This window comes from Manis pentadactyla, chromosome 14, assembly GCF_030020395.1.
Source record: "Manis pentadactyla isolate mManPen7 chromosome 14, mManPen7.hap1, whole genome shotgun sequence".
Taxonomy (NCBI): Eukaryota; Metazoa; Chordata; class Mammalia; order Pholidota; family Manidae; genus Manis; species Manis pentadactyla.
This window is the reverse complement of record NC_080032.1, coordinates 7,528,856-7,597,253: the sequence shown is the minus strand read 5'-3', so window position 1 is coordinate 7,597,253 and position 68,398 is coordinate 7,528,856. Positions and strand designations below refer to the sequence as shown.

The following is a 68,398-nucleotide window of genomic DNA, read 5'->3' as shown; positions in this document are numbered from 1 at the left end:
GCACAGCTGTAGCCGCAGGGATGACCCAGAATGTGCTCAAAGACACAACCTGGGCACTTTCGTGGGGGTGTCTGTTTAAGCAGCCATGTGGCAGGACACAGGCAGCCTAGAGCAGAGAGATCTCAGCAGCACTCAGAAGGAAGATGGGAGCTGATCCCAACGGTCAATAATCTGCTTGGTTATTTTGTTTTGTTCAATAATTCCCTCTCTTTAGCTCTCCCTGACTCTGAGCTCTCACAATTAGGGCAGAAGCAGCTGGTCTGGGTGACAGTCCTGATCCCAGCCCTTACTAAAATGGTACAGGTCTTCACCACCCCTCAGACTGGGAGGGGTAAGGGAGAAGGCATTTGGGGTAGCTCATAACCCACAGCTAGTGTTTAATTCAAATGTTTGTTGTCTTTATCAGAAAAAGGCTTCCACTACCAAAAGCCAGTTTGAAAACCTATCATGTCTTTTACAAATGGAGAAACTGAAGCAAAGAGTAGGAAAATATTAAGGTCACACTCAGGGACCCCACTATGTCTTAGCTACACTACACAAGCTGGAAGGACCCAGCCTCATAAACTTCCCACTTCCTGGTCTCTGGGAGCTTGACAGGGGGGCACACACACCTGGGATGGTGGCAGGATAAGGCTCTGAGGCAGCTGCCCAGATCATCCTCCTTGACCTCAAGGCCAAGGACCAATGGGGGTGAGGGCAAAAGCAGAGGCACCACTCCTATAAAATGGGGTTTGGGAGCCTGGCCAATGACACTCCTCTCTGCCTCCGCACTAGGCAGCCTGGCCTGAAACTGGAGACAGTTGCTCAGGACAGTGGGAACAGTACCTGGATATGAGTTTGAATCCCTCACTGACCTTGAGCCAATCAACTCTAATCAATAATAAGATCAGAATGATAATAGCTAGGATTCTATTCGAAAAGGGGAAAAAACATACCTACCATGGGGTCTGACACACAGTCTATGCTCAGTAAATGATGGCTTCCTCTCTACCCATCCATCCCAGGAGGATGCCTGACACACAAGCCCCGGGGCCTTGGACTCGCACCTAACTTCCCCTCACCTGGAAACCCCCTCAAATAATCCCACGGAAAGCTCTCAGAGGAAAAAGAACAGAAGGCCCAGCCTTCCTGATGACCAGTACAAACAAGAGAAAACTTTCCAAGGGTCAGAGAGAGTCAAGAACCAGGAAGGAGATGGGCAGACAAGCTGAAGACAGTGGGGGAAGAGCACAGTGGCTGGTCCTGGGAGCCAAGCTTAAGCTTCCAGGACTGCTGGCAAAGGGGGAGAGGAAGGGAGCATAAGGGAAATACCCCAGACTCTGGGAACAGTTTCCTGCTACTGTGGGACAGCGGTCTCCTTAAGGAAGCCACTCGGTCTGGGCAGGCTTTGGCAAAGGGATGGAGCATAGTCACAGGCCCTTCAGGCTCCCCCCAGGGCCAAGCTCAGCTTGAGTCACCCCTATATCATCACGGCCTCCTGTCTTCCTGGGCCTGCCCCAGGGGAGCCCAGGGATACCTTCAGTCCACTAAGGTTCTCAAAGAGGCCCCATTCTCAGGCCTGGGACTGGGGAGGTGGGAATGGCGAGCCAGGAGCACAGCCAACAGCCAGCCTTTCCCACCCTGGCCTTTGGAACCCTCCTCAGCACAGAGCTGCTGGAGACAGCAATCTCCACCAACAGGCCTTAGAGAAGAGCCAGTGATGACGGTCAGCAAGGATAAAGCCAGAGAAAGTGCTCAGCAAACAGAAAGCACAGGGATTAGGGTTCTCTAAGGCAACGCCTGGGAAAAGGAAAGTTCTGATGACAGTCGAATGAGGCCACAGCCTGCCTAGTGAACTGAGAGAGGGCAGGGCCAGTTTGAGCAGAGCCCTGTGGGGTAAATCAGCATTCCAGTCAGAGACCTGTCTCCCTGCAGGGCCTGGCCCAGCTCCTGGGAATTCAGGATAAATCCAGAAGTGTTGGGTCTGGACCCACTTCCTGTAACAGGTAAGGTCCTTCCTGTGCCATGACTTCCTGACTACGGGGAGAGCCCAAGCCTGTGCAGCCAGGCAGAAAGAGTTCCCAGGGCCATGTGACCACAGCTGAGGTGGTAAGAGCAGAGCAGAAGAGTCAGCCGGGTAGGGTGGGCGCAGCCTCCAGTGTGGCCACTGCTGGGCAGGGGTAGCCCTCAGTCTGTAACCACTGTGCCAAGGAAGCAAAGAAGAGGAAGCGGTACCGGCTGCTCTGCTGAGAGGAGCTCCCCAGTGCTTCCCTTTGGAATCCCCATCTGCAAGGGAGGCTGGGGCAAAAAGGCCCGAGCCACTTCCCTGCCAGCCACTAGTTACCACAGACAATGAAGAGAGAGCTGAAGCTCAGGGTAAGGGCCTGAAGGGGTAAGAAGGCAGGAAAATAGACCCCAAGTTGGGCAGGAAGTAGTCAAGGAACAGCTAGCTTAAAAAATATTTTTAAAAAGAGAAAGAGAAAGATTTTCTAGTAAGCAAAAATAAATACCCCAAAGCTCATACCAGCAAAAAACATCCCAGGCCTGGGTGTGCTGCTTCTCCCATGGGCACAGGGCTTTACATTCATTGGCTCACGGTAGCCTCTCAGTAGAACTGTCTGTCATTCACACTCAACCAAGGAAACTGAGGCTGAGAGGGTGAAGGGACCCAAAGTCACACAGCCATTTAAGGGCATGAAGAGAGGAGGGCAGTGCGGCTGGGCCCATGCTGGTCCCTGACTTCAATCCTGAGCTTTCTGCTAGGCCCTGCAGCCAGCTGTGCCAGCCTGGACCAAACCTATGGGTCAGCTGATGCCAGCATGCCAGCAGGTTCACTCTGCACTGGGAACTTGTGCAGAAGACCCCAGCTGTGAATCTCTGGACAGGCCTCTTGTAGGCCGGAGAGTAACTAGATACTGCCATGGTGGCCAAAGGCATCAACACACACACAGTGGCATTCCTACAGGGGGATAGAGCCAGTGATGAAAGACAGCCCGACTAGAAAAGAACTACTAGGTATTTTCTTTTTTATAAAACCATTAAACTGTGAGATACTTTTTTTTCTTTTTTCTTTGGTCAGGAGGCAAGAGGAAACTCATCAAATGTATCTAGAGGGTGAAGAAGGCCCCTTATGGTGGTGGTGAGGAGTGCAGGCTCAAGAGTTACACTGCCTAGATTCAAATCTCGATTCTACAGGTCATCCATTAAGTAGGGGTATGACTACTACCAACCTCGTCAGGGTGTTGTAAGGATTATCTGAGTCAGGTGCCCAGCGCGCTGCAAGTGTCCAACATACATTAGCCCTTAGTAGTATTATAGAGCCCTCCCTGATAGGTGGTAAGTAGCAATTAGGACTTCTCCCAGGAGGGCTGGAGGAAAGTTGCCTAAGGGCTTTTGCCTAAGAGCAGCTTTGCAGTTTGACTCCAGGAAAAAGTTCTGTGTGAGTCTAAAGTCATCTGGGAGGACCAAGTGAAGGCTGGGCCCTGCCCTCCGGCCAGCTGCCATTCACATTTCAGAGCTAACAGATGGGGACACCTAAGGTGGCTGGCAGTTGGAGAAGCTCCTGCTCCTCCAAGCTGGTAGTACAGTTCCTCCCTCTTCTTCCTTTTCCTCCCAAGGCCAGGCCCCTCACCTTTTTGTGCTTCTTGGCCATCCATTTGTCCCAGTTGTTGAGCATGTCCAGCCACTTGGACTCCCTCTGCCTCAGCACCTCCAGAGGGACTTCCTCCAGCCTGTGGAGCAGAGGGCAGGGTCCATCAGAAGTGCCAAGAGAAGCAAAGGCCCTGGCTGAGGCCCCAGCTGCCAGCCAGGTCAGGCCTCCATTCCCCCCCTGCCCTCCATCCCTGCTGTTCCCTTTGGGGCTGCTAACTCATGAACATCCTAACATAGATGGGAGGGAACACTGTACCCTCCCTGGAAAGCATAGGCTAGAGAGAAACCAAGTTCAGGTGTCCATTCCCTCAGTGTGTCAAGGGGTCAGGGATCACCGTGCCTTTCTGGGCCAGAGGCCTGAGTGCCTGCATCTGTGCACGAGAGCTCAGCATTCCCATCCTGGGTCTGTCTTGATAATAAGTCTCAGTGGACGGCCTGCATACCAGGTGAGGAATTGTATGGAAAAAATAGCTAATCAAGTATAGAAATGACATGTTCACTTCTTCACTCCAGAAAAACTATTTGCTCATAATTTCTCCCATTACGCCCTGGCCCTTTCCCACATCTTGACCTCTGCTCATGCCAGTCCCTTTGCTAGAACAGGTCTTCCAAGTTGTTTCTACCTATTGAAATCCTACATACACTTCAAAGCCCATTAAATATCACTGTATTTGTACATCTGCTAACCAAGCTGCTATCACAGCTATGCTGGCATTGTCCTAAGGCCAGGGGCTCTGAGCAGGCTGTGGGGAAACATTCCTGTGACTAGAGCAAAGTCCCGACCCTCACAGCACGGATGTGCAGCTGAACTCTGAATGCCCACTAGAGCCAGTGGGAAAGCACCTCAGCATGGAGACCCACCCCAGCAGGCAGATGGGCACCAAAGCAGCTGATGCAGGCTGGCGCAGAATCCCTGGCTTAGCCAGAGGCACTTCAAGTGGGCTTCCTCCAAGGAGTGAGTCCCTGGGAATTCAGGACTTCACATAACTGTGAGGGGCAAAGAGAAAGTGGAACTAGCCTTTGTAGGCTGGGTATTCTACATAAGCTTTCTTATTTAGCCTACAGAGCAATACTGTTAAGGAAATAACAACGAAAAAATTTATGTGTACACCTCTTTAAACATTTAAGACTCTCTTCTTAAAATTATTTTTCAAGTGGTGGATTATGGATCTTCTTCATTTCTTTTTTTTGTGTGTGTGCCTTTTTATTTTCAATTTTAAAAAGTACTTGACATTATCAAGAGGTGATACTCAGGACAGGTATCTTGCCAGAGTCAAATAGCAAATCAGTGGAAAAACCCAGACCCAAATCCAAGTTAGATCCTAGCCAAGAGCACACACAGTCCTGCCTACTCTCTCAGAAAGGAGTGCAGGGTCGGAGGCACTCAGGCACTGGGAGGAACAGGACTTGGTGGGGCTTGAGCTCAGCCCAGGCCTCGATCCTCTCTGAAGGAAGGAAATGCGCTGCTGTGACTTTTACTGGTTGGTGAGCAGAGGGAGGGGCAGAGCAGAGGCCTCTGAGACACAAAAGGGCAGGTCCTCTTCTTCAGTGCGTTTCATCTGGGGAACTGCGAAGGCCTGAGAGCAGAGTTAGAGCTGAATAGCTGAGGAGGGATGACAGCTTGGGGCGGACTAGCCCCCTCAATACACAGACAAAGGTCATCCCCCTCTGGCCACTAACCCTCACCACCTGGAGGCAGAACCAGGGCACAACAACACTCCCTTTTCCCTTTCTGTAGGAGAAAAGCAGAAACCACACCTTTAGATCAGGTAATTTACAAACTGACAGATACATGTCTCCAGGCAACCCTCAAACACCCAGGTGGTGGAAACCAAAGGCCCAGGCATCCCAAGACATGCTGTCTCCCAAGACATACAAAGCACTTGCTTGTACAAGTCAGGGGATGAGCCTTCTAACTAAACAAAAAGGGGTGCCCACACTGAGTCAGCAGAAAGTTTGGGCAGTTTTGGGTGGAGATGCTATCTGATTCAATCCCTCCCATTGAGCAGATGAGAAAACTGAGGCTCACAGAGGGCAAGCCTTTTGCCTGAGACCACCAGTTTCCAGAGAATTACCATGTGATTAAATACAGGCCCACCTGACATCTCAACCCTCCAGGCTGCCTTTATTGATAAGATCTAACTGCAGGGCCTCAGAATCCCCATTCTTCCAACTGCAGATACACAGGGCAACACACTCAATTTCTGTGTTCCTTTAAATGATGCCAGATAACAACTCTGGCAGTTTCGAAGCCCCAACATCAAACCTCAAACCGGAATTTCTATTGGGTACAAAACAAATGACCATATTTCCTGAATTCTAAGACACTCCTGATTTTAAGCTACACCATTGATTTGGCAAGATCTCAGAAACAAGTAAAAACCCACCAGTCTTTAAATGTATACATCAACTGAAAGACCCATTTTTATTTTTAAAACCTTAAATTGGGAAAATTTTGAGGACATAATGGTCATTTGAATGGTTTCTCCAAAAGCAAAGGAGTTTAACTCACTTGGAGACGTTAAGAAGGAAGACCTAGAGGTCTGGTTGCGCCCTGCACTCAGCATATAACATGCTCTCAGAGTATGGGCAGGCTTCTCTTTATGTGTAGGATTTCTCCTAAAAAGTTACAGGCTATCCAGTTTTTTTAAATTCATATATCCTTCAGTCTAGTCAGTCAGGATCTCAGAAGGCATCTCATCAGATTGCTGTCTGATGTAGGAATCTCTTCTACAATATGCAAGACCCTTGCCCTCTCTGAGCCTCAGTTTCCCTATATGAGTGAATGGCCTGCCCTGTGAATTGAGTCCTAAAGGATGCCCAAACCATGAGATGAAGATGGGGTCTGGGGCATCCCTGCAAACTGCATGATGATGTAGAGATCCTGACACGGTTTCCTCCTGACAGCGGAGGGAGAATGTGAGCCAGTTTCTAATAACAGGGAAGCTGACCAAATGGCCAGTTTAAGAGACAAAATAGCCCAAGAAGGATGCTTCAGGTCCCCCTTGAGGGTTTCTTTCACCCTGCAGAACCCCTCTTTCCTTAAGGTGGCCTGAGGAAGTCTTTGCAATGACAGCCTGATGAGAGCAGTCCCGCACTCAGCCTCTGCTGCAACTCATCCAGGGATGAGGCCTCATTATCTCCAGGTAAAGCCACCCTACTGTTAAGTTTCTACTGTTAAAACTTCCTTCCCCACATGACACCAGAATCTTCCTGGTACCTTCTATCTGCAATCTCAACACTCCTTTCTAAGGCTGCACATACCTCCCCCACAGCAGCTCTCCTACAGGCACACACATGCATATCGCTGTCACCCACCCCTCTCTCTGCCTGGAAGGCCTGAATATCCTTTCCCCATTCCCAGTCACAGCAACCCTTTCAGGTCCAATGTAACAATGAAAACCTCAACTTCAAGGACACTGGCAGCAACCGTAGTTACCGTTTGTACACCATTTACTACTTACTAATTTCTTCCTAAATGCTTTATATACATTATTCCTGTGAACATTTCATAAGGCTACCATATTATCATTTTCTCCATTTCCAGAAGTAGTATCCAAGACTTAGTACAACTTAAGTATCTCGCTCAAAGCATGTGGCTGGAAGTGACAAAACTGGGATCAAACCCAGGCCTGCCTGACCTCACAGCCTGTGCTCTGGACCCGTGTACTGCCCTGCATGCCCCTGCTCCTACAGGTCACGCCCTCAGCCTCCACACACGCCGCCGTGCCTGCCCAGATCTCACATTAACTGTCCTTTAACCTAAAGACCTTCAGTTTAATTTAGAACACCATTCTCAAAGTTTTTAAACTGAGACCCACAATTAAGAAATATTTTATACTGAGATTTTATATATATATATACAGCCACACATACATACATAACTAAAGTACATTTTATGAAACAATTTACTCTTACATATACTAATGTACTCTGATATTTCCATTTCAGTTGTACATTATATAAATATATACATATGTTTAATGCTAGGAACAATCCCCTAAAATTGATTTCAGCACTAATTCATTAATGAATCAACACATGGTCTGAAATGAACACTTCATTACAACTTGCTCATATGGCTCAGCACTGTCCCTCCATAACTGAACTGGGTCTTGAACTACTTCTGTAACTCCTACTATGTACCTCACAGGTGTTCAACAGGTGCCTGTCCAGTTTTTCTCCATGACATCATTACTTTCATGTGCATTGCATTCAGAGCTAAAGCCACTGCTGCTTATAGCAATTTTATTTGTGTCCCTAATAGCCCAGTAAGGTGGATTCCTTATAGATAAACTACTTTTTCCATATGGTCCATGAGAAACTTGATCCAATCAGAGAGTCCATATGATCTGGGCAAAGCCACAAAGTTAATACATTAAATGGCAGAACCAGGGCTTCCCCTCTGCCACAGTGACTCATGTGCTCTTCTGACTCCCCAGGGGAGGCGGTGGGGAAATCAGGTCATCTCCAGATGCCACCAAGGGGTTCTATCTCTGGCCCCCAAGTCCCTGGAGACAGTCTAACCCCCTCCTCCAGTGCTCTGACTGCCCCAGTGAGCAGCCTGCCCCCGCTTGAGGGAGAGAGGCACAGAGGAGACAAATGTAGGCAGCCAGAGAGTGACTGAGTCCAGATTCTGTCAAGCTCTCAGGCTGTGCTGTGCCATGCCATGGCCCAAGGCAGCAGTGACACTCTGCTGACCCCCTCGTCTGCAGGCTCCCAGGTCCCTAGCCTTCCCCACAAACCCAGAAGCTGGAGGCTTCCAAGAGCTCAGAAGGCCAAGACAGGTTCCTATGGCTACCAATACCAAAGACTGGGGCTCTCTCTCCCCTTGTCCTTTCAATCATCTGCTTTCTGCCCAAGCACACCTTAGCCCCTCTGGCTGGTAGACTCAGTCAGATGTGGTGCCCATACCCATGACCCCTTTATCCGACAGTGGAAGATAAACCTTGGTCCCAAGGAAGCAGTCTAACCCCATCCTTCAAGCCTCAATCTCCAAACCAGCCAAACAAGAGAACTACAGCCCAAGCACAAAGCCCAAGGTCACTGATCACAGGATTGGCCCTACTCATCTCAACCACTGGTGGGGGCCAGGTAGGTGTGGGGGAGAGTGAGCAGAGCGGGGACCTTGAAGTCAGTCAACATAGGTTTCCGTTCCAGCTCCTCGACCTGGAAGACTGTGGGCAAACTATTGGCCCTCCCTAAGTCTCAACTTCTTCATCTGTAACTGGGACAATAATACACACCTCACACACAGGCTACAAGAAATAAACATATACAAGGGCCCAGCCTGGTAGGTAGCCAGCAAACAGTAGTCATTACCACTTTTTTTTTTGGTATTTGCAGCTCACCTAACACTTTCACATCCCTTTTCGCATCTGTCGGGTCCATATACACACACAGTGGTGCAGGATTATCCCCATTTACCCATGAAGCAACTGAGATCCAGAGAGGTTAAGCAATTTACTCAATGACACATAGACCGTAACTCCTAGTTTCCTACCCCCACTCTACCATATTATGGCTGTGTAACATGGGGCAGCCTGCTCCACTCTATGAGCTTCCAATTCCCCACCTGTAATACGGGGGCAATGCCACCTCCATAGAGGGCAGCAGTAAAGACCACATGAAGCAGTAAGTGCTGACATATTTCCAGCACTGGCCATGTACTAGCTCTGCCAAGCACTACATATGCACACAATTCCCCAAGGAAATAGTTTTTATTATCTCCATTTAATAGGCAAGAAGACTAAAGCTCAGCATGGTTGAGTATTCTGCCTAAGGGTACACAGCCTGGAAGTGGAGGCTGTCACTTAAGCACTAAACTATCCAATAAATACAAAGTGCTCCACATGTAACAGGGCCTCAAACCTGTCGCATTCCCTTTCCTCTTCTTTACCACCCAGTAAAGAACCACTATGTCTATGCTGAGTGGGGCAGGGGTGAGCAACACAAAAGTGTGGAAACTTGGGAAGTAGATGTGCAGAGAGAGCACAGCCAATCACAGATCCAGGGAAAACCTTCCTTCCCCCACCCAAAGCTGGAAAAATAACTGAGGATAAACAATAGGCTGACCTACTTTGCATGTTGGATAACAACCTCTGGAGTTCATTAACCTAAGAGGTGGTAATGACTGAAAGTATAAATAGCTTTTATGCCAACTCCATAATAATGGATGATGGGAAACTGGAATGCAGGAGAGGGTGTGGGTTGGTGGTATACAAATGGATGATGGTCGGGGCTGGGAGGCCTGTGAGATCACCCAGTGAGTCTGTCCCCTCTCCAGACAGCCAGGGGGGCCTACAGCCCAGAGGGTGAGTGATTTGTCCAACACCAAGCTGTGAGTCAGTGTGGAAGGGGAAGATGGTCTACAGCAGCCTGACACTCCCTGCTGCAGCCTGGCAGCCCCTGGCTTAGAGGCAGGGCAGTGTCCAAGGCTCCCTGTCTGGTGAGAGAGTCTGGCTTGCTTTACTCTGCCTGACGCTCCATGCAAGCGAGTCTGGGCCTGCCTCCTTTTCCCATTAGGAATTCCCTGGCTTTGCTCCGTCCAGCCCTGGTCAGTGCACCCTTTGCTGGCCTCAATGCCCTGGGCCTCTGTCCAGTTCTCTCCTCTGCTCAGTTCCACACCCCCTCAATGTCAGACAGAAGAAACAGTTCCTTCAGACACTAGCCTCGCTAGCTCCCCAAAGCAAGGAATCTCCCCTCCTCTACCCCTACTCAGCTAGGGAAAGGCAGAGACCACAACAGAAACCCCCAGGGCAGCTCTCCCTGACAACTTCTGAAAGGTTTGGAAACTATTCTTAATGGAAGACTTCCCTTCCCTAAGCCCACACCCTTACCAGGCAGAGTACTACTTGAAATTTCCCACCAGCAACTGAGTCCTCAGATCACAGTCTCACTACGGGCACCTGGGGGATCACCCTGACTCATGTATGGCCCCCTTACCCATCCTTACCAAATTGTTAGATCTTACTAAATTTGTTTTGACTCACTGCTGACTTGAAGGTCCCTCCTCTTCTGACCTAGTCTGAAGGTCTAAACTCCTTCAAGGCTCCCTACCGCCCTCTCTGTCCAGCAGAAACCTCAAGCTCTGGCTCTCAGGCCCTGCAATTCCCTCTGAACATCCATCCCTCTTTTCTCCCCAGTCCTATGTCTAGGCGGCCCTCTCTGAGCTGCCATCCCTCACTCCTACCCCCACTCCAAATCAGTCCCACTCATCTTCTGAGGCCTTATTCAGAACTCCCTTTCATTTCTACAGTCTTCCCTAACTGCTTCAGGGACAGAACACAGTCAGTACCTCATTATAGTCCATACACATCTCTCTACAGCCTGAGTTCCGAAACCCAGAACCTATAAAGATGAATAAAATGCTGACCCTGCCCTTGAGGAGGTCAGTCTGGCAGGGGAGACAGATGGGTGAGTAAATAACTAGCATACATAGAAGTGTTACCACAGAGCATGCAGAAAGTGCTAGGAGACTGCAAGAAGCCCACAGGGTCAGGGCAGGGGTGCCGAGGTAAAGCTTTGAAGGGGAGCTGACTTGTGAGATGGTCCTTGAAGAGCATCAGGAAGAGGCCAGGGGAGAAAGGGAAAAGGACACACCAAGCAGAAGACCCAGAATGAGCAAGTACGAGGTAACAGAAAAGGGCATGGCTCCTCTGGGGAATGTGAACAGTCCAGTGGAGCGGGTATAGCTTCTCCACCCAACTATCCACTCTGCAGAGGCAGCATTCCATGAGAAGGTGTGCTTCCGGAGGCAGGGGCTCTGCCAGTCTCATTCTCTGCAGTGTGTCCTGGGCCTAGGACAGAGCCTGGTACCTAGATGATGCTTAAAAAATGTGCACTGACAGATTAATTAGCTTTGTGACCTTGGGCACTCTGAGTTTCAGTTTTCTCCACAGTAAGATGGGAATACTGTCTTCTACCTTATGATCAGGAGGTAAAGCACAGAAAGTTCTTGATAAAGGGCACCCCCTCTCTGGCCTGATAACCAGTTTTGGACCTTCCTTGAAGCTCAGCAAAGGGCTGAGCACAGATGTGCTTTATGACAGCCTTTCATAACATTATAATTCCAATATTTAATTAACATAACTGAATGTTACAACGCTTACCAGGCACTTGCTATGCACCAGACATGGTGCTCAGCACTTAACTTACATGATTTCATTTAATCCTGACAACAAGCCCATGAGAAAGGCCCTCCCATTATCATCTACCCCGCCTTCGGCAGATGAAGAAACCCTGATTTCCAGCAGCCAGTAACTATCCAAGATCCGGGGTGAGTAGAGCAGAGCCCTGGGAGGTGAATCCAAGCCCTGCTCTTCTCCCACTCTATCATTCAACTCCAGCACTGAGTGCTGTCCACAAGGCTAGGTATGCACAAGCCTTGTGCCTGGGGAGCCTGGAACTTAGTGAGCTCAGAGCCATAAACTGTGCAATGCTTGGCAAGTTACTTGACCTCTTTGGGATTTGATATCTGCATCTATAAAATGGGGTTGTGATGACAACTATGTCTCACAGAATTAAAGAAGGTGGTGTCAGTGAAAGCCTGGTCCACCATGCAGGTTCCTCTGTGAAACGGCCTTACCATGTGACTGTGCTTGAAGGATGGAGAAGGTCACACACAGGCAGGACAGGAAGCCCAGGATGAAAGTCTACAAGGGACACAGGCGGGTGGTGGTAATTATGAAGAAAACTCAAGTGACTGCCACCACCCAAGAGGGTAGAGGCCCCAGGCAGCTCTACGGTAGCATGTTTTGAGTTGAATCTCAGGAGACCCACCTCTATTCTCACTTCTGCTTTACCTTTATAGGCCAAGGAAAAGGCAGATCAGGACCTCAGTGTCAGGGTCACCTGAAGACTGTTCCAAATGACTTCTGTGCAACGAGTGGGGGATTCCCTAGCAGGCCAGAAAGCTCAAGACCACCAGCTGAGTGGGACTGGCTGCTGCCTTATCCCCAAGGCCAAGGAGGTGGGCAGAGCATACTTAGGAATCAGGGTCTTCACACCCAGGCTCATTCTTGCACCATTATGCCAAAGGCCTGAAGTGAATCTCAGAGGATAACTCACACTTGAATTATAAGAGCCACCATATACCACAAAGCCCTTACTTTGCAGCAGGCACTATGCCGGGCACTTTGCCAACATCACCTCCCTGAATCCTTATAACACTCCCTCTCCCAAGGCCACCACCTGGCCCACTCACAGACCCAGAGAGGCCACATGGCTAGAAAGTGACAGAGCCAGAAGTCAAAGCCAAGTCTGCTGATGTCTTGAACCCAGGTTCTCCCAGGCCCAAATTTTTTTTGTGAAACCAAGATAGAGAGAGAAAGTAAAGCAGCACAACCCTTCAACAGGGGCTGGCTGGTAAGGGTCGCTTGTGGACCCAGAGGCCGCTGGAGGGGAACACGAGTTCTCTACACTAGTTCCTGGTCCCCTTCACTACCCAGTTGCTCCTGCCTTGTTTTGGGGCACAGGGCTGTGTGTCGAGACCTGGAACAGAATGTGTGCCATTCACCAGAATAACTCAACAACAGAAACAACTAAAAAGCCTACTAGGAGAAGTGCAGACACTTGGGGCTGGGCTAAAGTCCTACGGCTGGGACAGGAATGGAGAGGAGAGGCCACACAATGGCCACTAGCTTTGACAAGATAGAAAATTGGGAAGGAGCAATCCTGGGTTCCAGACCCAGTTCGGTCACTTGCTCAGCTTCAGTTCCCTCATCTGTAAATGGGGTAAAATAAAGCTTACCCTTACTGATTTCCTCTTGCTCCTGTAAGGATAACTACAAGGCAATAGGAGTGAAAGCACTTTGCAGACCAAAAAGCTACACAAAGCATCCTTTAATTTGATTATACTCCCCCAGACAGGAGGGCTAGTGGTCCTATGCTCAGAGAGGTCCTCTCACAAGCAGAACAGAGTAGAGGATGCTGGAAGCACTAGCCTTTGTGGGCTGTGCAATGACGACCCCCTGCACTTATGTGGCACCTCATAAAAAAACTTCTCAAAGCACTTTTCACATACCCCAAGATGAGCCTCAGAATGACAGAAGCAGAAGAGCTCTTCAACATCATCCCATTAAAACTGCTTTGCTCTATTATGTTGGGGAAACTGAGACTTAAACTTTATCAGGTCACACAGCTGGTTAGGGACCCAGTGAGGCCCAGGACTCAGGTCTCCTGACCCTTGTGCAGCAGTCTTTGCTTACACTATGCTCCTAATCCAGTTATCTGATTTGATCCTCACAATCCTTTTGTATATACAAGCCACACCTTCAACTGCTTGTTGAATGTCTACAACTTCCCGGCTAGGCTCTAAGTCCTGGGAGGGCAGGACCAGGTCTGTATCCTCTGAGCCTAGCACACAGCTGCACACATAGTAAGCACAGGATGAAAAAAAGGGAGCATTAGTCCTGTGGTCAGGTGTGGGGCCATCCTAAGTTACACACTACAAGGGTCAGTGGTTGGAGCAGGCAGTGGCACTTTGACTCCTGTGCCTGGTTCAGAGCCCTCTCCCACTAGCAGCAAAAATCCCACATTTGCAGCCAGAATCTCTCATCTCTGAGAGATGACTCGTGGTGCCCTAAGTGCTGAAGGCTTTTCTCATAGGCACGGCCTTGCTCCTACCTGTCCCAGCTGAGGCACTAGACCCAGGAACAGAATAAAGACACAAGATGAGGCCTCATCAGCCCTCAGCTGCCATCTGCCTCCCCTCGATCATTTTATGCTGTGCTCAAAGGCCCAAACCTCCCCTCCCCAGCTGCACACACCACCCTAGGGTGAATTTGTTGTGCCCTCAGGCCTTCCTCCTCTCTCCTCGGAGAGGATTCTGCCTTTCCTTGCAGCCTTCCTTGACATCCAGTGTTTTTATTGGGCAGAGACCACAAAGCTCAGTACTACTCATCCACCCCTCCCAACCAGGCCAGCTACCCCGCTCTCCTACTGCAGACAAAGAATCCCTTGATGTGCCCTGGGCCTGCCAGCCATGCCAGGCACCTTGAGGAGACCAGGGCTGCAACCAAGCAGAGTCAGCAGCAGCCCACTGTCTACTTCAGAGGAAGGCCACACCTGGCCTTCCCTATCTGTGACCAGAAGGCCCCAGGATGGGTTCTGTGAGAGGCAACTTCAGCTTGTCCCAAGCCTTCCCAACTTCCCGTCAATCCACACAGCCAGTCAGGCCCCATGCCTACCAATTTGCTGGCCTCTCTATCCTCATAGCTCCAGACCAATTCCTGGCCTCTTCAGAGTCCTTTTGGGGTGTCCCAAACTCTCCCTACTGGTCTCACTGCCTGCAGGCCTGCTCCTCTTTAAGCCATCTTCCACACCAGCACCACACTGGCCTTGATGAAACACAGGAGACAGCCTGCCATTCAAGGCTAGGTATGGCCAGCCCAACCTACTTTCCTAGCCTCCCCTTGCTTCACATCCTCCTCCTGCCATCTGCTCTTCTTGTCACCTCTACTCTTGGCACACGACAGTTCTCAAACAGCTTGCTTCTGTGGGGACTTAGCACATGGTTCCCTTCCATCCAATGGAATGCTCTTCCTTGCTTTTTCTGAGGCCTGGACCAAATGCTGCTGCTTCTTTCTGGGCTCCTATAGGTGGAGTTAGATGCTTCTTCCTATATATTCCCAGAACAACCATACACCTCAGTTTAGTCTTTATCGCTCAACACTGTAATGATTTATTTGTGGTTCTATTTTCAACCAATCCATGAACCTCTTAAAGGCAACAAGATCCAGACCTCTTGTTCAGTTCTGTATCCCTTGTCTCAGTCACAGGGGCTGGCAAAGAAAGTGCTCAATACGTTTTGTAAATAAGCTCACTGATAAAATGGATAAGCTGGCGAAAGTAAGCCTTGGCTTTCTCTCCCAGGCTCCTGAACCTCCTGCCTATTTCCATACCTGAAGAGCAGCAAGTAGCTAAGCTGTGACAGCTCCTGAGGAGCTGGACAGGGCACGGAATGGAGTAGGGTGGGGTGGGATGGAAAAGGGAAAGAGAAAGATGACGTAAAGAACACCGAAGTTGGCAGCTGCCCTGAAATCCTGGATAGGATGGTGAAGCATCAGGAACATGGGTTTGCCAGTGATGCAGCCAGGACGTTTTCTACCTACTGGGGGGTTCCCTGGGTCTAGGAAAGTTGCGGATTGCCAGGAGCAGTAAAAGCAACTAAAGGAGGACTCCTTCCCCTCAGGTGTGCTGCCTGTAGCACAAAGAAAGCGATCAGTTAAGGCACTGAACATGGGTAGATGATGACTGGTTCTGCCCTGGTGGGCAATGCATCCTGGCATGGAGGCTCAGTTGTCTTCGAAGGAGGAACAGAAGGAGCAGTGCCATGTGGCTGGGGTAGCAATGAGCTGAGAGCTGAAGATCTGGGATCCCTCCCTAATCTGGCTCCATTGTTAACTGACTATGAGGCTTCTCCAAGCCTCAGATTCCTCACCTGCTTGGGGAGCATAATCCTTGCCTTACCTACAAAGAAACATTCTTCCAAAAGACCCACATCAGAGTCAGACGACCATTAGGCAGTATTTTGGGGTCAAGAGCAATGCAGTGTAGACTCTGGCATATGGGAGGGCTAGACCAAGCCTGATGTGGTCAGGCTTGCAGGGTGTCCCCCAGGACCTTTCCCACTGGGTCTTTCTCTGACCTGGCTGGCTATGGACTTTCACTGTTCTGAGACCTGCCTTGCCCTCCCACACTGGGATGGGGAGGTAGCCAAGTTCCTGCTAAATGATGCTCTGGTCCAGAGGCCTTAGGGACTGTTGAGCACCTGCCAGTCTGCTTGCTGCCGCCTTAGCAAGGCTTAGTCACTGGATTCAGCATTGAGAAACAGGTTCTGGTCCCAGTCCTGCCATTCACCAGCTGGCAAACCTTAGGCACTTGTATTCTCAGATCTTCAGTGTGCTCATCTACAGAATGGGAATAACCGCCTTTCTCAGGGAAAAGTGAAGGCTCACCATTGGTTAGGATTCACTCTGCCCACAGGGGAGGGACCTCCATGACACTCATCATCACAGCCAGAGATGGACAGTAGAAAATGAGAAGACAAGACCATTAGCTACTCCGGTCTTTAAGAGGAGGAAGAACATTCACTGAGCACCTGTTGTAGACCAGGCTCTTTTCAAATAAATAATCAGTTCATTTAAACCTCACAAAAACACTGCAAAGTCAGTATTATCATTTCAATGTGAGAAACTGAGGCTTAGAAAAGTAAAGCAGTATGTCACAGACAGCCAGACTCCAGAGGAGGGTGAGGAGGGAGCACAGAGCACCTTCCTTCTCCCACCTCAGTGCAAGCAGATTGGGTTTGGCTGGAGCAGAGCCAGGCCTTACTGGCCCTCTGGAGGTCCTGTTTCAGACACAGATGCTGGGAGCACAAAACATCAAGCAGGCCCTACTGCCTTATCTCTTTCCCACAGCTTAGGATTTCCTAGCAGGCGGACACATAGGCACCTTCCCAGAGCGGCAGCTGGTGTGCTGACCCCCTCCGTCACCAAGTCAAATCTTGTCTGAGGCCCTAGAACACCCACAGGGCCACCAAACCAGATTTTCCTTTGAAGCTGGAAGAAGAGAAGGAGAAAAAAATGGAAGGCCTATGGTCTAGAGTCACAGACTAGGGCTCCACATGTGCGGCTGCCTCCTTCCAGCTGGACCACCCAGGGACACTCCGCTGCCACTCCATGCTCTCCTGGGAACTGTAATAGCTCAAGAAAAGAGGTTGCTCTGAGCTTCCAAACTGGGGAAGTTGATGGGAAGGCAGGGAGGCAGGCTCTGGCCTGCCAGGAGGGCCCTGGCCCTACCCCAACAAAAACTGGCACAGACCAAACTACAGGGATGTCAATTAAGCCAGTTCTATGATTCCCAAAGCCAGAGGGCTGCCATAGTTGGCTAGGAGTAGTAGAGGATCCAGGGAGGAACTGAATCAGAAGACTATACTGCTATTCCAGATGTTTCTCCCTAGGCCTGACTAAGATCCCTCTCCCCCCTAACAGGAAGCCAACACCCATGGGATCCCAGACAGCATAGCTCACTTCATCTGGCCTGCAGCACCGAGCAGACTGAAGCTGAGTGGGAAGTCCAGCCTCAGGAGGCCGGTCCTAGTAGTCACACGGTAAAAGGAGAGGGAGGTCAGGGACTCGCCTCTCTTAGGCCATCTCCCTCAGGCCAGGAGATCTGGTATCCAACCGGCATGCTTCTTTTCCAACCCCTTCCCTCCATGCTGCAGAGGGGATGCCCCAGACAGGTCTGCTCATCTACCCCAAAATAATAGTAATGGTAACATCACTCTTCCTACACTTCTCTGTTAAGGACACTTATTTCTCCTCCTCTGGACCTTCCCAGGCTTCAACAACCTGCTGGGACCCCAGCCACACCAAAAAATGACTACTACTAGCACCCCTGTCTGTGCCCATGCCACCCACTAGGCCCGTCGCTGGCTGGTTGTTTTCTTGCCTCTCCACACTTAATAGCTACTGCTCAAGAACAGACAGACAGGGACAACCTCAGAACCACCAAACTTTCCCTGCAGGTGGTTTAAAAGACAAACAAGGTGAAAAATGGAAATTGCTTAGAGCTGGGAATTGGGAGTTCTGGGTTCAATTTCTGACTTTGCTCCTACTAGACTGAAGGAGTGAGGCTCCACTTCTCTCAGGCCTCAGTATGATGATGGTCATCTCTAAGGCCACTTTCAGCTTTCTTACTTAAAATGTCTGTCAGTAAATGTCACTCAGTAAGTAATATTAATTGGGCATTTACCTCTCTGCAGGCCTGAGGAGAGAAAGGTGAATATGCCTAGTTCCAGCCCTGAAGCTGATCAGGTTCATGAACTAGTAATGACAACATACTCTTACCCTTGCTGGGCTGTCCCTGTTAGCCTCCCACCAAGGGAGTCAAAAGTGCTGAGCTAAGCCAGGGAAGGTGAAGACAGGCAGGTTCCTGCCAGGTACTGTCCTGATGTGGGTGTCAGAAACCCCGGGTTAAAGTCTTGGTTCTGCCACTAATATGCTGTGTGATCTTAAGCAAGTTATTCTCCTCTCTGGGCCTGTTCCTCATCTATTTAATAAGTAAGTGCTGGGCTGGTCAATTTCTTAAGATCCCTTCCAGCTCAAAAAGTCTATGATTTTACATACCCATGCCACGTACCTATCAGTCAACTGAGCAGGGTAGCCTCTGATCTTTCTTCTCCATCCCCTCGCCCCCAGCAACTGTCAAAACTGACCTTCTTGAGACAACCTTTGGCCCAGGATGGCCGAAATGGACCTTTAATCTGAAGCCAGAGTCCCCGCCTTCTCTACTGCAGCCGTCAGTGCTACTGTTTCACTTCTCTGGGATAGCACATGGACTCCTAGCCCTCAACCACGAGACTGAGTTCAGGGCGGTCACCCTTAAACTTCCCATAACTTCCCCTCTATGGCCTTGGGCAGGGACTTGCTTTTGGCTTTTTGGAACCACAATATAAACTAAGCAGGAAACATCCATGCTTTCAGACACCAGAGATTTTATGTTGACCAACAGGGTCAACAAAGTGAAGCAGGGAGAGAAGAGGGGACCTGGGTTCCAACCTCAGCCCCAGCCCTACAGACACCAGTGATGCCGAGGGCATCTGCAGAGCCTGGGTTTGCTGATGGAGTTGGGGAAGACAAACGTCTGGCTGCCAGGTTGGGGACTACAGCTAAAGGGAGGTACTCCCACTGGGGCCTCTCTGTCTGCAAATACCAGAGGTATGCCCTCATTTTTCTCCTGAATTCTCAGACCCTTAGAAGGAAAAAAAAAGAAAACTAACATTTTCTGGGCCCCTACGTTTGACAAGCACTGTGCTAGGCACCTTAGCATACCTGAACTCATATACTCCACATAGTAAATTTGCGAGTAGATATTACTGTTGCCCTTTACAGTGAGTAAACAGGCTCAGAAATTCAGGATTCTTGCCAAAAGGTCACACAGCCAGCAAATGTGATTTCTTCCTAAATCTCACCTTTTCCCACTATATCACACTGGTCTGTATACCCTGAGATCTGGTTAACTGTCTGATAAGCTTGTAGTAGCAGGAATTTCTCTCTCCTGGAATTCACCAGCAAATCTGAGTTCTTACTTCCAGGAAACCAAAAATGCAACAAGGAACTCCTTTCCCACCTTCTCAAGACCCCATCCCTCCCAGGGCCCTGACTGCTGGTAACTGCTCCTCAAATAAAAAATACACCCCAAGTCCCTTTTGGGTTCTTACAAGCTAATCTCTGGGGAACTGTGACAAAGCATCAAGTTAGGGTGAGAGATAAGAATGGGGTGCTCTCTGAATCCTGTAGACTAGGTTTACCCTGCTCTGAGCAAATAGGGAGAGGCTGCAAGGAACAGAAGAGAGGAGAAAACTCTCTTTAGGGGAGGGGCCTACACTTGTCCAAAGGAGGAGGAGGCCTAGAGAATATGAGGCTTGGGACTGGGGAAAATCCCGGAAGTGACTTTTAAAGGGCTGTTTGTGTGGGGCGGGGTTCTTACAGATGGTGAAGGCACATAAGCCACAAGAGGGGCTGCAGGAGCCTTGGACAGTCACAACTGGTCAGAGAAGAAGAGGAAAGAGCCTCTGGAGTAGGGTCATGGCTGAGTCTCTGGGCCTCCACAGATGATTATATGGGGCTGTCTGTTGAAGGGGAGGCACATCACAGGGAAGGCTTGTCAGTTCTGTGCAGAACACTGGTACCATGTGACAGGACAGATGGGATGGGCATGGGGTCTGGGGTCCATCTTTCCTTAAAGAGACTACCAGCCCACACATATGAGCTCTGTATGTATGGGCTCAGGGAGTTCTGTGCAGCAGAGTATGGCTGCCCAGTTTACCCAGCTTGGGGGGAAGGTGCTGCTCCATCACCTCACACTTATCTGCCTGCCAGCTGGGTGCCTGGGTGCTCTGCGGGTGGGGAATCTGGGTGTGCTATGAGGAGGGGCTCTGCTGTCTTCCTGCCTGCCCCCCACATCTGTGTTTTGGGAGGAGGTGATGTTTCCACAGCATACATGGAGACAACAGACAGTTTGTCTGGAGGGGAGGCACTGTCACCCTCTGTGTACTAGGAAAGGGGAGTGTCTGCCTACCTGTTGCCAGTGACAGCAAGTGAAAGCTGCCTCTGAGGGAGGGGAGCACTCTCTGACCCCCCACGAGGGGCAGGGTCTTTCTGTGCCAGCGTGGGCCATGTCTGTGAGGAAGCTGACCAATGTCAGTCCTAGAGTGGGGTGGGGGCAGGGCAGTCTGTCCCTCTGAAGTCTGCTTAAGGCGTCCCCCTGGGGTGGGGGTGGTGGGGTGGGGGTGCCCACGCCTGGGGGATGGAGTACGGAGAGTATCTGTCTGTTGGGGGAGGGGCAGCCATCTGTGAGCCTGTCGGGGGCAAAGTCAGTCAGCCCCAGGGCCCAGGGAGCAAAAGCAGGGCTGGGACAGGTGTCTGTCGTTCTGTCCCCTTCCTGGGAGCGGGTCGGTCTGTCTGGGGTTGGTGGGGGCAGGGAGGAGGTGGGGTTGGCCTGTCTGTCCCTAGGTCAGAAATGCAGGCGAGGGTCTGGTCATCTGCCTGGGAGGGGTGGTGGGGGTGGGGCAGGGGAGAGGAGGAGTCGGAGTCCCTGGTCGGGAAGGGGATTTGTTCGTCGTCCGTCCTAGGGGTGGCCCTGTCCGTGTCGAGGCCCCCACGCCGCGGGCCCCCGCCCGGGCTCCGGCCCCGAGCCCCGGCGCTACTCACGCGCCCTCGGCGCCCTGCGAGCCCACGATGAAGCCAAACTTGTCGATGCGGCGCTCAGCGAAGCCGTTGGCCTCTGAGTCGGAGCCGAGAGAGCTGAGCTCGTCGGCGGCTGTGGCGTCGGGGCCCGGAGCCAGGCTCTCCCGGGTCTCCGACAAGCCCTCCTCGGCCGCGGGCGTGCGCGGCCCGTTCTCTCCGAGGCTCCTCGCCATCCCTGCCGCGCCCGCCGCCTCAGCCTGAGCGGCCACCTCCGCCACCTCAGCCGCCGGGCCACCGCCGACGCCACCGATGCCCCGCCCGCGCACCGCACCCATTGGCCGCCGCAAGGCTGGGGGCGGGGCCCCAGGCCCTCCAGGGAGCTTCGCCCCACGCCCAATGGGCGCCACGAACCCCAGGGCCCGCCCATCTTCCCCAGGGTGGCGCCAACCGGCCCGACGTGACGGGGCGGGGCAGCAGGCACCCGAAGCCCTCCTCTCCGGGCTGCCAATCAAGAGAGTTCACCTGAACCAGCAACTCGGGCATTTCCGGGTTGGCCTTTGGCCCCTCGCCGGCCTGTCACCTGCAGCTCTGCTCCAGCAAAGACCAAGGGCGTCCGCTGGGGATTCCGCATCTGCCTCCTGAGCACCAGCTCCAAGCAAAACCGGAGGGCGAGGGACGTGGGTGGGGATTGTTTCTCACATTCATTTGAGCAGCTTTGGGAGACCCAAGGTGGTTCCAGGGACTTGCCCAGGGATAGTCGGTGGCTTTAAAGACTCAGGCTGAGCTCCTTCAGCAGACCCTTTCTCCTGCTCACTGTTTCTGGGGCTTTAACTTGTGGGATACCTAATTAATGACCAAGTTTACTGAGCCACTCGCTGCCCCAAGTTCTTTCTCTTGAATCATTCTCCTCAGCTTTGAGACATACATAATCAACATGTCATAAAAATACCCGTTTAAAAACTATAATTCAATGGTTTAAGCATATTTACAGTTCTATGGGCGTGGAGTCTGGAGACCATCTTTTATGAAACCATTGCCTAATTTTTTAACATTATCGTCACGCTGAAAATAAATTCCTATCCATTACCAGTCACTTCCCATCCTTCTTCCCCCAGTCCCTGGCAACCACTAATCTTGTCTCCATAGATTTGCCTTTTCTGTTAAGTCATATAATGGAATCATATGTGGCCTTTGTGGCTAGCTGCTTCCATTTAGTGTTTTTAAGGTTCATCCATGTTGCATTATGTATCAGTACTCGCATTTCTTTTAATGGCTGAATATTATTCCATCATATGGAATATTGTTTTGTTTATCCATTCATCAGTGATGGTCATTTGGGTTGTTTCCACTTTGCAGCTATTATGAATAACGCTGCTATAAACACTTGGGTAAAGCTTTTGTGTGAACATATACTCGTTTCTCCTGAGTAGATACCTAGGAATAGGAATTTCTGGGTCACACAGTAATTAACTTTTTGAGGAACTGACAAACTGTTTTCCAAATTGTTCACAGTCTCTTAGACTCTTTTAGCAACAAAGGTAGATACTATTAGTAGTCCCATTTTATAGTTAAGGGAAGTGAGGTGCAGGGAAGTGAAGTCAGCTGGCTAAAGTCCTGGAACTAGCCTGTAGCAGTCAAGATTTGAACCTAGCTCCTACCAACAGTTTATATGGGAAGATATGGGTCAATTTTATCTATATAGGACTTAGCTCCCAGCAGCCTACTTCTGACCCGAGTTTATCAACTCTTGGAGGCCACAGACAGCTCCTAAGTCCAGCACTTTATTTGTAAGTCACAACCATGTCATTTGACACTCCCCAGTAGACTTGTTGGGGAGACAGATCCAGAAAGGGGAAAGGACAGGAGTTAGGCCTGAGTTGCAGGGCCTGCAACAGGTTGCTAAGGGACTCGAGGAATGACTAGTCTTAAACCTTGAGTGATTTCACCAGTCATTTCCTTGATGCCACGTGGCCCAGACATTCTTGAAGACTTCACTGTTGCAGACTTCACATTCCATAGGCTCCTGGCTTTCCCATAAACAGGGCAACAGCAGACATGGGAGTGGGCACAGCTATTTTGGTCTTAAACTCCCAGTCTGGGAGAATGTTCTTCCTTTCCAGTGGCTCCAGAGCGGTGGATTCTTTTAGTCCCAGAGGTGCAGAGTGGGTCATGAATGAGGGGTCTAGGCCTATCCCAGGAAAGGGAGAGGAGCCAGCCACTCTGTAGCAGACGTGAAGCCCCGGGCCCGGCAAAGTATCTACAATCCTTTGATTCCCTAATTATGGTAGTAAGGTCATAACCCAAACATGGAGCTCTGTAAGGGCACATGGACAGTGATTTCATCCCAGGTGTACTTGGCGTAGGAGTGCGAGGCAGGTTAGAGCACCTGAGTGTCCATTTTTAGGAGACTGGATATATGTTTCTCAAGTTATAACGTTGATGTCCCAGCTTTTGACCTAATTTTCTTACATAAGACCATCCAGGATTCAAATTTCTGTCACTTTGTGATCTTGAGCAAATCACTTCTAAGCCCATTTCCTCATCTGCAAAATGGACATACTGAAAAAATACCTACTAATTTCAGAGTTGTTCGGAGACTTGTATGGTATATGCTAAAAAGCATGTGGAACATGGAAATACCCAGTAAATGGAAGCCAGGGGTGGTGGCATTTGTGGCTTGCACAGCATTTACAAACTCGCCCACCAGTCTGTGACTGCAGCAGGAGAGTTTACCTAACTTAACCAATGGCACGTGGCTCAGAACACTTCACTTCATGGCTGTGCCCCTCAACAACTGATGTTCTTGTGAAAAACTGCTTAATTTCTCAGAACCTATTTCCTCTTCTAAAAAATAGGAGTGTCAGTATTTACTCGGTGAAGAGTGAATGAGCTGTCTCTGAAGCCTCCAGCACATGGCAGACACTCAATAAATGTTGTTTTACTTCAAACTCCAGAGCTCTTTAACTTACCTGGTATTTAGTGAACAAGAGATGAAGTCTGGGTCCAGCAGAGTTTACATTCCAGTGGAAGAAATGGGGGAACATGAAAAAGCAGAGATCACTGGTCAGGCAGTATGAAAAAATAAAGCAGGATAATATATAAAGAATACTGGGGTCAGGTGGGTTCGGTGGGGGGAGTAGATGGAAATGAGGAAGCTTCTTTATGGGAATCTGGGAGAAGAGGGTGTAAGAAGCAGGGCAGAGAATGCAAAGCCCCGTAAAGAGAAGCAGGCTCAGAATGATGTGAATAAGCAAGAGGAAGAGTGAATGAATGACCCAAAGGAATCCCCTCCACAATCAGTGGTTCACTGGAGTACAAAATAAGAGGCCTTTGGCAATACCGTGAAACATCCTAGTACACAATGTTCTTCTGAGGATGAGAAATGTTTGGACACGACTATAGGAATGTGTTGAAAACCTGCATTCTCCTCCTAATGGGGGTCATTCCTGAAAATTTAGCCTGAAATGCTCACAGGCCCTCTTGCAGTCCCCTCTCCTGGATCCTGGAATGTGGAGTTTGCCATGTGCTCAGGACATCTATCAGCATTGGCCATGAGTAGGTGTTCAGATGTCAGAGCCTTTATCTGTAATGAAAACAGAGCTGAGGTTCAAACGGTAGACAGCTGCTGGCTAGCAGCCTATGAAGAGTGGGCAAACTATAGCTTTTTTCTCTCTACACTGAAGATAACAGTTAAGAATCCTTTGGTCCAAGTGGTGAAGAACACAACTCAAAGGGGTTTAATCTAAAACTGCCATTTAGTGGATTCCAGTTTTAAAAATTAAATAGGTAAATTAGCTTCAGGAAGTTTGATCCAGAGGTAGTCACCAGGGATACCAGCCTCATTTTCCTTTTTTCTTCTTTGCTCTGTCCTCTTTCCTGTGGTTGCTTCATCCTCAATATAGAGCTCCTCCTAGCAGCTCCAGGCTTGCATCTTTCCACCACCTATCCATACAACAGTTGATTCTCCTGGTAGTTATTGCTCAATGGTGGAGAAGCTGAGTTCCTTCCTCCATCATCTGTTTATACTAGGACACATGCCCACCCCTAACGCGGTCACCACAGATCAGGGATAGGACACAGTGACTGGCTTAACTAAACTCAGCTTAAGACAACAGTAACTTCTCTGTAATGATCTAAGGATAGGAGTGTATCCCGCCCTGCTTCATGGATTATACCCCTAAGGAGTACCTAGAATTATTCACTTATGCTTTTTAAAATACAACAATGTAGAATGAAGAGCAAATCCCCAAATCAGACAGTTAATGATCTTAACTTCAAAATCTTACATTTCACTTTTCTTTTAAAAAAAGCTCCTAAAAATCTTATATACTAGTATGTAACCTTGAAAAGGATGAGCTATATTGTACTTTCCTTCTGATTTTTGAATTTTGATTTTAAAGGGGATAAATGAAATATTACATATAAGGATTGCTATATATAATCAGAGTATACTGCATATTTCAAGTATATAGCCCAACATAACCTAATCTAACCTTTGTTTATATTCTCTAATATGACTTGTATATAACTTTAGAAAGTGAAATGGGTCTAATCATTAATGGGCTCCTCTGGGCTACATGACAAGGGCTCATTTCAAGTAGCTGGTGGAATTGAATGTGAAATTCCTTAATGTCTATTGACTCCCAGAGCCCTGTCATGCAAGTCTTGAAAATTATAGTGACTCTGAAAACATCAAGTTGTGTCCAATTTTCACAGAAGTCCCACAAAAGGAACATTTCTCCCCATTTCACAGTCCGGTCCTATGTAGCAGTGAGGACAGAGTAGTCACCAGGAATGGAAGAGCTCCTTTGGCCTCCCAAAGCCTCACTGGCTACATGACCTTGGGTACCCACCTCATCCGAAAAACTGGGCGAGGTAATAATCCTCAGAGGACTGCAGTTGAGAATCAGAAAAGCTATGCAAGCAAGGCACTGCCTACATGCTGCAGGTCCTAATAAACTGCACAGTGCTGGGCCACATGCCGGGCCTGTGGCCGCTGATAGCTACAAGGCTACACGGTCAATGAGCCTTCTGCAGCTCAGTGAGCCAGGACAGATGTTCATTCAGGAGCTCTGGGAAACTGGGTTTGGGTCCCAGAGGGTGGCTGAAAAGACCCATTCACTCACATTCCACTCAGCAGCATTCCTGGCCTCTAGAAACAGCCTCTGTCACAGGGTCTGCCAATCTGCGGAAGAGAATGCCCTGACACCAGGCCCTGCCCCCACCCCAGAGCCAATCCTGGGAAGAAAGGAGCGCTCAGAGTGTGGGACTACGCCAGGTCTCCTGACCACTCCCATTTTCCCTTAGAACAAGAGCCATGTGGTGTTCAGGGGGATTTTTGGTGTTGGTCTTAGAGAAGGAGACAGCAGTGGGCTCACTTTAAGCACCAAAACCATGGAGCCCACCTTGGGAAGACAAATTTCAGCCCTGGTTCCTAAAGCAATCTCTCAGCAACGAAGCAGGAGGCAATGTCAGAGGATGAGGAGTAACATCGCATCAATCAACTTAAAAATGGGAGGGATACAGCAGTTTACAATGGAGCCATACAGCTGGCACTGTAGAAGGGCCACCTGCACCCTACACCTTGAGTTAGCTTTTGAGCTTGGTCAGGGGAAGCAGGAATGGGGTGACAAGAATATGGTTCTGTGACCTTGGGAATGGCCTCACACCTCTGAGCCCTAGAGATGATCTCATAGGGCAGCTAGGAGGACCAAATGTGGGGACTGCAAAGAAAAGGCATTGGGAATAAACACATGAGATCTTCAGGTTTAAGTTTAAAACCAGGAAATGGTTATCAACAGGCTCACACCTTCCTCTCTCTGAACATCCATGGTAGAGCCTACCTCCCTGTGACAGCATATTCCAAAAATAACAGCCTGTGTCTGGCCGTTACTAGGGGGCAAGGACCGTGACAAGTGTTTTGCACACATTCCCTATTCAACTTCTTACTGTGTGACTGTGGGCATGCAACTCACCCTCTCTGTGCTTCAGTTTACTTAAGTATGAAACAGGAATACCTACCTCAGGATGACAGGAGTTAAAATTGACTAAGTGCTTAAAAGAATTAAGAGTAAATTGGTTAGATTTTATGAAGTCCTTAGAGTAGTTCATGGCCTTGGTACAACAAAATATTTTTAAAATAAATACTTTTTTAAAACCTCATCATGTCCCTATGCTCACTTAAGGCAAGCCACCTACCCAAGGTCACAGAACCAGTCAGGTGATTTCGGGCCGGCAGGAACTACCCTCGAGCCTACTCTGCATGTGCTTCTCTGCTGCCCAGTGACCCAGTTACTGCTTCTCATCTGTCCTTGTTCTTCTGTGGGCCTGGCATTTTGCCAGCATCCTGTATTAGTCTGTTAAATACATGAGGCTATGCCTTTGGAGAGCCCAAAGATTTTTAAATAGCAACAAAAATGTATCTTCCTGAGAAGGCTTCAAAAAAGACCTGATGATATCAAGACTTTAGTTAACAGCCTTGCATTCCCCCGGGAGAAGAGGAGTCACAAGGCACTGGGCCATGTCACTGCCTCAGGTCTCGACAGGGCACAGGTGGCCAAGGACAAATCTTATGATATTTATTTCACAAAAAGGGTCCAAGAGGTTTATTAGGCAGCCCATGGTCAAGATACAAAATGATTAATGACAGTAACAACCAGTCAATCAGCAAGTTGCCAGATGGCACTATGACACTATTTCACAGGACATCCCTGGGTTTACATTTCCTAACGGGCTGCCCAAAGAAATGAATCCCCTTAAATCAAGACCCAAATGTAAAGGGATTCCAGAGACTACTGGGGAAAGAGTGGCTAAAAAGCCCTATCTTATTAATGAGGGAGGGTCTGAATGGGGCTGAAATTCTGCAGGACAATCTGAATTTTTAAACTTAGTTAAGAGAAAAACAAACGTGCAAGGCAGGGTCTTCTGGGTCTGGAGCAGGGCGTCAGGGACAGGAGAGACAAACGGCAGGGGCTGGGACCTGACAGCAAGCTTCTTTCTTCTACTTCTTCCTGCCGCCTCTCTCCTTGAGGGCCAGGTGGATGACGGCACCATTGGCCATGTTGTAGTAAGCCAGCGAGTTGGAATCCTTGATGAAGATGCCCTGGGGAACAGACGCGTGCCTTAGTGCGGGGCAATCTCGCCTTGGGCACATCATACAGCCTCACAACTCCCAATGTCTGTTTACAACCCTGAATTTATATTGAAGGAAGGAGGGGCAGTGGGGGGAGGGGACATGGCCCAGGGCAGGACTAAAGGTCTCCGGTTCCTCCTGGAATGTTTTCCTTCCTCCTCCCTCCTCCCTCCCTTCCTTCCTTCCTTCCAAAGTTGACACTGACCAACCCCATGAAATTCTGACTCTCAAATCCTAAGACCTTTAGAGATCAACTAGTCCTACAGCCTCATCTTACAGAGCAGGAAACTAAGGCCCAAAGTAGAGATTTGTCAAAGTTCAAAGAGGGAAAACACAGCAGGCCTCTGTGACGTGGCAGGCTGAACTGGACTATCATCTCTGTGTCCAGGGACAAACCCAGGCTCCCCAAGACCACACTGGCTGGGATTCTCCACTACTGGGCCAGAAACCCACCAGAGCATTCCCACATTTTGGCCCCAAATATCCACCCTAGCCACTGAGGCAGAGAGTTTGTCAAACACCACATAAAACTGTACTGTGCCCCCCCACCAGAGCCTCATCCTGCCAAGCTAACCTAGCCCAGCACTCCCAGCCAGCACCATCATTTCTAGGATGGACTCAAGATGGCCACATCCAGGTGTCTTCCCAGCCCTTTAATGCCACAGAGGATTTACGTTTCTGGAACAGCAGAAGCATGGTGATCCAAGCAGCAGGACCACAGACACCTGACTCACCTCATACTGCAGCTTCTGTTTCCCTGCAGGCATGCCCGTGGCTTCATGAATCTTCACTTTGATGACAGAGACCTATGGGACCAAGGAGAGGTCCTTTACCCCACTGCTAAGGTCAGCTGGAGGAAGCTGCCCCTTGAACTCTTGGTCCCCAGCACCTGATGCCAGCTGGTAGCAGCAATTCATACCTGGTCTGTGAGTGGGAGGGTGAAGACCAGCACCTGTCCATTCAGTTTCCATTCTGTCTTATCCTGCATGTTGGGTACTTGGACTTTGATAGACACTGGACCCTGCAAAACAGGAAGTGGCCATTATGCCTGGGAGCCCTGAGTCAATTAGGAACTATGCTCCGCTATTCCTGGGCCAGTCCACACAATGTCACCTCACCTTCTGGGCTCCTGGACTCTGGCCCAATTCACTACTGACACCACTTGTAAAGTGGCTCAAATCACTCCTTTTCAAGATTTGGTCTCTCTTCTTTAAAAGGATCCTTACCCAGCCTACTAGTGAATCTGGAGTTGAAGAAGTGATATGAAAATGCTCTGCAAATTCCCAAGAAGCACCACAGGGGGAAAGAATATGAGCTTGGAGGTCAGAAGACCTGAGTTCCCAGCTCAGCTTCCCTGCTAACTAGGTCTCTCCAAGGCTCAGTGCAATGTCTGTAAAGCAGTTGATCACCAACTGCTGTGTGGTACTGTCATGAGCACTAAGTGGCCAAGTGCCCATAAAATGTGTGGCACTACCCTGGCATTCGAGTAAGTACTTGGAAAGTGAGAACTATTATCAGAGGGAAAAAATAACGAAAAAATTTTTGGTCAAATGCATTGGGGGAGTAGAACTGGGATGGTTTCTGCATCCCACCAGAGCCTAACAGCTTCCCTAGGGCACAGCAGTGCGAGCTTCCCACCTTCCCTTATTTCCAGCACCCCAGCAGGATCCCCTACTACGGCTGTAGCTGGATGCAAAGGCCACAGAGAAATTAAAAACTGTACCCAGGATTTCCTCCAGGTCCTGGGCCCCTTTCACACCCAATCCTGCTGCCTGTGCAGCTGGGTTCTCCTTGCTGGCCCCCATAACAATAGTTCACACAAGGGGGGACCACCAACACCATCTGTTCCTCCCACTGCTGACCCCACATCTAATGTGTACTCAGAAACCCTCCCAAGACCTCCAGTGGCTGACCTTGGCCCCGAAGCTAAAACTGTGGAAGGATAGGGTGAGCCAGGGCGTGTGACTGGGGCAGGACTGGGCCTCCCGGCTACAGGCAGCACTCTGGGACCCCATACCTTGTTCCTGCGTAAGAACTCCTCCTCAGGCATGAGGCTGTCTTCTGTCTTCAGTTTCTTAGAGGTAGGCTCATCTTCCATGGGAGGCGGTGGGTGGACAGGGGGCATTGGGGCTGGAGCTGGCACAGGGGCCACAGGAGGAGCAGGCACAAAGGCTGTACATAACAGGAATAAGCAGCTCAGTAAGTGGGGAAAGGGACCCAGGACCCAGGGCTTCTGAGAGGTGAGAGACTGCAGTAGTATCCCATTTCTCCCAGGCAGAGGTGTGAAGAGCCACTCCTTGCTGAGTCTGGCAGCCAGCAGGTTCCCTGGCAGGGTGACCTGGGAGGCTGCCCAGATTAGGCAGCAGAGGACTGGCCAGAGCAGATGCCAGCTGACAGCAAACACCGTCAGGTGTCTGGGCCTGCCTGGGCCTAACCCACGTGGAGTGCGGACTCCAGCTCTGCCACATCAGCCTACCTCCCCCAGGAGCCGTGCTCCCCAGCTCCCAGCTTAGGGATTTGTCGCATAGGGAAGCCAAAGTTCTCCTCCTGGCTAGACCCCCAGATGCAACAGAGGGCACCGCCACCAGACACCACTCTGCTCAGTGTGGCCTGTAGTGCTGACGCACCCAGTGGCCTGGAAAGTGACATGAGGGACACTGACCTGTTGGCACAATCATGGGTGGTGGGCGGGGTGCCATGATAGGAGGGGCCGAGGGAGGCATGGGCACCACATTGATCCTCGGTGCATGGATGATAGGTGGCATAGGGGCGATCACTGAGCCTGGGGGCAGACGGACCACTGATGCCATTGGGGGCCGGGGCATAACAGGTACTGCAGACACAACTGTGGTACGAACAGGTGGTGGCATCTGTGGAAGAGAAAGGACCCACAGGTCAGAGGAAGCCAAGGCTGGATCCCAAGGTACACACAGCTCGCCACTGGCCACCCGTAGCCTTGAGAATGGGGGCTGGGCAGCCCTGCCTCAGCACCCAGGGGTGGCACACTGCAGCCTCACGCCGGGCTCTGACAGGAAATATGCCCAGAGAGGCCCAAGGAGACATTCTTTCCACGTGGACTCAACCAGCTGCTTGTGGCAGACACTGAGAGAGCCACTAAAGAGGCTGACCTCAACTTAGCCTCGTGAAGACAGGCCAGCAGTCGACAACCCCTTCAGCCCTCTTTGCCCCAAGTGTGCTTCACATTTGCCACTTGCCTCCGTCCCTGTTCCGACCCTCCCACACAGACACAAGATCAGGTCAGAGGTTCCCACTTCCAACTGGAGGGGTCTTTCTCAACTCAACCCACTGGGCATCCGGGCACCACTGCAAGGGAGCTGCCCTTCTCAGTTAATAGTGTCCAACCCCAAGAAGCAAACTCTAATCCACAAGGCGGCTGCAGGCTTACAGCAGGGGGCCGGGGCACAGAGGTGATGGGTGGGGCCGAGCTGGGGATGTTGGTGGCCGAAGACGGAGCTGGGGGCTGCTGGGGGATCTCATTGGGCTTGCTGGGGCCGATCTTCTCCTTGGTGTCATCTTCCGGCACCAGGCCCTTGGCCTTGTGGATGGCCTCAATCTGCTCCTGGAGGGTGATATTGGCCTGGGCAGCCTGCTGGGTGCGGGCCATGCTGCCAGAGTGGCCGTCCCAGGTCACCTGCAAGGGGAAGCAATACCATAGCCTGACAGAGCTCCTGGAACCAACCCCACGCGTGGGAGTCTGAGGACCGGAAGGCACCAGGCTGCATCTGAACCACACCTTCTCCTCCGGCTTCTGGATCTCCTCCTCACCGATCTTCTTCCCGATGGCTGTTTCCTCCACACCGAAGATGTCAGTACGCCGCTCAGCCAACTGTTTCAAGCTGCTCTCAATATCCAGACCTGATACAGTCACAGAACAGAAGCAGAGGTGAGAAAGAGAAACTAAACCAGGCACCCTTCCAACAAGGCTGCAAGCAGCTTTCCTGGTGCAGGTGGAGGCTGATCGCAGGGGATGAGGCTGACTCGGGTCCCACCACAGCAGGCCTGTCCTCGAAGCCTGGGAGCAGAGGCCCGATCAGCACTAGGCCTGTAAACCAGAGCTTGCCCAGCCCCTGGACTTACGCAAGACAACTCAGACATGGTTACACAAGAGGCCAAGGAGCAGTCAGCACCAAAAGCCTGGTCCTCCTGCCTCTGCAACGGTTCCCTCCCTATCATGCTGCTTCTCACACAGCAGTCCCAGGACCACTGCGTCTTATTTCAAGGTGCCTGGGGTACTTTAGCCATCGGAGTCCTCAGTCCAGACAGCCCCCAGAACGAGCATGCCTCCCAGCTACGGTCTTGCTCTAGAATGTCAAAGGGCATGTGCCATCCACGTCAGGTGTCAGCCTTTGGGGGAATCCTACAGTCCTTCTAGAAAGTCCTTCCAGGAAACACGGAATCTTTTGTAGCATCACAGGCTGCACCTATCCTCAAGCTTTTGTTGACCTCACTTTTTGTTTCCTGTGTTTGCTTAAAACAAACTGCAGTTTAGAGATTTTCATGGGCCAAAGCTAGTCAGGGCTGAGTCAGAGAAGGGGTAGAGCCTGAGTGGGGAAATCCCCCTCACCTGGTGCATACACTTCATCATCACTCTGCTTCTCACGGATGGAGCGATCTCGCTGCTCCAGCCAGCGGGGGTCAAGAAGACCGATGCGCATGTGTTCCTGCATTTTGCTGGCAGGGATCTTCTCTCCCGTGATGGGGGACACAAGATACTCATCTGGAGCAGGGGCTGGAGGCAGGGGCTTGGAAGCTAAAAGGAAACAGATGCTTGAGTGAGAACACTAGGTGGCAGCCTGGGGTAAGAGGGCACTGGATACTACGAAGTCCTCCTCCCAACATGAAGCCTGTGACAAGCTGCCTCGAGCCCTCCTAGAAACAGACAGGTCCAAGGAACATGTGAGGGTAAGAAAGCAGGCCCTACCTTTGGGGTCATAGTCCTTCCGGACAATGACCTGGTCTGGAGTGGGGGGCAGAGGCGGAGGCATTGGTGTCTCTGGGGGTGGGGGTACTTTCTGCCCTTCTTCTTCATCATCTGAACCCTGAAAAGCAAAGTAGTGACAGGACTCAGAGAGAGGCTAAGAAGCCAGCTCCCTGTAGCTGAGCCCTGGTGGCTCTCAGGGTGGCAGGAGACTAGGCCCCTGCCAGCCAGTGTCTATGTGCTAAGCCTCCTGGGGCAGCCGGCCAAGCTGCTTCCTCAGCATGAATGGAGCGCTGGGGACTGTGATGCTGACACTCCGCCCAGGCACTTCCAGCAGCTGGCACCAAGCAGTCCCAGGAGGCCAAGGGCACTTAACATGCTGGGGAGGGGTGTGGGGAGCAAGCTGGCACTCAAGGATAGCCGCTCATGGAGCAATGCTGGGAGGAAAAGAAAAAGTCCATTCCCACAGACACAGAGGCCTTTTCTTCTCGGGCTTGCACACAAATTCTCCCTGAGGGCAGGAGGGCCACTTGGCTCCGGAGCCTCTACGCCTGCTTGAAGGGCCTGCCTTGAAGAGGGTAGAGGTGGCCGAAAAGCAGCACAGACTACGCTTAGAAAAGCTCTGGGAACTGCTCGTCATTTAGGCCTAAGCTTGAATGCATCAAATCATGGTGCACTTCCCAGAAAACTGGCATGGAGAGGGTGGGGAGCAGGGCCTTTGGGCAAAAGGGGAAGGTCACAGACCAGAGCCAGCACAGCTTTCCGATCCTTGCTTGTGAATGCATCTTTGTTGCCTGACTGGGAAGAGGCTCTGTGCTGCCTGGGCTTACGCAGCTGCTCAGACAGGGTATCTTGTTCAGGACCCATACCTCCTTTAGGTTCTGAAGGGAGCTGGACCCGACCCTGGCGGCGAGCACCCTACCTCCTTGGACCCCAGGGGAGAAGGTAACCCCCGCAGGCCCTCCCAGGGGCATACCTCATCCATATCTTGCACTTGGGTGTCCTGGTCCAGCTGGGAAGGAGGCTCCTCTGCCTTCTCCTGTTTCTCGTCTTCCTCATCAGACTCAACCTCCATCTCGACCTCCTCACTCTCCCCGAACTTCTCGTAGCGCTCCTGGATGAGGATGCGGGCCCCGAGCTCCTCCGGGGTGGTGGGGGGAGGGAAGTTCCCTGGCAGAGGGCGAGCCGGAGTCAGAGGGAGGCCTCACGGACATTCTCTCTCTCCCCCTTCGAGCGCTTCACGGGCTTGGGCTGACTTCTCTCCTATCTCCAGAAGCCCACCCGGGGTCTAGCACAGTATTTGCTAAAATTGGGTTTAACTAGGGCAATGCGGTAAAACTGAAATCTTTCAGAAGCAGCGATGAAACAGAAATGAAAAAGCCCTCTGAAGAACTCTGGTGACCCCTGGGAACTGCTCAACAAGAACACCCAGAAGGCTCTGAGCTCCTGGCTCCCCGTCTGGAGTCACAGACTTACCTTCCTCACAGACCCACCTTGCTCATTGGGTTGGAAGTCCACCGTTTCCACCACCACAAAATCATGCCAGTCGATCTGCGCATAGGCCACCCGCTCCTTCTCCTTCTCCTCCTCTTCCTTCTTCCTCTCGCGCTCCTGGAACTTGGCCCACTCCACTCGGTAACACACCTGAAGGGACAGGGAACAGCACGGGCTGCGCTGAATCAGTGGGCTCCTGACCAGGCTGCCACCTGCAGGACACTCACCAAAGTCAGCATCTCCTACACAACAGGAGGCTGCTCTGTCCTTAAGAGGAAGTTTCCGGAGAAAACTATGCTATTTGCATCTGGTTTCAGGCAGGCCCAGGGTATGGCCCAAGATGAAAATTCTAAGTGCCACAGAAACCTTCTGTCTGGGGTCCAACGGCAGCTGTTTGTTATAAACTCAGAGTTTTGTTTGAGTTGGTAAGGGGCCCTGTGCTCAGAGTAGCAAATTCCCTCCCAGAAAGCCTGCATGACAGCCGAGTACCCATAAGAGAAACAGCAGTCTGAGAGCCTGACAAACAAAGGCTTTCATGCCGCCACCCAGAACAGCCAGTATCAATATGCCTGCGGTGTCAAAAGGCCTATGCCACCATTGAACCTGTTCAGGAGTGGGCTTCTAGCAAAGGGAGAAAAGAGGGGAACCTAGTGAAGCTGAGAGCAAAGCACAAAGCTGGGGAGCAGAGAATCCAGGTTCCTCTGCCCTTTGCAGCCATAAGGCCTTTCTTCCCACCAGTCCTGTGCCTGGAGCGTAACAAGGCACTGCCTCAGAGACTATTCCTATTTCTAAACACAGAACAGAAGTCATGCAATATCATTAGCACTGTAAGTAACTGGTTATGAGAAATTCAGTTTACCTGGTCTAAGACTTCTCGAGGATTCTCAGCCTCTTTCTTGAGCTTTGTAAATAATCCTTTAGGCGGAATCAAGATCTGAAACACAGAAGTGTTAAGATACCCATCAGCACAACACGGAACAAAGAGGTGGCCTTTCAGGGCATGTGAAGTCACAGAAGGGAGAGCAAGGGATTCCGGGTCCCAAACCCAGCTCCATGAGTCTGTGTGACTTTAGGCCAATTACCGATCCTCTGTAAGCTGATTTCCCTCTACAAAATAGTGACACCACCACTTAAGTTGGCACCATCAACTTAAAAGGTTGCTCCAAGGATTAGCAGGAAAGTATGCAAACTCACTGGCAGACCACCCAATACGGACAATATGCGATCGCTGTTTGCAGAGGATGGATCTGCTCCTACCCTTTGGAGATGCTACTAGGCCTCCCCTGATGATCCTATTTAAGACTGGAGCCCACAAGCCCCACCTGCCTTGATTTATGTCCCCTGCTTTCTCTTTCTCCATAGTACCTATCACCATTTGACCTTCCAAAAACATTTCACTTGCTTATCACCCCTTCACTAGACCAAGAAATTCCATGAAGACATTATTTCTCTGTCTTCTGTTTACTATCCTCTCTCCAGCACCTGGAACAATGTCTGACACTCAATGTATACATGCTGAGAGAATGAATGCTGACTTTTTTGCTCAAAAGAGGCAGTCATCCCAACTATCCCAACAGCATCTACTGTCACTGGCAAAGTGCCTCAGCCCCACCCCATTCTCCCTGTACCTCCACCCCAAGAATTGTTCTGCTCCTAGAGTCTCCCATGGCTAGTGGGAGACACCAGTGCCCTCAGGTTAGAGTACTAAATACCCAAGTTCTGAGGGAGAAGGGAGAAGAAAATAACAGAATAAAAAAGGATCTGGGGATCTTAATCCAGGAAACAGTCCTCTGTCTGTCTGTTTGCAGACAGTGAGTGCTTAGAGTGCTCCTGGTGAGATGACTTGCTCCCCAGGACCCAGTGCCCTGGCCCCACCCTGCCCAGGCACCTTGGTATACTGTTCCACCAGCTTCGTGAAGTAGTTGAAGAGACTGTGCTGTGGGCGGAGGAAGTCAAACTGGTAGTTGCGCTGCTCTTTCTGCATCAGCTGGGTCAGGAACTGGCGTCCATTCCTTGCCACAAACTGAGCCGTCAGCTTCACTACATCCAGGTCGAAGGCTGAGATGGAAGGGGGGTCTGCGATGAACTCAAACTCAGGAGGGGGTTCTTTGGGCACAATGCTCTCTTGGATCACCTGCGCTTGGACCTGAAATGCAGAGGGAGTGTGAGCAAGCGGCACAGAGGTGGACTGGCTCCAGAGGGGGTGAGAACGAACCGCCGGCAGGACGGCGGGCACCACTGCACTTGTTCATCAAGTGTACACCAAGGGCACATTGTATGAGAGAACTCTAACTCATGAGAACCCTCATTTCTTGGCTAATTGAGGCCTCAATTCTCTGAATGGCTTCAAGTAAGATCTGTTCCCTTCTGTGTTCTGCTGCTGCCCTGAAACCCAGGTCCAAAACCAGGTGGCAGAAGATCTGACAGGAAAATGGCTTATTAAAATAAATCTCACCTAAAAGGAACAGAGGACGTAGTAAGCCCTAATAAGTGGGGATGAAACCACTAGACAGAAGACTTCCACATTCGTTAACTCATCTGGCCTCCACAAAAACCACAAGGTAGACAGAACAGGTACTGGGAATCCTTTTTATAGATGAGGAAACTGAGGCCTTAGGAGTAGTAAATTACGATGCGAAGTCTCAGAACCTGAGTCAACCTTTCCCACTATAAAAATAAGGGGCAGCTTTTGCCACCATGATTCAGGGACTAGCCTAGGTCTACCCAGGAGGCAAAATGTGCCAACCCTTCCCATCTTCACTGAAACCCTAGTAGTCCATAGCACTGGGCCCAGTGCTGAGGGGGACACTAGGGCAGATCAGATGGAGGAGCCTTAGGAAGGTGAACCAGGAGGGAGGGATGGCACAAAAGCGGTCCACAGCCACATCACAGCATTGCCCTTATACCCTTGACCCAGGCAAGGAGGGGCTGAGAACATGGACTTCACAGAGTCCTGACTGTGGCCTTGGGTAAAATGCACTTTCCCAAGCCTCAGATTCCTCATCTGTGAAATGGTCACCCTGCTGGCGCCCCGTGAGGCTCCTGAAGCACCGGGCAGAGCCTGACAAGCAGCGCTCCAGAAACAACAGCTGTCAGCAGCACTTTGCCGTCTGGCCCAGGGTGTGCCCTTGTGAGACAGGGTAAACCCTCACTCCTCTCCCTGGGGGCTGTGAGGTGTGCAGGCAGAGCCCGGGACCCTCCCTCAGCCCGGGGGAGCACAGGGTGGGGCTGGTGCCCACCTTCTGGGGCAGCTGCTGCTGCGCAGCCTGCTGCTGCTGCATGACCTTGGGGATGGCGGCTGAGGGCTCCTGAGCCTTCCCCTCCTTGAACTCGCTGACCTTGTGGCGGTAATAGGCATGGTAAGGGTCGTTGGGGTTCAGGAAGTTGAACTTGGGGTTATTGATTTCGTTCTGCCGTATCCTAGCTTCAAATTCAGGTCCATTTCTAGAAGGAAGAAAGAATTAACATCACAACCCCTGCAACTGCTCAGACCCAGACCACCCATCTGAGCTTCTGGCCACCACCCCTCAAACAGGCCCGCCCCTCGGCAGAGCAGAGCTCCTCCTCCAGATTCCAGGCGCCGCTGCCGGTGTCCCCGGCCGCCTCCGGCCCAGCACAGGCCTCCTCTACCACAGGGCTTCCCAGGACCGCCCCTGCCGCTCCTCTGCCAGGCCAGACGTTTCCAAACCGTCTGGTTTTTCTTTTTCAAAATTTATTTACCTTAAGAAATGTATTTTAAAAAGCAGGCATATATTACTACTTCAAATAACAATCAGAATAGCTTTACTAATAGGTGGCAGTTATAAAATTAAATGAAAATAAAGTAATGTACTTAAAGTTTAGCTCAAAGTTTGCTGAGACTGGGGCCAGTTCTCTTAGACAAAAAGAGGGAGGACTGAGTACTGGGGAGGTGTTCGAGGTACCCTAGCACCAAACTGAGACTCTGTTCTTTGGGTAACAAGAACAACGGAAAAAAGAAAATGAAAATGTAGAGAATTTGATTTTATGCTTCATCGAAGTACTGCCTAAAATCACGTCATATACTAGAGGGTGAGGGCCACACAGGAAACAGTTCTCCAAGGACTCAGATCCCTGCCGCTCTGCGGGCACATTCAGATGACAGGGGAGCAGTTAAGATCACCGGGAGTTCTCCCATCTCTCTCTGTAACTGGGACAGTTTTCTACATACCTCTTGTTTGCCTTTAAAACTTCAGGATAATGAAAAACGTCCTCTCATGATGTTTAGAAAACCCAGATTTTTTTTTTTTAAAGAATCCCAATGGTGTCACACATACACAGCACCTATATCAGTCAGAAAGTGCACTAACTTTAAAGACACAAAATGTGAACATGTTCAAGTTCTGGGTTCACTACTGACTCACCAAGTTACTGAACTTTTCTTTGACTTGATTTCCTATGTGTAACATGTGCCTAACACCACCTTATCCTCTACCTTGAAGTACTGTTAAGATTAAACTAGTTAAGGAGATGCCCAAGTCTTTCTGAATCAAACAGTGGCTTGCAAATACAAGGGCTGTCACTCCTATGAAGGCTAGAAGAGGCTGTTCCAGAAACATTAGACATGATCTGGATATTAGACATCGGTGGGGTTTCTTCTGCCCTCCAGCCAAAGCCCAGCACTGAGAGCTATCCCAAACATACCCAAGGACAGCTCCAGGGCTGGTGGCACCCAGGCTGCTCCACTCTCTTCAGCCTTTCACATCCTGGCCCTGATGAAGAGACCACAGGAGACAGGGTACAGGCATCGCTGTGACCAGATTAGGACCATAACAATCTGTGCCAGGACGGTGGTCATCAACACCTAGACTAGCTCCTCCCCAAGTCCTGGTCATGCTCACGCTCGGCAGTGTCACCAACACCATGAGGTCTCCACATGACAGTATGTTAGTCCAACTAGAACTTCCTGCTTGAAGAAGAAGCACTCTTCCCCCTCTTTAAAGAATGCAAATCACATGCAAGGAGGGAGGTGAATCCACACTTAAATACTGCTAAATCAGGCCACCATACCCAGCAAACGCCCGGGGGAGACAAAGGGCTGCTGGAAAAGGGGGCTCTGGCTGTCTCCTCTATCACTGCCTCCTAAGCCATGACCTCACCACATCTGGGAACAATCGGAAAGATACAACAAACAGGCAGAAATGTTCATTCCAAGTTACTCTGATGCTTTAAGTTCATGTTAATTTTAGAATTATATTCTCTAACACAAGGAATAGATTTCAGGAAAAAAAGACATGCTCTGACTCAACCCAGCTGGTGGGACTTTGTAAGCGTAATTTCCACTTCAGTTTCTTGACAAGAAAATGCAGGGAATGGAAGGAAAATTAGAGAAAAAACACTCCTTTTGGAAAAAATCACACTTGGTTGCATGTGCCATCAATCAACATGTGTGAACAGAAGTGAAGCAGACTTCTTTTATCCTTTTTACTTGCTTTCTTTATCCCAGAGTGAGATGCTGGTCTGTACTTTCAATGCAACATAAACAAAAGCAAGTCCTCAGATTTTAGAAATGCCTACATTGCAATCATCATAGCCAAAAATAGATCTAGAGATGTGGATGTGTGCATTTATTTTTAAGGGAACTTGGATACACTCTTACTTCTGTGGCAGCAGAGGTTGGCACAAAATTATTAGAAAGGCACTTGGCAAAATGTTTTAAGAAATCTTTAAAAATGTTCTTTCAAGCCAGTAGCATACCACACAGAATCTCCTAAGGAAACAATCTAGAAAGGAAAGAAAATGCTTAGAGACTTCCCTATAGCTTCAATTGCCAAACTGAAAATGTTGCAAACAACCTTCAAGGAAAATACAGAGGCGATGGCCAAGTCAAGGCCTGTCACCTCAAGGTGGGGCGTCCTCTGCAGAGAGGGCCACAGAGCATCAGGAACCGGGCAGCACATGGGAAAAGGCTTCCACCACAGCTCGAAAGGGAAAAGCAGGATGTGGAACTATCTCTACTAGTATTATAAGGATCTAAAAAAGGATGCCACAGGCCAGAAGGAAACAGGAAAAAGTGAAAACAGCTGTAGAAACTATTCTTGTAGTGAGATTGTGGTGATTCTTCCTCCAACACCCTTTTCCTATTTTTTCTGTTTTTAAAATATCAGGGGAAAGGGGGAAGAATGAGTGTTGCTATGAGACATTAAACATTTATCATAGACACAACACCTGCTGCCCAAAATCTGACACAGACTGATAACGTTCAACTGAGCATAGAACAGTTTTAACCCAATACTTAGATTAATCAAAGGTTTTGAAATGTGTTATGAATCCACATGGATTTCACTGTGTCCATGTGAAAAGATACAGTGAAAGATCTCAGCCAGAGTAACCTCCTTCTGTTTCATTTTGTTAGGTTAGGAAAGGAAGGGCCCATCTATTAAATGATGTACTGCAATGGGGATTCTGCCAAGGGGTCGAGGAGTGGCCCCAGGGAAAGCATTCTGCCCTGACTGAGGACAGCAGTCGGCCCTGAGCTGGCTGCTTCCAGTTAAGGAGATGTCCAGTTTGTCGAGAAGCCAGAAATCAAGGTTTATTGTGCAATCTCCTCATTTTAAACAGTGTCATCTAACTCAAGTTTTAAGAAAATATCGTGAGGTCAAATAAAAGATCTGTAGGCTAGATGTGGCCTGCTGGCTGCCAAAGATACTTTAAATACACTAAACTAAGAAATGTATTGACCTTTGGAGTCAAGTGGCCATCGAGAAGATGCCATCCCAAATAGTGAATCTGTGGCATCTTACTACACTGACAGACAGTGACTGCATTGGGGTATGGGTAAGGACTTGATAATATGGGTAAATGTAGTAACCACATTGTTTTTTCGTGTGAAACCTTTAAAGAGTGTATACCAATAATACCTTAATAAAAAATTTTTTGAAAAAAGCCATCTGCCCCGGAAGATGACTGGTTAGCCAGAGACAGGTAAGATTCCTCAAGGGAGGAACAACCTAAGACAGGCACAGTCGCAGGGGGCCATCTGGTGAGAAAATGGGGAGCAGCAGAGGTGAGGCTTAGAACCTCCCCCCTCATGTTCTGAGAGAAATCTTCTGCATACGTGGATGTTTTATTGCCCTTGTCTAGCTCGGATTAACACATAGTCTACAGGCACACACCTGATCATCTACATTTGCTCTCTTACAACACTAAACTCTGTTTTCTACCTTTATCTCTTATCTACCTACCACTTCAGCATTTTATTAAAAATAATAATAATAGAGAAATGTGGTATCCACATATAAATCAAGTTTAAAAATCAAATGAATATTCATATTTGAACTGTTTATAGTTCATAATGCATGAACAAAACCGAAAGCTTCTGTGATGACTGCCCTTGCACTGTTCACCATGTAACTTATTCACTATGTAAGAATTTGTACTCCATGTAAGAATTTGTTCATTATGCATCAGAAGATTGGAAACTGACAAAAATTAGGCTTGGGGTGGATTAATGATTGTGCATTGAGTATTGACCTCCCTATACAGAAATTTATTGTTGTTAACAACTATTTGATCAATAAATATGAGAGATGCCCTCACACACACACACACACACACACACACACACACACAAATATATATATATATATATATATATATATATATATATAAACACACTTCCAATTGTAAAATAAATAAGTAACCGGGATGTAATGTATAGCATAAGGAATATAGTCAAAATATTGTAACAGCTTGGTCTGGTGATAGCTGGTACCTAGAATTATCATGTATATAAATGTTGAATCACTGTGTTGTACACCTGAAACTAATGTAATGTAATACTGTTGTCAACTACCCTTCAATTAAAAAAAAAAAAAAAGCCATCCGATGAAGTGTGAGCATATGTAAGTACGACAGGGAAGGATGAGAGGAACTTGGACTAATTTCTATGCCACCTAAGAAGACAGCTAAACCTTCATGCTGTGCCTGAATTGAATCCAGTCCCATTACCTCCCCTGCCTCACAACTCTGAGGTGGCATTTATTCCATTTTGCACATGGGTCATTTGAGGCTCTGAGGAATGTAGTCCTTGCACAATGAGAATGATTAACTCCCTTTTTTGTCTTCCTCAAGCCAGCAGCTCAGATAAAGATGCACAGAGTATCCATCCATGACAGAACAGCTTTCCAGGCTCTTCCTCAGCCCAATGTGGAAGCACAGGCTCCTGGTGACTCTGGGGCTGGGGTGACTCGCACTCTGCCACTAGCAGGCTGGAGACATCAGTCCTGCCCGTTGCCTATCCCACCACATTGTGGTTTTAGATGAGCTAACAGACCAAAGCTGACAATGATACTTTAAACACCTAGATGTCACCCTTAGGCAGATTCAGGAGCCCCTGGTACTAAGTCTACCTGTGACTCACATGAGCAGAGGTAGCTATGTTACCTGGCCACAAAGCTGGCGGTCTTGTCAACGATATTTCTGACCTCTGGAGGAGGGTAAATTATCCCCACCACTGGCTTGGAAGGAGTAGAATCCTCCTTTGAAGATGCTTCTTCTTCTGTGGGCTGTGAAAATAGGAAAAGAAAATAAGGTCTTTAAGTTTTTGGCTTTGGGCTGGTTCCCTACCATTAAACTCCTCCAAAATATTACTGAGAATACAGATTCTCCCCCATTGACGTCTCTCACGTTAAGGACCCTCTGCTCTAGAAGAGAGGTTCTCTTAACTACACTGTGCTTGTATGGGGCTCTCCTGGGAAACGAGTAAAAAGAGCAGCCTTTTTTGGCTTCCCCCAGCTAGACTGTCTCAGATGCACCAGGAATCTGCATTTTTACCAAGTGAACAAGTGATTCAAATGCAGGGAGAGATCTGACCACATTCTGAGAAACCATGTTCCAGAATCTAGAAGGCCAAGTCTATCTCCTGCACCCAAGGACGTGCCTGGCATGGGATATTTGGCAATTGTTTACTGAACAAAGAAACGGAAACTCCTTGCTGGCAGCTCTTTCTGCCCTGAAAGCCCTTTTTACATCCATTCCATAATTTTAACCACCACTCAATGCTCAAATATTTTGTCAAACTCCATTGGAATACTTAATATTAATTGTCCTGTAAGTTGCAATATCCCTTCCTTACTAGCTTCTTCCCCTCAGTAAACAAAGGGTCAAATCTCTCATCTTAGAAAAATAAAAATTTCCCCTTTGTCCTCATGCTCCTGCGGCTGCCCTCTCCCCATCTCCCTCTTCCCCTGGTAGCTAAATGTCCTGAGTTCTTCCAGTCTCGCCTTTCCCACTTCCTTACCTCCCATTTGGTTCTCATCCATTTCAAGCGCTTCTGCCAAACAGCCAACTACAGTGGTTACCTGGCTATGACCAGTGACAACTTCTTCACCAACTCTCCACTCCTCAACCCCCAGGTCCTATTCTCACCTGTCTTTCCTTCCTGCTCACCATTCCATCCAAGTCTTCTTCCTGGCCGTTTCACCACCTGTCCTATGTTAGGGATCCCCAAAATTGTGTTCTCAGTTGCCTTCACAATATTCACGCTGTCCTCAGGCATTCATGGCCACATCCTCTGCTCCTCCACCACCTCTAGGCTGAACGATCCTGGCCAAATCGATGTCCCGATCACTCTTGTGTGCCACAGAGCTTCAGATCCAGCTGACTCCTGAGCACTTTGACTGCTAACCTCTTTCCTCATGAATGGCCAACCAGGTACCGAGGCATCCAGACCAGAAACAGTGGCCTCCTGTCCCTCCGCCTCCACATAACATTTATCAAGCATAGAATAGGTTCCATATACTTTCCTTAGCACTTCAAATATATTAATCTTATAACTGCTACAAAAGCCCTATCTCCATTTTAAAGGTGACAAAACAGAGGAATAACGGAGAAGCTAACTGGCCCAAATAGCAGAACCAGGATTCCAACACATCACTTTAGCTGGAGAGCCTGCACCACCAGCCATTCCGGGCCTTGGAGCTTGCCAATCCCAATCCCCTTTGTCCCAGCCCCCTGCCACAATCTAGGCAGGGCGCTGAGCATTTTCTAAAATAACACAACCTATCTGTCCTTCGCAAAATTCTCCACATCACTACCTACGTACCTGAATTTCTGCAACAGGTATGTCACCATCTAGCTTCAAACTCTTTCTTTTCTCCCCATTGTCTATTAGGAAAACATCAAATCCTCAGAAATGCATCTCTTGCCACCACTTTCCCAACATTATGCTTCAACCACACTTTATTTAGCTCTGACCAGAGGAACCACCTGATTCCTACCTTGGTATCTTTGCACTTATCTTGTATGATCTTGCTTCTTTTTTCCCAAGTGACTGGGAAAATGCCAATAATACATAAGTACTTAAAATATTTGTGGAAAGTGCATGGACTTCTTCTGTCTTGTTCCCCACTACATTATGAATGCAAAACAGCAGTCAGTGTACAATATGAGCTCAACAACTATTTGTGCAATGATAAAGAATGCCATTTCCCTTTCCCAATCACCTGTCTGGTGAACAAACTCATCCTTCTAAAAGCCACTTACCTCTAACTCTTGTGGGCTTCACCTACCTTAATTTCCCCTCTACCCCACCAAAGCGATGGTGATTAGATTACCATCTCCTTTGCACCTGGTACTTGTATTACAGGGCCTATCATATCATCTTTCCCCCTCAGCTGATTGAGATCTTTTGTAGGGTTTGGGCAATAAACATCTCTTGAATATTCACTTGTAACTGTCTCCCCACTAGTCTGTGAGCTCCCTACGGATGGAGCTGTGCTTCATTCATTCAGGTGAAGTCGAGCCTGGGTACAGTGTTTGACTTTTAGAGTAAGCACCGAGTAAATGCTGAGAAGCAAAATTCAAGGATGTACCGTGCAATCTTGGAAATTCGGGATTACTGTGCAATGGCTGGGCGGGGGGCCCAGTGGCCCCAATTACCAGAGAAGGCCGGTGTACAGGCTGGATCCGTGCTTCCAAACTTTAATGAATCACTGTGGGACCTTGTTAAAATGCAAATTCTTATTTAGAGGGTCTGGGGTGGAAACTGCATTTCTAATAAACTCCCAGATGATGCGGATGCTGCTGGTCCGCGGACCACACTTTGAGAACTACAGTCTTGGGAGCTCCTTTTGCTACCAGAAGGCAGTGCCAAGTGGGGAGCGCGTTGCCTCCTGGGACTTGCAGTCCCTCCAAGCTCTCCGAAGCGGCCGCTCCTTCCTGCGCGAGAGGAGCCCCTGCGCCGGAGGGGAGGGCCCAGGCCTAGGGTCGGGCGGCCAATCGGGGTGCAGGGGTCGCGGTACCTGTTTAGGCTCGGTGGCCGCGGGCGGCGGCGGGGGCACCGCCTGCACGGGTCCGGCCGGCATGACTGCGACGCTGAGGGCTGCCAGTCCGCCTCGGTGTACGTGAACAGTGCGTTGTCAAAGCAGTTTACCCGCACCGACGGCCCGAGAAGCTCGTAAGATGGCGGTTGCCGAGCGAGTCGCGGAGAGGCCAGGCTGACGTATTTCCTGCACGCCCCTTCGCCGTGACGTTGCTTCCTATCCCTCCCTCGCGGGAGCGGCGCGCGAAAAAAAATACCGTTGCTATGGCAGCCGTCTGGGCTCCAGGCTAGGATTTGCAGGTGATCCCAGGAGCGGCCGGCGCGCTCCGGCGCAGTTCCAGGAGCGGACCAGACCCAGGGACTGAGGCTGTTACGCCCGGAGACTGGTGAGACGGTCTACAGCCCTCGCCTGCCGCCCCCCGCAAGCACTCCGCAGCCCTGGCCCCTTCTAAATTTACTGCACAGGCCAGTTCCTCGCTCCCTTGGACCCCGCCTTCCAAGGCTCCCACTCCCTCCCACTGGTGTCGCTCTTGGAAGAGCCCCCTCCCCTCGGGCCCCCCACCCCCAAACCTCGCCTCCCTACCCCCGCGTCGGTCTTCCGCTTCAGACCACCTCCTTCAGGCCTCCAATCCTACCCCAGTCCGAAGCCCTAATTCCCAAAAGGTCCCTTTTCCCTTGGACCTGCCTTCCAGAGTCCCGCCTTCATTCCCCAAGGTCCGTCCAAACCGGAGCTTTCTTAGGCGCCACCCCTCACGCCCGCAGGTGTGTCCTGGCCCGCCACTTACTACTACTTTGCGAGGTACACCTTGAAGCCCGCCTTTTTCGCTTCCACTCCTCAGACCTAGACCTTCTCTTCCCGGTCCCTTCTCCCCTCCCTCCCGACTCCGGAAGGCGGGCGGGCGGGTGTGAGCCCTTGCCTGAACTTCAGTTTCCTCGTTTGAGAAAAGGGGGAGTGATGAGATTCCCTCCCTGTCTTGCTCACACACACACACCCCATAGCTGGTTTTTGTCATTGTTTTTATTATTAATGTAGAATAATGTTAGCTGGGATTTACTGAACACTTACCATGAGCCAGACCCTGTGTCAAACCGTCTGCGTTACACTATTTATGTCCTATTGCAATTAGTTTACAGATGAAGACAGTGAAGGTCCGAGTTGGTGGAGTTGGGCTCTAAATCCAGACCATTCTTACCCCTCTCCTAGTGCAGTTACTTCATGCTTCGTCTTCACTGGGCCCTTCAGTGCACCCAAGGATCCAGGCGATTGGCAATCCTGAGTTACAAACTGACAAATGACTATAGATGAGTTTAGACTTTTCAAAAAAGTTTTTATTCTGGTGGCCCTGAGTCTCAGCAGGCGCCGTGGCAAAATCTTTACCAGATGAATAGGGTCCTAGGGCTCAGAGAGGGAAAGGGCTTGAACGTTGAACGGGAGTGGAGAAAAACCTCCTTCCCCTCTCTGTGAGTCACTAATCCACCTTGAACTCCAGGGACTCCTGAGCAGTTAGCTGCTCCTCCTACTGCAGGGTGGTGGTGGCTCAATTAGTGCCACCACCCATGTGACCTCAGGAAGAGTGCAGGGCTGGCAGCTTCAGGCTGAGAGTTCCACTGGAGACCCAGGAATTAGAGAGAGAGCCCGAGTCAAATGCTCCTTCACCTGACATACACCTATGTGGTTCTCAGACCATGTTTATATCTGCAAATCTCCAATGTTCAGGAAAAAATGACTGAAGGTAACCTTGGATATTTTTCAAAGTTGTATTTTCCTCTTGTAAATTCTTGATGCTTTGGCATTTGTTGCTGCTTATCAGAACTGGAATATAACAGGAGTTGCTATTGCAAATGGCTCCAGATGGCAGTTGTAGTTTTTAAGGGTGAACAGGTCCGTGTTTCTTGGTGTATTCACAAGCAAGCTCCCAAGTCCAGGTGCTGTACCACCTGAATACACCTCCTCCCAGGGTGGGAATTCTTGCTTGTTTTACTTCCTTCCTCCCTTTCCAGGAAGGAAACCCAGAATGTTTCAGGCTTTTTTTCTGTTTGTTTCTGCCTCATTCCTTGGGGACAAACCCTCACGGGCAGCCCTATCTCCAGAGAGGCAGTCACCAAGGCAATCTGTGTGTGCAAGATGTGGGCCTGTGTGTTTGTGTGTGTATATGTGAAATGTTGTGGGGTGGATACTCACGGACCTGTGAGTAGAACTGACCGAGTTGACACACCGAAGACTTGCTGCCTGCAGAGCCCAGCAGACAGAGGTGGTGGTTTCCAGCAGACATATTTCCAGCTATAGACCCAGCTCTGTCCCTGTTCTTGGCACAGTGCTGTGCATGAGGTAGCTACTCAGGGACTGTGTGCTGAATTGCACACACAGGATCTGACCCCTACACCTGTGCTGCCCAGTACAGTAGCCACTTGTCCGTGTGGTGGTGCATTTGAAAATGTGGATGGTGCACATGGAGATATGTGAAATAGACACTAGATTTTGAGACTTAATGCAAAAAAAGACTGTAAAAAAATCTCCTTAATAATTTTATATTGATTTCATTTTGAAGTTTTAGTATTTTGGCATATTAGGTAAAATGAAATTTTTTAAAAAAATTAATTTACCTCTTTTTACTTTTTTAAATGTGGCTAGTAGAAAATTTTAAATCCTATATGTAGCTTGCATTATATTTCTTTTGGACAGTACTGTTCTGGAAGCAGGATGGCCTGAAGACAGAGCAGAGATATTGGACTCAAGATTCCCAGCACCTTAAATGACCTTGGGCTAACCTCTTAACATTCCAGAGCCTGCTCCCTCACCTGTATAGATCGAGAAGTGGCACACAGTAGGTCCTGTAGTCATAGGTAGCACTGTTGGAGCATGTCCTCTGTGCTCACACTCAAGGCAGGAGACCCCTCTTGCCCTTACCCTCACCCCATTACTCCAGCCTGGGACACTCTGCCCCCACTCCAGCCCCCATCTTCTGTGACCCCTCCTCCCTGCCCCCAGGAAGCCTCCCTGAGTGCCCACTCACACTTACCTTCATCTATTCCTAGAAACCGAAGAGAGGAAGCCAGGCACCTGGGACCCTCTGACCTTGAGTCCCAGCACCCACAGGCCAGTCCCCCTAGCCCACAGGGCAGACACCTGTGTGGAGGTGAGGACAAGGACTGGTCCTCTGGGAGGCTGGAGAGGCTGGCTCAGCCCTGGAAACCACCCCTGGGTGCCTCTGAGCTTCCCAGCTGGCCCTCAGGTCCCTCGGCTCAGGTGGCCAGGTCACACAGCAGTGACCTCAAAAGACAGTCCGTGTGCTCACAGGGAGGCAGACTGCCAACCACAAATAATTATTCAAAGAATGAATCAGTGCCAGTGTGAAGTGTGCTGGGAGGGAAAAGAACAGGATGCTCTGATGATGTGTGATGGTGGACCTCACCTGGCCTGGGGACCCGAGGGAGGGGTCCTGCCTAGAGGAAGTGTGAAAAGGGGGTGTGTTCTGCATGGTGAGACACCGAGGTGGGACCAGACCATGCAGGGCCAGAGCCCAGGAAGTGTTCTAGTCTTTATGCTGTAGAAAGCCATTCAAGGGCCTTAAGAAGGAGCTAAGTTGCCTTTTTAAAGCATCTCTCTGGCTGCCTTATATAACAGACAAGGTGGTGCTGGACAGAAGGAAGGGAGTGACCCCCTCAAGGAGACTGTGGCAGTAGTCTGGGAGGTGGTGGGGTGCGCAGCAGTATTGTGGACAGAAGTGGTGGCTTTTCTGTGTGGTCTGGATATAGTTTTGCTAACACTCTCTGCTTGGACATGGGGGTGCCATTTTTGGAGACGAGGGAGGTTGGGGGGGTGGAAATAGGTTGGAGAAAGAGTTTTCCCTACCAGGCCTGGACTTGCTGGGGGCTAGAGAGGCCATGGCCTCAACACTGCCCAAGCAGCCCCTGCAGTGCAGGACGGGACTGGGGTGCACGGAAGCACTTTCTGCTGCTGAGGACTCCACAAAGGACAGGGCATCCCTGCTGCAGGGCGCTCAGGGACCAGGGCTCAGCCCCCAGAGGGCTGCCCAGCTCTGAACAAAGTGCTGGCTCCAACACCAGCTGCCAAAGCGTGAACCCCTGAGGCGCGCAGTGAGCCACAGGACGGACTGAGTCAAGAGCCAAAGCTGGCTCATCCAATCCATGGTCTTCAAGTGTCCATGGACTCTGGACGTTTTGTGGGGACTGCAGGGGAAAGGGAGAAGTATAGAAGGCGGCAGCACCTGTGGGCAAGGATGGTCTTTGCTGCTAATAACAATGATCACCATAATAATAATTATATTGCTTGAAAACTTTCACTGGTGCCTGGCCCTGAACCAAGCACATGTTCCATGGTTCAGGGAGGGAAGGACTCGGCACATTCTCATTTGTAACTATTTCCATGCAGCACTTAGCAGGGCCTGGTCCACACAGGCCCTGAGAGGGACTTGTGGAATGATGGAATTGGCAGCGTGGGTACGGGGTGGGGTGGATGAGAGGGAGGCTGGTGAGGTCACCCACAATCAGTCCCAAAGGGTCTGGTGACTTGGGGACGGGGGAAGACTTCTCCCCAGGATCTAGGTCAGACTTTCAGACCAGGAGCAATGGAGCAGCTTGGAGTTTTAGGAAGGTCCCCCTGGCAGTGGCCACACGGCTCTCACTGACGAGGATCCTCTCTGCTTATCCCAGGAGCCGCGAGGATGGCACACCTGCTGGGCAGCCAGGCTTGCATGGACAGCCTGCGCAAGGACCTCACTGACCTGCAGGGCGCCATCGTGGATGTGTTCTCCCGTGCCGGGCCTGTGCGCTTCCCCTCCTGGAAGTTCCCTGACCGCGTGGCCTGTGACCTGGACATGGTGGCCCTGCTAGAGCACTATGACCATGTGCCAGGTGACCCTGAGTTCACGCAATTGTCCCATGCTGTTCTGCTGGAGCTCGTCATCGACAGGTGAGGGCCCTGACCAAACCCAGGCATCTTGGGATGCTGGCACGTGCCCCTTAAACCAGTAGCAGCCGCAGGATCCCCATCCAGCAGTGGTGCCGAAATCGGCAACAACAGTTACCTAACTTGACCGAGTACCTGTCAGACACAGTTGGCTCAGGCCAGCACAGTGATCTCACCTGGTCGCATGCTGTAGTGTTGCAGACTATGCTCCCTCAGGGAGTCCTGGCCACCCAGTGGGTCTCTGCCACACCAGAGTTCTGCCAGTTGCCTCCTCAAGGTTTCTGTATGTCAGGACACCACAGCCACTGCCCAGAGCGTCCATCCCAGACTCTTTTTCCTGGCTCTTGTGGGCTCTGTCACAGGGTCAGGTACAGGAAGTGTCTTTCCAAATCCTGGTCCTGCTGGGAAGAGGCCAAAGGACTCCCCCACAGTCCCACTTCTACACCACCATTAAAGTTAACGTGGTTGTCAGCTTTCTATCTACTTCACGTGGACTGTGAACCCAGGTTCCCTGCACCTCCCCAAACCTCACACTAATGAAGTCACTGGGGCCTTACAGGCAGGGACTCCAGCAGTTTGGAGATTCCTGCCTGGGGACAAAAGCCAGGGTACCACTGAAAGGCCTGGAGGAGCCCTCAGTGTGCAAGCACCATTCGGAACCTGTGAGGGGCTGAATGTAAGCCCAGAACACCTTCCTTCCTCCGTGGTTTTGCATATGCTGGGTCCACCCCTTCCTGCTGTGGCTGAGTCAAGGCCCAGTTTACCCATCCCCCTTGTGTGAAGCTGTGATGACCTGCCTCCCCAGCCCCCACTGACCCCTCTATCAAGGCCATGCTCTGTCCTCTTCCAGACACGTCCCTACCTCACCGTGCTGCTGAGCACTGTGGCCAGCACAGTTGTCCCCCTTCACAGAGGACACCTTGGCCCAGACAGGGGCAGGGCCTACAGGCAGCTGGCACCTCCTGCCCCAGGCCCTCTCTGCCCAAGGCCGCAGTGGATTGGGGATGACCCTCCTGCATCTGCAACAAGATAAGGTCATTCTTCTGTCTGCTGTGTTTTGTAAAAAAGAGCTTGGTGTCCGTGAAAATACGAACTTTCCCTTCCAACATTCCTTTTCCTTAAAATGAGCCCCTGACTCTAATTTTGAACTCCAAGGTTAGGATAGAAGCCTAGCTCTCCTCACGTCATGTCTCTGTTGTCACAGAAGCAGCTCACACTGCAGAAGCCCTGACTAGACTCAGGGTACCACGGGGTGCCCCTGCCCTGCCTGCTCACCTGGAGGCTCTGAGCAGCCTTCTCCCCGCTCGGAGTCCCAGCTCCGTCCTCCGTAAGGCAGAGGCTCTGAGCCGCGGGAGATGAGGCAGCCGCTCACCCGGCACTTGGCAAGCACTCAGGATACAACCGAGGCAAAGCCCGGCTCCAGGGCGTCGTAGTCCAGTGGGGAACAGCCAGGCAGAAGTTCTGCCTCCTGGAAGATATGGAAGAGGCCCCCAAGCTCAGCCCTCCAGGAGGGCTACCTGGAGGAAGTGCCTCTTGGGTTTGAAACTGGCCCTGCAGAGCATATTCTAAGCCACTCTAAGTCCCTGATGCTGGGGCCAGTTTCCCAGAGCCAGAGGCCGCTGGATATGTGGTAGGGCACATCGGCCCCCGGCTCCACCCTAGCTGGCCCTGCCGCCTCTGCCTGCAGGCTCCTGCTGCTGCTTCAGAGCTGCGCGAGCTACTTGGAGAACCTTGGTTCAGAGCAGACTGTGCCCCCCACCCGCACTGTGGGGCCCTGCATGTCCGTGGGGCTCACGGTGCGGTGCTTCTGGAATAGCCTGCTGAGCCTGGACCTGCTCCACCGGCAGGCGGACCCCCAGGTGGGTTGGTCACCCTCGCGCCAGTCCACCCTGCCCTCGCTTCAGCTTCCTAGCATACCATGTGTGTGCTGCCTCCTTTCCTGGCTTCTCACTGCCCAAAGGGGACAGTGGTAACTCTGGAGCTTCCAAATCCAGGCCCATGCAGTGTCTCAGTTAGCAAATCAGGTCTCAGGGGGCATGGCTGGGCCACCTGGCTCTGCTATTTATACTATGGGACTTTGGGAAGGTCCTGAACAGCTGTGGCTATCACTGTTACATTTCCGGTACTATTCCTGTGTCTGCATCAAGCCAGTGGGGACAGAGACAGCAGGCAAGAGGCCTGGGCTTGGTAAGGTGAGGCAGGAGAAGGAAAGGAGAAAGGTCTTGATCTCATTCACACTGGTGTCAGATAATATCTGAGGGTCTGAGCATCGGGAGAGGCTGTCACGGAACATCCCCAGGGAACTGCTCACCTACCAGGCCCGTGTCCCTCACCTGCTTTCCCTTTCTTTTTCTGACCATAGAAAAAGGCAAACCAAGGGGAGACCCCCACCTCCGAGCCCACAGCCAAGGGCAAACCAGCCAGGAGCCTTCAATTTGTGACTGCCAAGTTCATCAAGCCCTCCTCCTCAATGCCAGACTTGCCCCAGACTTGCCAAGAGCCGGACAGCCTCCCCATCAGAGACTCCCTGCAGTGTCCAGCGAGGGCCACCGAGCACACCAGGAGCATCTATTCCCAAACTGTGGAGACAGCCCTGGTGCCCTGCGATGCATGCACCAGCGTCCAGGGCAGCCTGCGGGAGGTGGGCAAGATGGTCATCCACCTGTGTCAGAGCCAGAACTTGCCCTCGTCCCTAGGCCAGTTCCAGCATCTGGTGCAGGACAGCATGGGGCTCAGGCCACTTCCGGCCGCCACTGTGGGCCACTGGGCAGCAGAGCAGAGCAAAGACCTGACACGCCTCAGTGAGCACGTGGGGGCCCTCACTCAGCTCATCGGGCCCCTCAGGGCCCAGCTGGAGGAGGCTGAGGGACGGAAGGATGGACTGAAGAAGCAGGTGGGCGAGCTGGAGCAGGCTTTGCAGCAGGAGCAGGGGCAGCGGCGGCAGCAAGCAGACGAGGCTGCACAGCGCCTGGCCAAGTGGGAGTGTGAGAGGCAGCAACTGCTCGCAGGTCTGTGGCCCCACGGCCTTCCCCTTAGTGCCCGGCCTCTACTACAGCCTGAGCGTGGGCTCTCCCAGAGGCAGGCCCTGTGACATGGCTGGAGGCACAAGTAGTTGGTGTGGAAGAAACCTGGGCTGGGGAGTGGGCCAAAGATGCAGGGAAGGGAAGGCAGCGCAAAAAGGGGTGCTCCTCAGGCAGATTGTACTGGGGCAAATGGGGTTTCATACCACCAGGGACTCTGGAGCTGGTGGTGCAGAACAAGTGCCTCAGAGCTGTCCCATCAGAGGGGCGGGGGGGCCCGGGCATTCGGGTGCTCACTCCTGCTGGTCCTGGGGAGTCCACCCCCTGACACCTCCAGCGAGCGGAGCAGCCTTTTTGTCATCAGTGAGAGCCATGCGGCAGAGATGCAGCTATGGCACTGGCCCTGGGTCAGGGCCTGCTGTCATGAAGCCTGAGGATTTTGGCAAGTCCCTGCCCTTTCTGAGCCTTACTGTCACCTCTGGGGCCCACAGAGGTGTAGAAGCATGGCAGCCAGCCCATAGGAAGCAGGGCAAATGGGGGCCAGGCCTTCTGGGACCTCCCCAGAGCTCCTCCCACAAACCTAGTCAGCCCCTCCACCCTGCGACGGCTGCCACCACTCTGTAGGGCACACTGGGCATGATGCCACTGGTGAGGCCGAGGAGAGACTTTGAAGGGCCTCTCTCTCGGCTGTCATAGAAACAAGTGACCTCAAAACCAAGGTGACCACCCTCGAGGGGGAGCTGAAGCAGCAACAGGAGTCCACGCAAGCCATGGGTAAGGAGCCCCATCGTACGGCCCTACACCACATGCCCAGTGCGGCACACCACCTGGTGCGATGGTGGGATGAGCAGCCTCCATCTCTGTCCTCCAGGCTCCTGGGACAAAGATAAAGGGACCCACAAAGAAGGGTGGGCCTGCCTGGCCACACTGTTGGGTGATGGCTGGAGCTGGGGTTCCACCTCCCACTCAGAAAGCACCTTCTATTTTCAGAGCCCCATTTGGTGGCTGAGGACACTGAAACCCAGGGATAGGCTGGGACACCTGCCCCTCAGGTCCCATTGTGAGCCAGAGGCAGTGCAGGGGCTCAGAGGGGCTCCCCTGCCTCCCTACCTCCCACGCCTGCTCCATCCGGCAGAGGTGAAGGCCCAGCAGCTGCGAGAGGAGGCCGAGCACAGGATGGCGGCCGAGGCGCAGGTGCAGCAGCTGGAGGAGCAGGTGCAGCTGCTGGCGGGGCGGCTGGATGGGGCGAGCCAGCAGATCCGCTGGGCCAGCACAGAGCTGGACAAGGAGAAGGCTCGCGTCGACAGCATGGCCCGCCACCAGGAGGTGAGGGCAGGGCCCATGCCAGTGTTCAGGGCACCTGCTGAGTAGGCTGCAGGGAGAGGGCCCCACTGGCAGGGGAAGGGCTTCATCTAGGTGGGATACTTGCTCCCCAGCACACACTCAGGTTTTCGTTTGATCATTGCCAAGGGTCTTAGCCCCCCGAGCCAGGCCCTGGGGAACCAGTGACCCAGGAACAGATACAGCAAATGAGGCCTTGTTCTGGAGGAGCTGTCTGCTCAGCAAGGACCTTATGCCAGCTTGACCTGTTTGGGGTGTGCACCCTTCTCCCCTCTGACCCCTCCTCTGCACGTGTGTGCACAGCCTTCCCCCGTACACAGGCAGACACAGCACAAGGGGAAGGCTTGAAGGTTGCAGATATGGCAGCCTCGTTTTTCCCGTGTGGCTGGGCCGAGCCCTGTGGCCCTCATGGCCTCCCTGCCTGCCCATCGTGGCCCAGTCCCTGCAGGCCAAACACCGAGCCCTGCTGCAGCAGCTGGGCAGCCTGGACCAGGAGCGCGAGGAGCTGCGGGGTAGCCTGGATGAGGCCGAGGCTCGGCAGGCCCATGTGGAGGAGCAGCTGCAGAGAGCGCAGCAGGAGAGGGAGCAGGGGCAGTGCCAGCTCCTGGCCCAGCAGGTGGGAACGGGCAGCGGGAGGTGCAGGGCCCCCAAGCCAGCTGAGGGCCTGCAGGGCTGCCCCACGTCTGGGGAGTGGAGGGCATGGGGTGTCCCCAGGGGAGCCAGGAGCCATTCCTCGGGCCAGGCCTGAGCTGCCCTCTGCCCCAGGAGGTGCTGCAGAGCCTGCAGCAGGAGAAGCAGGGCCTGGAGCAGGCAACGACAGACCTGCGGCTGACCATCGCAGAGCTGGAGCAGGAGCTCGTGGAGCAGACGGAGCGGGAGCGGCTGCTGGTGGCCTTTCCAGACCTGCACAAGCCCGTCGAGGCCCAGATCCAAAGTAGGGCCCTGGCAGTGGTACGGTGGGCACACTGGGGCCTGGGGCAGGCAGCGGAGGGCCTGCCTGGGCAGCTCACTGGAGTCTGTGATGCCCCAGCCTGCAGCAAGGGTGGCAGAGCAAGGGTGACCAGCAGTGCAGCCCTACAGAGCCCCAGGACACCCAGATGCTTCACCTATTCTCCACTCCTCTGTGCAGATGGGGACACAAGCCCAGAGGGCGGGTGACTGCCCACAGTCACACAGCTGAATCCAGACACAGGTCTGGCTGCCTCTGTAGCCTGTTTACCATGTCACATGCCAGTTCTTGCTTGACTTCCCTGTGTCTCCTGTCCTGCTTCCTACCCCCCAGTGCGTCCCGCAACCACACCATGGGGCCAGTGCCAGGAGAACAGCCCCAGCTGTCCAGGGTCCTGCACGCCCATGGCACAGAAGTGCTAGGATTCATCTCAGCAGAGGATTGGATGCCAGGCAACCTGGGTCTCACCCCTCCACCCTCTAACACTTTGGGGGACAAATCAAGAGTTGTCAGGAGAGCCACTGACAACTGGTCACAATAAGTCCTCAGTCTGAGCGCTATGTACCAGGCCCTTCTGTACCTTCTCAACTGCCCCACGAGGCAGCTAACAGCCCCTTTTTACAAACCAGAAAACATAACCAGAGCAAGCAGCTATATGACGAGGTTATAGTCAGAAGGAAGCATGTATTCCCCAAACAGTGGGAAAGGACATCCTTGCTGAATTCCGGTAACTCATCCCCAAGAACCAGTTGTGTGAGTTTGGACAACTCACTGCTTCTCTTGACCTCCAAATACAGGCAGACTCGGGAGAAATCTTTCTTGCCTAGTTGCTAAGTCTCCAGTGAGCTGTAGTTCCTACTCAGCTCTCAAATTCTATAATGCTGTGGTCACCTCCCAGCAGGTAGGGGCACGGGGATGGGGAACAAGGCCACAGGAGAAGGCCGCCCCCCAAGGGCTGGTGTGCCTGCTCTCTGAGGGCCTGTCCCTTGGGGCACAGGAGGCAGACCTGGTGGGGTGAGGTGCCAGGTGGTGTGTCCCCGCAGGCTCCGGCAGCGTCACAGATGACATGGAGAGGCAGGTACAGGCCAACGACATCCGCATTCGGGTCCTACAGGAGGAGAATGGAAGGCTCCGGTCGATGCTGTCCAAAATCCGGGAGGTAGCCCAGCAGGGGGGCCTTAAGGTGGGCAGCCTGGTTCTCTGACCTGAGAGGGCTGGCCTCTGGGACCTTGGAGGACCCCCACCCAGCAGAGGGCTTCAGGCCCCATGCTGGGAAGCTGGCGAGAGCCTGCCTCAAGGCCTGTGGCTTTAGGCTGCAGTATTGTGAAGTATCTTCCACTTTTCAAAAAGGTATGGGGATATTCCAGTGCCTCCTAACTCAAAATGCCCACCTCGAGCCCACCATACATTTAAGACGGCAAACCTTCCCCACTTCACTGCAGCTGAGGGAGCCCCGGAGGGCTTCTCAAACGGCCCCTCAGAGGAAGGGGCAGAGGGTATGGGCTTAGGCGCTCCCTCCCTCTCCCTGGCTATGCCACTCTGAACAGTGGAGAGGGGACTCCTGGGCCTTTCTGAGCTTGGCTTTCTTTGCAGCTGATCCCACAGAACCAGCTCTGGGCACCCCCCAGCAAGGGAATCCAGGGGGCAGTGTCCCCAGCTCAGGCCCAGAGAGCATCTCCAGGGTGAGTAAGGCTCTGCCAGGGTGGGACAGGTGTGCAGGATGGTCCCCCTGGTTCACTGGGGGTCTTGCTGTCTGGTTTGCCCTCCGGGCCCTGGGCAGGCAGCACATGCCTGGCAGTAGGACAGCCAGTGTGGGCAGGACTGTGCCGTGCCAGCCCCAGGCGTCCCCACCTCAGCAGCCTCGCAGTCCACCCAGCAAGTCCACCCTGGAGGATGTGACCCACCCGACCACTTGCGCCCAGAACCCGATCCGGGCCTTGACCAGGCTGAGAAGGAGACTGTCACCAGGCCAGGGCCTGGCTGGCCTTGCACACCAGCCCCAGGAGCGGCCCACATAGCCTGCAGTGAGGTGGGGCTGGAGGGCAGGTACTGGCAACCCACCCAGTGTAATAAAGTCCAGCCATCCGCCCACAGTGACCTTGGCCTCATAGTACTGGCCAAGCCAGTGGAGTCCTTCCTTTCCTGTCCTGGGCAGGGACCACTGAATCCCCAGCCATGTGGGTCATCGGCCAACAAAGGCCTGGCACCCTGTGGGTGCTCGGTAAATAGGAGCTTCCTGCCTCCCTCCTGATGGGGCACACTGAGGGCAGGAAGAAGCTTTAGCACCGAGGCCAGGTGAAAGGCAATCCTTTGATTCCTGCAGCAACAGCCAAAGGGTAACATGGACTGTGCCCCCCAACCACCAGTGAAGAGTGGTCAGGGTAGGAAGTGTGCAGGGGAGGAGAGCAGCCGCCCGAGTGGGCCTGCTAATAGCCCAGGGAAGGAGGGGGTCAGGCGGGCTCCCAGCTCTACGCTCAGGCTGCAGGCAGAGGGCAGCGGCACCTACCACTGCCCCGGGCCTGGATCTGGGACCTCCCACCCCGCCCTGAGGCTCGGAACCCAGGGAAGGGGACCCTGAGGATCCAGAAGCCAGCGCTCCCTTCACTGAAGAGCTCCTCACCTTCAGGAAGTGTGAGTCACAAAGGGCTTCTCTAAGTCCAGGATGTTGGAACCCCAGGAGGCCGCTGAAAGCAGGGCAATGTCTCACGATGAGAGTGGGACAACCCAGCCAGCCTGGCTTTCCCAGGCCTGCCCCTTGGGGCCCAGGCATTGATGCCACCAGCCACGCCCGGCCCGCAGTGGTTCTCCTCATGAAGTCTCTGGCCTACCGAGTTACCTTGCCTGTGCAGGACAGGTTCTAAGACCCCAGAGGACTTCTCAGGGTGGGGGCTCCCAGCTTCCTCCGCTTCCCCCTGGTGGGGGGCCGACAGGTAGAGCACTTCAGTTTACAGAGAAGGGTCAGGGGCTGTGTGTGCAGCCAAATTGGCATGGCCAGGGTCTGCCTGACTTAAGTTTCTGTGGAGCCCAGGGTTCCTGAGGGAGGCTGGGATACCCCAGCTCAGCCACTCACTTGGGGTGGGAGCGGGTAGTTCCCTGAGGCAGGAGTCCTGGGCCCAAGCCAGCAGGAGGACCTGATGCAGCTCAGCTCCCCTCTGCACCTGTTCATTAGCTCAGAGTTCTGTAGGTCAGAACTGGGCCCTGTGTGGCCGGGTTCTCTGCTCAGGGTCTTGGAAGGCCAAAATCAAAATATCTGCCAGTTGCAGTCCTTTCCAACAGCTGGGGGAAAGAATCCACTTCTAAAGTCATTCTGACTGTTGACAGAATTCCAATTCTTGCAGCAGCTCTAGGATTGAGGTCCGTTTCTTGCAGGCCACCGTCAGCCAGAATGGCGCTCAGCTTTTAGTGGCAGTCTGCATTCCTTGCCACATGGCCCCCTCTGTGTTCGAGTCACTAACAGAGAATTTCTGATGCACTGATCCCCATCGTGCTTCAGTTTCTGGCTTCCTCTTCCACCAGCCAGAGAAAATGGTTTTTAATGGGCTCATGTGGTTAGGTCAAGCCTGCTCTTCCTCTCAACATTCAACTGTGCCATGTACTACAACCTAATCGCGAGAGTGTAATCCCCTGGAGTGACAGCTCCAGGCTTGAACTAGACACGTGCATGGGGCCTTGGGGAATCTTAGACTCCACCTGCCACTGGCAGGAGAGCCCAAGGCAACATCCACAAACATTTTACGTCGTAAGTTAAAATATACTCATGTTTATTTTAATATTAAACCTCCTCTACCCCAAACCTTCTTTAAAAAATGGATGCCCCTGGAAGATGCACCACATTTATCCTGCGGCTTCAAGTATCCTGGTCAGTGACCTGTAGCCCTGCGGGGCACAGGCCTGGATGGCTTCTAAGGCCTCTGGTCCCGGGAAGGGAGCCCAGCTGGACAGGCAGTGGGACCCACAGCTCTTAGTGTCCGAGGACCTAGGGAAGCAAGCAGTGGAAGGGCCTCTGGGTGGAACATCGCAACCTCGACTGAGATGCGTCCTGAGAGATGCTCAGGCCAGGGGACCTCCAAGGCCAGACAGCTTCTCCCCCAGGCCCCCTCCCCCCCAATAAATAAGCACAAAACCTGGCCACTGCAGCCTCAGCCTCCAGGAATGCCCGGACAGAAGAGGGCACAGCCACACTGCCCCTTACCCTCCTTCCCCAGGGCCCTGCCCAGGGTCGTGGGAGCTGCCTATGAGGAGAGCAGAGACAGACACCCAGGGACGGCAGAGAAGGGCCCCAAAGTGGCTTCCCTTCTTTGACCGGGCAGGTCCAGGCACTGCATCCTTGGCCCCGGGGCTCAGCGGCCCCTCCTTCCCAGTGTGGATGTGGTGGGGCACTTTGCCCCTCAGCAGGGGAGGCCCCTGTCTTTCTCCCGCCCACAGGGCCTTCTGTCCTGTCCATCCTGATCTCCTGTTCCAGGAGAGGGGTCCCTTCCCACTGTGCAGAGACCCAGCTGGGGCAGCTAGTCATCTGAGTAGTGGTTCCCTGCAGGGGAGGTGGAAAAAGAACAGGGAAGAGATGTCAGGCGGGGACCAGGCATAGCCAGCCTAGGGCCCCCACCCTTGGTGCTCACCCAGGACGTTGAATTTGCACAGTGGACACGTCTGCTGGAGCATCAGCCAGGGGTCCACGCAGTCCCGGTGAAACTCATGCTTACAAGGGAGCACCCGGAGCCACTGCAGGGTGTGCGGGAGGGGCTCAAGCCACACGACAGGCCACCCAGTGAGGGTGTCTGGCCCTCACTTGAGCTGAAAAACCCTTGTGGCCAGCCATCCCCATTCTGCCTTCCTGGTTATGTTGGGGGCTAGCAGGAGAAGGGCCTGGTCAGGCGGTTCTGAGGCTTCTTGCAGGCAGGGTAGGGGACATCATCACAGGTCAACTGAAGGCTGGCTTCTGCCCAGGCCACTAACCTGCTTGTTGCAGAAGTAGTCCAAACACACGGCGCAGGTCTCAGCCCCAGGTTCTGGGGGGCCCTGCGATGCCCTGCCCAGACGGCAGCGCCGGGTCTTGAGAGACGCCAGTCTCTGCACCACACGGCGCTTGAGCAGGTCCACCTGTGGGGAGAGGGCAGGCAGGGTTCACCAGGCCCAAGGGCTGCAGGCACCGGGGCCTTCCCGGCGGGCTCCCACCTGGCCTCCGGGCTCCTGTTGGCTCTGCCTCGACGCCTGCCGCTGGGCCTGGACCACAAGGCCTGTGCACAGGAGCATGGCCACCAGCAGGATGGCATTCCACAGCTGCTGCAGGGGTTTCTGGAGAGTGGAGCAGAGTATCAGGGATGCTGGGGCCACCCCGCACTCTTTCCCCAGTAAATCTACCCCATGCCCGAGGCAGGTGAGGTCCATCGGCCCTGTGTTCCTGCAGGCTCCTGGCTTCCTCTTCTGAAGCCTCTGTCCCTCCCGCCCGTGTCTCCCTGGGCCTGCCCCAGCTCTTTGCTCTGCCCTGCACAGCTCCTTGTCCAGCTGCTGAGGGGTCTACCGTCCCCTCCTAGGCAGCAAACTCATGTTTTTGCAATCATGGAAGCTTCTATGTGGGAGCCTCACAGATGCCCCAGCCCAGGACCCTGTCACCTTCCCACCCCCGCCCCTACCCCACACCTCTGGTCCACTTTCTCAGAGTCACCACCCACCCACCGTCCCGGCTGACCATCCACGTGCTGTCTGAGGGCACCAGACCCGTTACTTTGTTCTCCTGGGGGTCTCGCAGGCCCCTCCTTTACTGCTCGTTGGCTCCCCTGCTGCAACCTCAAACTGCCCATCCCCCCCCCCACAGCCCGGGGATCTCACCTGCAGACCTGGTCATGCAGCACACCTGTTTGACACCTTTCCTCCAATGCCCCTAACCCCGTCCCCCACCCTAAGGAGAAAACCCAAATCCTCTTGGCCTCCAGCCCCCGATCCCACTACCTGCGTCCTCTGGGCATCCCATGCTCCTGCTCCCTCTGCCTGTGCCTTTCCAGTTTCCCATTTCAGGAACTCTTCTTCCTCGCCCACTCCTTTGGTTAATGCCTTCAGATGCCCCTTGCTCTGGAGAGCTGCCTGAGCACCACGGCTGGCCACTGCCCCATGCCTTCCCCTGTGCAGCCCGCCCACTCTTAACCGTGTGTTTCCTTGCTGCCCTGGGTGGTCCTTGGGCCCCCGCTGGCAGGAGGAACCATGTCTGACCAGCCTTCAGCCTTTGAGAGGCCCCAGGGGACCTCAGTGACCTTGCCGTAACTCCCACCATACGTGTTGCGGCAGCTGGGCTTTGACTACCAAAGAGCTGCTCAGGAAATGAAGGGGCAGGTAAGCAAAGCCCAGCCCGCTCACCCACACAGGCGCCCAGTACCACATGCTCGTGCGTGTGTGACGACTAATAAATGCATTGGTTTAGCTTTCTGCCATCATGTTCTTCCCCAGCCAGTGCTGAAGTTCAGCTATGATCATGTGCGGGAAAAGGGCCAAAATATTATTCAATGTTAAAGGAAGTCACCACTCAGGACAAAGTTGACTGCAACTAGCAACCCAAGTTGTTGCTCTTACTCAAGGCAGAGGCACTCGGGCCCATTACTGAGAGGTGTCAGTGAGCCCCTGCTCCCTGCTCCGTCCCACCCTCTCCCACAGGGCTCTGTGCCCATGTGCCCTGGGGAATGGGATGGTGGCACCTGCTCCAGGAAGCTCTCCCCAAGCTGCCAGGCTGAGCTCAGATGCCTTCGCTATACCCTAAAGGGTGTGGGCTCAGCACTCACCCCAGCAGAGTGACAGCGTCTCTGGCCTATCTCCGCAGATGGGGTCCATGAGCCCAGGGCTGGAGCTGCCAGCCTTTGTGCCCCTTGCCATGCTGAGTCAGGCTGACACAGGGCAGGATGGAGTGGCCATTACAATGGAAGCTCTCCAGGGCAGAACCTGGAGCTCTGCTGTGGGGCAGCCAGAGCGCTGGTGGGCCAAGAGCATGGCTGGCCTAGAGGCCCACTGGAGACCAGAGACACAGCCTCCCTTGGCTCAGCGTATCTTGGGGATCCCTATGCGAGGAGGGGGCGCAGGGGCAGGCTTGTCCATCAAAGTAGCAAGGATGAGATACGACTGTCCTGACGGGTGCTGCAGCTCTGGATTCCCAGACTGGAGGGACAGTGACTGGGCCCAGGGTTCAGAGCTGAGAGCTGGCCTCAGCCGCCCTGCAGACACCTCGGCTGCCATGGCCACCCAACATCTGCACAAGCACACCCCGCCCAGCAGTACTGCTGTCCAGCTTTGCCCAACCACTGACCTGCAGGCTGCATACATTCCACCTCCAGCCTCTGCAAGCTCTCTTCCCACCTGCTCCTCTCCTACCTCCAGCCTCATTTAGCAGCTCCTCACCAAACAGCAGCTTTTCCCAGAAGTCAGTGTGGGCTGCCCTCCAGGGGGACATAGCCCAAGCGTCGGTGCCCGCCCCCTCCTCAGAGCTGTGTTTCAGATAGGGCTGCTCAAGCAGGAATCGGCACCTGCCGCCTCAGCTTCCAAGGTCCCCTGTGTGGAAGAGTTTCTCTTCCCTGTCTGTCTTTGAGCCTTTCAGCATGTAGCTCAGGTCTTCAGCCCTTTTGTACCCTCCACAGCCCTTGTCATTGAGCCCCAAGTGTCCTAGGACCTCAAAGTTATCTGGTGACCACTAATTTATTCAAGCACTTTTTAATAAAGTCACTCCAAGTAGCAGCACCTGCCCAATTTGTTCAGCACCCACCACGAACTTTACTTTCACAATCCCCTGCCAGTCCCATGGCTGTGTACTGTTCTTGTTTACAAATGAAGAACAGGAAACCAGAGAGGTTAAACACTCGGCCTCAGATCACTCAGCTAAGGTTTCAAGTCTGCCTGACTTGAAGCTGCCTTGCCCAGCCCGTGTCCCCTGACATCTGCTGGAGGCTACACACCGGGATGCCGGACCATGCCTGCCCTGCATGGAGTAGAGGCTTGAGGAGTACTTGTGGAGAGAATACCTTTGAACCCTCTTGATGTCAAGCATCAGGAAATCCAGAGGCAAGGCCCAGCCCCAACCTCCCGGAGACAAAGTCATGCTCCCCAACACTGACACAGGATGGGCTGTCCTAAGAGCCTCTGAAAGGCCTGATACAGCACAACTGTGATTGAGAAGAGGGACAGAGACAGTGAGACCCAGAGGCCCTCCCCTCTAAACTCACTTTCAAAAAGCCTCCTTTGGAAATGGGCTCCTTTCTTAGAAGGAGCCTCCTTCAGTGAGCTGAAGGAGACTTTCCAAAGAAGGCAGGATAGCTGTGAGGGCTCTGGCTAGACTGGAACATAGGCAGACAGGGAAAAAGAGTGTCCATGCCTGCAGTCAAGCATGGAGTGGCCTAGTGGCAGAAGGCCAGGGTATGTGTACCAGTAAATGGCACAGGATGACAGGTATAAGGAAGACTAGGGGGGAAAAAAAGTCAGTGATCAGGAGAGCTGGAAAGCCAGGCTACGGAGTCTGAACTTTATTCTGCAGGCAATGGGGAGCCAAAGAAGTCTTCTGAGTAGGAGAATGACAGAGCAGCAGCCAACACTGATTGTGCACAACCCCGGGTCAGGCACTGCATGGAGCCCTGGGAGATGGAAGAGGAGCTCCTTGCCACTAAGGCACGAGAGGCTACAGGACCTGAGATGAGGCATATGTGCGGCCCTACCCGAGCCGCCTCTCCCCAGGCACCCACCTGCTCCTGGGCCCGACTGCCTCCCAGGCACACCAAGTCCTGCCATCCTCCGTAGCCATCCTTGGAGAGGCCACAGGTGGTCCACAGGGTCAGCTTCCACTCGATGTTGGCTGACAGGGACTCTCCACTGGTGATCTCAGCCATGGCCTGCGTCCTCCTGGGAGGGAAGGCCACAGAGGGGCCAGACAGAAGAGCTCTTGGGAAGCCAGGCCCCCCCTCCTCCAGCGTTGTGGGGAAAGGATACCCCAAATATCACCCCACACCTCTTATGCTTTGGACCCGGCCTTTCCTGGCTATTGCTTCTTCCAGTTCCCATACCAGCCAGGCCAGGGAGGCCTGCAAGCCTGAGGACGAGCGTGTCCATCAGGAAACCGACTTCCTCCTTGCTGGAGCTAGTCTCCTCTGCCCACAGAGCTGCCTCTTCACTCCAGGCCCTGGCACTTCCTTCCTCTCCCCTTACCCATTTTTCAGAACAGGAGACTACAGTCTTAAAGCTAACAGGAAAGGCCCTGGTCCCAAGACCCCTGAGCCCATGGCAGAGCCAGGAACCCCTCAACACCCAGCCCAGTCCTTTGGAGCCCAGACCCCTCACTCACTGCAGCAATGCCTCCAACAGCTTGGTGACGTTGGAAGAATAATGGAGGACAATCACCGGCCTGAGCAGAAGTTGCGATATGTCTAGCTGTAGGGGGACAGAGAAGTCAGCTGGCCTTGGGCCCCTGTTCCCTGGCTTTCACACCCCCACAGCTTGAGCTGGTTTACCTCTCGCACCACATTGTGGTTCAGGATGAGGAGAAGCAGGGCAGAGGCTCCTAGGAAGAGTGCCCTCCGCATCTGCAGGAAGACAGAGGCAGATGCCAACATACATATGTGCCCACACACCTGTCTCACCACCTGCAGTCACAGCTGTTCTTAGCTCTTGGCTCTGCAGTGAGCATTTCCTGCACTGAGCATTTCCTGTGGACAGACTGGTTATAAGCTCCTGAAAGTCAAGGGCAAGAACCCTTATTCCTCCTGCCTTTCCCCCAGATGGTCTGTGGGACCCAAACAATGCTGTGCCCTCCCTAGTCCTAGCAGGGTAGGCCTGCCCACCAACTCCCAGCAGGAACTTCCCACTGGATACTCTGAGAGCCTGGCGGAGTTTCCTGACTCTCTCTGGCCTCTCTCACCTCCCTGCTTCCACACCATACTGACTCAGTTCTTCAAACTGGGGTCCACGGCCTCACCCAAGCCCAGAGCTTCTCCAGAAGCTCCTCAGGGCCCACCTGGTAGTCTGGCTTGTGCAGATGCCTTGAAATGCCTTCCTCCAGCCCCCAGCCCCCCATATACCAACTGCACCTGCTGGACCAGGGCCCTGGGATAGGCCTGCGGACCGCTGCCTTGACTCTCCGGGTGGGACTGGGCCGCCTGCTCCTTGCCCACATACGCCACCGCGATCCAGCCTTCTACCGGCACCTCCTGCTCAGCATCCACCATGTCCATCTGTGGGGCGAGGAGCCACGGGCAGAGGGAGGGGCTGGAGGAACGGGGCTCCGGCACACGGGGGGGCAAGGCCAGGGTTTGAAACGAGTTGGGAGGGGAGGGCCTCTGGGTCTCAGGCTTTGGAAGCCGGAATGCTGGGGATCCAGTCAGCCTCGGGGGAGGCGGTGAGTGCCGGGGTTTGGTCCAGGACGAAGGCCGGATCTGGATTCAGGGTCTATGCGAGGCCGGGGCCAGAGAGTTCGGCGGAGCTCACCAGCAGCAGGCGGCCGCCCAGCGGGGGCGCCGAGTCGGCCTCGGGGCCGATCCTGACTCCCTCCAGGACCAGAGCGTCCTGCCGCGGCAGCCTCACGTCCACCCGCACGGCGCGGGCCCCGCCCCGCCCTGCCCCGGCCGCAGGCTCGCCGCCGTCCGCCGCGGCCCCGGGCCCCGCCAGGCCCAGCCAGAGCGGCAGCAGGGCCAGCAGGGCCAGCAGTGGCGGCGGCGGCGGCGGCGGGGACGGCGGCGGCGGCGGCAGCGGCAGCCGCGCCCTCAGCGCGGGGCGAGCGGCGGGGCCCATGGCTGGACCCGGCGAGCAGACGAGAAAGGGGCGCCGGGGTCCTGGGCGTGGGGGGCGCGGCGGACGCGGAGGAAACCGGGGGAGCGAAACCGCGGCCGGACAGGGCGGGGCGCCGGAGGGGCGGGGCCGTAGGCAGACGGGGCGGGGCGCCGGGAAGGTGGGTGGACTCTCGGCGGCTCCCGCGCCCAGCCTGGGTCGCGCGCGCCCCCTGGTGGCGGCGGAGAACACGGGCGCCGGCAGCCCAGGCTGCGGTGCAGAGGTGGGAAAATCAGAAAGGAGGCGCTCACAGCTGGCGGCGTGGTCAGACGGCAGAGACTGGGGAGACGGAGGGAGATAGTTAAAAGATAGCTGGCGACTGCACGATCAGGACCGCAGAAGGACAGGAACGAGGGACGTCTGGGGCCCGACGGTCACACGGGGTGGCCTGGGCCACGTCTCACACCCGTCTTTCTTGGGCCACCATTTCTCCACCAGACCAAACCCCAGGAGACAGAGAAACAGAAATTGGCGTGGGAGGCAGACAGGGCAGATTGAGGCAGGGGTCCTGGAGGAGCAGAGAGAGAGGCTGGGACACTTGACTCCTCACTGGGGCCCAGAGGGTGGGTCCTCAGAGAAGTGACTTTCCTGGGCTGTGAAATGGGGACTATGTAAGACCCATACTGCTCCACCCCCAGCAAGTAATCTTTTGCCTACTGGAATGTGAAAGTCCTGCATACTGTCCTAAAACTTGCCCTTTTCTCCAAAGGTTGCAGCTGCTGGAAATTGGCTCACTCTGAAACCAAAGTCTTTTAAAACCTGTATCGTTGTGAAAGGGTAAAGGCCAATGACCCTTTATTCCCCAATATTCTATTACAAAAAATTTCAAACATCAGAAAAATTGAATTTTACAGTGAACACCCATAAAACCATCAATGTTGATTTGTTAAGATGTTCCTGAAGAATAAATGAAGAGAATAAGACAGTCAAATTGTACATCAAACAGAAGCCAGAAACTGACCTAAACACATAGACATGCCTATGCCAGAGGAAGCCTTGAGGTTAGGGAGAGAGGCCGAGGCAATATGATGGACTGTCTGACGTGCTGAGAAAATGTGTTAAACATGAGGAGAAGAAATGACATTGGACCCTTACTTCATTTCACATCATACCCAAAAAATCAATTCCATGAGGATGAAAGACCTAAATGTAAAAAGTAGTACTTTAAAAAATTTTAGAAAGAAATGTAAGATAATATCTTGATTAC

General features: G+C 52.5%; 4 protein-coding genes across 15 annotated transcripts in view; 1 reads left to right on the top strand and 3 right to left on the bottom strand.

Moving 5' to 3' along the window:
* Positions 1-21,641, bottom strand: part of TBC1D10A (TBC1 domain family member 10A) — a 29,591-nt gene extending 7,950 nt beyond the window's left edge. For 2 of the 6 annotated variants that reach the window (XM_036908797.2, XM_057491925.1), the window contains exons 1-3: positions 21,348-21,484; positions 20,125-20,266; positions 3,611-3,710 (exon numbers count right to left, since the gene is read on the bottom strand). In XM_036908797.2, coding sequence (XP_036764692.1) covers positions 3,611-3,710; positions 20,125-20,141 — 117 coding nt within the window. In that variant the 5' untranslated portion in view covers positions 20,142-20,266; positions 21,348-21,484. Of the gene's footprint in view, positions 1-3,610; positions 3,711-4,491; positions 4,618-20,124; positions 20,267-21,347 lie in introns of all 6 variants that reach the window. The other 4 variants (XM_036908799.2, XM_036908798.2, XM_036908796.2 and 1 more) reach the window with 4 other exon arrangements.
* Positions 21,642-27,913: 6,272 nt separating this feature from the next.
* On the bottom strand, positions 27,914-46,347 carry SF3A1 (splicing factor 3a subunit 1). Its single transcript, XM_036908785.2, has 16 exons — positions 46,150-46,347; positions 43,292-43,413; positions 38,128-38,332; positions 36,777-37,034; positions 35,748-35,822; positions 34,888-35,038; positions 34,371-34,564; positions 33,398-33,515; positions 33,041-33,226; positions 32,210-32,331; positions 31,862-32,107; positions 31,118-31,325; positions 30,473-30,627; positions 29,375-29,476; positions 29,190-29,261; positions 27,914-28,425 (listed from the first exon to the last, which is right to left on the bottom strand). The coding sequence occupies exons 1-16, from the start codon at positions 46,210-46,212 to the stop codon at positions 28,324-28,326; spliced, it is 2,379 nt and encodes a 792-aa protein (XP_036764680.1). The 5' UTR covers positions 46,213-46,347; the 3' UTR covers positions 27,914-28,323.
* Positions 46,348-46,401: 54 nt separating this feature from the next.
* CCDC157 (coiled-coil domain containing 157) lies at positions 46,402-58,503 on the top strand. Of its 5 annotated transcripts, none has more exons than XM_036908786.2 (11): positions 46,402-46,555; positions 50,844-51,102; positions 52,787-52,958; positions 53,462-54,107; positions 54,816-54,893; positions 55,255-55,445; positions 55,900-56,076; positions 56,226-56,394; positions 57,453-57,592; positions 58,003-58,091; positions 58,190-58,503. In XM_036908786.2, exons 2-11 carry the CDS (start codon positions 50,855-50,857, stop codon positions 58,425-58,427), a joined length of 2,148 nt encoding a protein of 715 aa, XP_036764681.2. In that variant the 5' UTR covers positions 46,402-46,555; positions 50,844-50,854; the 3' UTR covers positions 58,428-58,503. The 5 variants fall into 5 exon arrangements, with proteins under 5 accessions (XP_036764681.2, XP_057347907.1, XP_057347905.1 ...); XM_057491922.1 differs by lacking the exon at positions 46,402-46,555 and adding an exon at positions 48,754-49,306 and having other exon boundaries at positions 56,229-56,394; XM_057491923.1 differs by lacking the exon at positions 46,402-46,555 and adding an exon at positions 48,757-49,306 and having other exon boundaries at positions 57,453-57,568.
* Positions 58,504-60,149: 1,646 nt separating this feature from the next.
* RNF215 (ring finger protein 215) lies at positions 60,150-67,268 on the bottom strand. 3 transcript variants are annotated; one of them, XM_036908802.2, is made up of 9 exons: positions 66,853-67,268; positions 66,456-66,599; positions 65,880-65,951; positions 65,714-65,799; positions 65,118-65,274; positions 61,582-61,701; positions 61,363-61,506; positions 61,026-61,128; positions 60,150-60,385 (listed from the first exon to the last, which is right to left on the bottom strand). In XM_036908802.2, exons 1-9 carry the CDS (start codon positions 67,153-67,155, stop codon positions 60,312-60,314), a joined length of 1,203 nt encoding a protein of 400 aa, XP_036764697.1. In that variant the 5' UTR covers positions 67,156-67,268; the 3' UTR covers positions 60,150-60,311. The 3 variants fall into 3 exon arrangements, with proteins under 3 accessions (XP_036764697.1, XP_036764698.1, XP_057347909.1); XM_036908803.2 differs by having other exon boundaries at positions 60,150-60,937; positions 66,853-67,267; XM_057491926.1 differs by having other exon boundaries at positions 60,150-61,128.
* Positions 67,269-68,398: the final 1,130 nt, after the last annotated feature.

Excerpts from the sequence above, each read along its gene's own strand:
- CCDC157 (XM_036908787.2), top strand. The coding sequence starts at position 49,030 with ATGTCCTCTGTGCTCACACTCAAGGCAGGAGACCCCTCTTGCCCTTAC. Across the intron at positions 54,894-55,254 it reads GGAGTCCACGCAAGCCATGG|AGGTGAAGGCCCAGCAGCTG; the intron begins GTAAGGAGCCCC and ends TCCATCCGGCAG. Across the intron at positions 58,092-58,189 it reads GCCCAGAGAGCATCTCCAGG|GCAGCACATGCCTGGCAGTA; the intron begins GTGAGTAAGGCT and ends GGCCCTGGGCAG.
- SF3A1 (XM_036908785.2), bottom strand. The coding sequence starts at position 46,212 with ATGCCGGCCGGACCCGTGCAGGCGGTGCCCCCGCCGCCGCCCGCGGCC. Across the intron at positions 35,823-36,776 it reads TGGTGGAACAGTATACCAAG|ATCTTGATTCCGCCTAAAGG; the intron begins GTGCCTGGGCAG and ends TCTGTGTTTCAG. Across the intron at positions 32,332-33,040 it reads TGATGAAGTGTATGCACCAG|GTCTGGATATTGAGAGCAGC; the intron begins GTGAGGGGGATT and ends TGACTGTATCAG.
- RNF215 (XM_036908802.2), bottom strand. The coding sequence starts at position 67,155 with ATGGGCCCCGCCGCTCGCCCCGCGCTGAGGGCGCGGCTGCCGCTGCCG. Across the intron at positions 66,600-66,852 it reads TGGGCGGCCGCCTGCTGCTG|ATGGACATGGTGGATGCTGA; the intron begins GTGAGCTCCGCC and ends CTCGCCCCACAG. Across the intron at positions 65,800-65,879 it reads ACCACAATGTGGTGCGAGAG|CTAGACATATCGCAACTTCT; the intron begins GTAAACCAGCTC and ends GTCCCCCTACAG.